This window comes from Panicum hallii, chromosome 1 (assembly GCF_002211085.1).
Source record: "Panicum hallii strain FIL2 chromosome 1, PHallii_v3.1, whole genome shotgun sequence".
Taxonomy (NCBI): domain Eukaryota; kingdom Viridiplantae; phylum Streptophyta; class Magnoliopsida; order Poales; family Poaceae; genus Panicum; species Panicum hallii.
In genome coordinates, this window is record NC_038042.1 from 10,276,830 (window position 1) to 10,347,574 (window position 70,745).

At 44.6% G+C, this 70,745-nt stretch overlaps 4 protein-coding genes across 13 annotated transcripts; 3 read left to right on the plus strand and 1 right to left on the minus strand.

Annotated features, from left to right (window-relative positions):
* The first annotated feature begins 19,204 nt into the window (after positions 1–19,204).
* Positions 19,205–20,843, plus strand: LOC112874374 (probable xyloglucan endotransglucosylase/hydrolase protein 12). The gene is made up of 4 exons (XM_025937665.1): positions 19,205–19,456; positions 19,637–19,737; positions 19,860–20,053; positions 20,221–20,843. Exons 1-4 carry the CDS (start codon positions 19,291–19,293, stop codon positions 20,630–20,632), a joined length of 873 nt encoding a protein of 290 aa, XP_025793450.1. The 5' UTR covers positions 19,205–19,290; the 3' UTR covers positions 20,633–20,843.
* Positions 20,844–27,668: 6,825 nt separating this feature from the next.
* Positions 27,669–39,803, plus strand: LOC112903249 (casein kinase 1-like protein 3). Of its 10 annotated transcripts, XM_025972544.1 has the most exons (21): positions 27,669–28,001; positions 28,091–28,131; positions 30,337–30,406; positions 30,496–30,644; positions 31,417–31,512; positions 31,591–31,661; positions 31,786–31,847; positions 32,034–32,097; positions 32,410–32,494; positions 32,581–32,707; positions 32,799–32,881; positions 33,075–33,129; positions 33,342–33,466; positions 34,248–34,455; positions 36,370–36,462; positions 37,124–37,243; positions 37,433–37,584; positions 37,698–37,781; positions 37,875–37,964; positions 38,367–38,490; positions 38,837–39,803. In XM_025972544.1, exons 1-14 carry the CDS (start codon positions 27,926–27,928, stop codon positions 34,401–34,403), a joined length of 1,260 nt encoding a protein of 419 aa, XP_025828329.1. In that variant the 5' UTR covers positions 27,669–27,925; the 3' UTR covers positions 34,404–34,455; positions 36,370–36,462; positions 37,124–37,243; positions 37,433–37,584; positions 37,698–37,781; positions 37,875–37,964; positions 38,367–38,490; positions 38,837–39,803. The 10 variants fall into 10 exon arrangements, with proteins under 10 accessions (XP_025828329.1, XP_025828322.1, XP_025828308.1 ...); XM_025972537.1 differs by having other exon boundaries at positions 37,698–37,964; positions 38,367–39,307; positions 39,402–39,803; XM_025972523.1 differs by having other exon boundaries at positions 37,698–37,964; positions 38,367–39,307; positions 39,407–39,803.
* A 647-nt stretch (positions 39,804–40,450) lies between these two features.
* LOC112903239 (probable lactoylglutathione lyase, chloroplastic) lies at positions 40,451–42,604 on the minus strand. Its single transcript, XM_025972475.1, has 9 exons — positions 42,426–42,604; positions 42,118–42,319; positions 41,884–42,008; positions 41,723–41,787; positions 41,406–41,618; positions 41,242–41,289; positions 41,043–41,150; positions 40,816–40,956; positions 40,451–40,729 (listed from the first exon to the last, which is right to left on the minus strand). The coding sequence occupies exons 1-9, from the start codon at positions 42,520–42,522 to the stop codon at positions 40,688–40,690; spliced, it is 1,041 nt and encodes a 346-aa protein (XP_025828260.1). The 5' UTR covers positions 42,523–42,604; the 3' UTR covers positions 40,451–40,687.
* Positions 42,605–65,365: 22,761 nt separating this feature from the next.
* Positions 65,366–69,300, plus strand: LOC112902672. Its single transcript, XM_025971840.1, has 3 exons — positions 65,366–65,662; positions 66,281–68,456; positions 68,553–69,300. Exons 1-3 carry the CDS (start codon positions 65,403–65,405, stop codon positions 68,997–68,999), a joined length of 2,883 nt encoding a protein of 960 aa, XP_025827625.1. The 5' UTR covers positions 65,366–65,402; the 3' UTR covers positions 69,000–69,300.
* The last annotated feature ends 1,445 nt before the right edge of the window (positions 69,301–70,745 follow it).

The window sequence follows — 70,745 nt, forward strand, 5'->3', positions numbered from 1 at the left end:
AGGACAACATCTTTTCTTCAACGAGCCCCTTAGAACACATTAAGGTGTAAACACCAACCTGCCTTACAGTAAGGAAAGATATGCATTCGAGATAAACCTTTGTTAAGGGTCTTTCCTCTTAGTCTGCCACTAGCTTGTCTCGCCATTCTAATTCACGGGATCTCCGATCACATAGAACAGGTTACCACTATGACAGACTTCAAATGGGTCTCAGGTCCATCTCGCTCAATGCACCATCTATCACATTACGTGACAATCCCTTAGTGAATTGATCTGCCAGATTTTTAGATGTGTGGACATAATCCAACGCTATCACTCCGGAGTTTCTCAATTTTCTGACAGACTTTAAACGCCTATTTATATGCCTTGTTGACTTCATGTTATCCTTTGAACTGTTCACCTTGACAATAACAGTCTGATTATCACGGTTCATGGAAATAGCCGGTACCGGTTTTTCAACCACCGGCAGATCCATAAGGAGTTCATGAAGCCACTCAGCCTCAACAGAAGCGGTATCTAGTGCTGTGAGTTCTGCTTCCATAGTTGACCTTGTTAGGATGGTCTGCTTGCAAGACTTCCAGGAAACAGCACCACCTCCAAGCGAGAACACATATCCTCTTGTGGCATATATCTCATCACCATCAGATATCCAGTTTGCATCACAATAACCTTCCAGTACCCTAGGATACCCGGTATAGTGAATGCCAAGACTCATTGTACCTTTTAGATAGCGCAAAACTCTCTCAAGAGCACGCCAATGTTCATCTCCCGGATTTGACACAAACCGGCTAAGTTTGCTCATAGCAAATGAGATGTCAGGTCTCGTAGCGCTAGCTAGATACATGAGCGATCCAATTATTTGGGAGTACCTCAACTGACCCCTCGCTATTCTCCGATTTTTCCTTAATAGCTTGCTGGAATCATAAGGCGTAGGAGCAGGTTCACAATCGCTAAACCCAAAGCGACTCAACACCTTTTCCACATAATGGGATTGCACAAGTGTAATCCCACCATTGCCTTCTCTCAAGAGCTTAATGTTAAGAATAACATCAGCTTCTCCCAAATCTTTCATCTCAAAATTACAGGACAAGAAGTCCTTCACATCTTTGATCACCTCAAGACTGGTACCAAAGATTAGAATGTCATCAACGTAAAGACACAAGATTACTCCCTCGCCCCCACCATACCGGTAATACACACATTTATCTGCTTCGTTCATAACAAAGCCAGCAGATGTCAAAGTCTTATCAAACTTTTCATGCCATTGCTTAGGCGCTTGTTTGAGGCCATATAGCGATTTCAATAACTTACACACCATGCCTTCTTGACCATTTGCTACAAAACCAGCTGGCTGCTCCATGTAGATTTCCTCATCTAACTCTCCATTTAGGAAAGCTGTCTTAACGTCCATTTGATGAACGAGAAGACCATTGGAAGCAGCCAAGGAAAGTAGCACTCGAATTGTAGTCAATCGAGCAACAGGTGAATAAGTATCAAAGAAATCTTCACCTTCCTTCTGTGAATAGCCTTTGACAACAAGCCTTGCCTTATACCTCTCAATAGTATCATCAGGCCTAAGCTTTTTCTTGAATACCCATTTACATCCAATGGGTTTACACCCATAAGGACGCTCAACGACCTCCCAAGTTCCATTAGACATAATTGAATCCATCTCACTTCTTACTGCTTCCTTCCAAAAATCAGCATCAGGAGAGGAATATGCCTCTTCAATGGTTCTTGGTGTGTCATCCACAAGGTACATAATATAGTCATCACCAAAAGACTTTGCAGTCCTTTGTCTCTTACTCTTTCGAGTTGCTATATTGTCATCCTCCTCAGTGTTTTGCACATGGGGTTCCTCAGTGTGTTCTATCAGAACAAAATTCTCATGGGGTATCGCAAATTCATCACTAGAAACGTCACGTGTAGTTTTCATAGGAAATTCATTCTCAAAGAACATAACATCTCTGGACTCCATAATTGTACCGACCACCATGTCAGGCACTCCAGAGTTTATAATTAAAAATCTATATCCAATGCTGTGGAAGGCATAACCTAGGAAAACACAATCAACAGTTTTTGGTCCTAGTTTGCGCTTCTTGTTGATTGGCACATTCACTTTAGCCAAACAACCCCAAGTGCGCAGGTAGGAGAGATTTAATTTCCTCTTTTCCCATTCCTCGAATGGTGTGATTTCCTTGTTCTTTGTGGGAACTTTATTCAGGACATGACCCGCAGTCAAGATCGCCTCACCCCACCATTCCTTAGATAGTCCCGAAGTCTCTAACATGGCGTTAACCAAGTCAGTTGGAGTACGGTTCTTTCTTTCGGCAACCCCATTGGATTCTGGTGAGTAAGGCGGTGTCCTCTCATGAATAATACCATATTCCGCACAAAAGTCATCGAAATCATTCGAAAAATATTCTCCACCGCGATCAGACCTTAACCGTTTAATTTTCCTCTCAAGTTGATTCTCTACCTCAGCTTTGTAGATCTTAAAATCATAAAAAGCTTCATCCTTTGATTTTAACAAGTACACATAACAAAATCTAGTAGAATCATCGATAAGAGTAAGAAAATATCGCTTGCCTCCTCTAGTCAAAATTCCGTTCATTTCGCATAAGTCAGAATGAATTAAATCTAGTGGTGCCAAGTTCCTCGCCTCCGCAGCCTTGTGAGGCTTGCGAGGTTGCTTAGCTTGCACGCACACGTGGCACCTAGATCCTTTGACTAAATTGAATTTCGGGATTAAGTTTAATTTTGCTAGCCGCATGAGACAACCAAAATTAACATGACAAAGCCATGAATGCCAAATATTTAACTCAATCGAAATAATATTATTCACGGTTTGATCACATTCATCATGCAAAGACAAGCGGAACAAACCTCCGCAATCATAACCTTTACCAACAAATGTCCCATACTTCGAAAGTACACACTTATTGGATTCAAACACAAGTCTATAGCCATCTCGACACAATTGAGATCCGCTAACTAGATTCTTTTTGATGGAGGGAACATGCTGCACATTCTTTAATAGCACCGTCTTTCCCGAAGTAAACTTCAGATTGACCGTACCAACACCAAGAACACGCGCATGTGATCCGTTTCCCATCAACAAGGCTCCAGTCCCACCGTCCTGATAAGAAGAAAATAAAGAGATATCAGCACACACATGAATATTAGCGCCCGTGTCCACCCACCACTCAGGTGAATGACAGACTGAAAGAACAATGGGCAAGAAATTACCATACCCTGATGTTCCCCCCTCAGTCTCGCTAATGACCATGTTTGCAGATTTCTTCTCTTGCTTGAATTTGCGGTCTGGGCATGCACTTGCCCAATGCTCATTGCTATTGCAAACAAAGCAACTTCCCTTTTTCTTCTTGAACGTGACTGTTTGCTTGGTTTTTGAGATGTTATCCTGTTTGTTCTCCTGCTTGTTCTTCTTTTTCTTGTTACGGGATGCATTGAAATTTTTCTTCTGCACCACATTGGCACTAGAAGACTCAACTCCCTTCTCACGGGTGTCTTTTTCTCTCGCCCTCTCTTCAACATCCAGAGAGCCAATAAGTTCAGCCATGCTAAACTCTTGTCTCTTGTGTTTCAGAGAGGTAGCAAAATCCCAACAAGAAGATGGCAACTTAGCGATAATACCGCCGGCCACGAACTTGTCGGGTAACACACAGGGAAATTGTTCGAGTTCCTTAACTAGTGCCTGTATCTCATGAGCCTGTTCGACCACAGGACGGTTATCAACCATCTTGTAGTCAAAAAACTGCTCCATGATATACAGCTCGCTACCAGCATCAGAAACACCAAATTTTGCATCAAGCGCATCCCATAACTCCTTAGCAGTAGTGCACATAATGTAAGAATCAACATATTTGTCAGCTAGAGCGCTAATCACGGCGCCTCGAAACAGGTTATCGGCCACCGCGAACGCTCTCTCTTCTTCAGGAGTGAACTGTTCGGGTTTCCCCTGTGCGGCGTGATAGCAGTTCATAGCTGTCAACCATAGTATCATCTTACTACGCCACCTCTTGTAGAACATCCCATCAAAAGGTTCATTTGGCTTCAACGCAGCAGCAAAACCACTAACAGAAAATTGCCTAAGATCAGGTTTTTGGATTGTTAGGAATTTAGGCACTTTACTGTTGATTTTAATCCAGAAATATTGGGCTAAATATGTGATGACAATGATTACCAATCCAGGCACATGTTTGTTGATGTCCACATTACAAATAAAAGTAGACAAAACCAGGATGAGAGTAAGAGTGTACCCAGCGGAGGAACCAATGCTCAAGGCACCGGCAGCTCCATTCACATTAGTCGACATAATGTGTTACTCGAAGTAGTCGATCGGGGCTCGATGCAGGTAGTCGCTGAATGCAGTGAAGATGAACGGACTCCTCCTCCACAGAAAGAAGAAGACGTAGTCATACGCAGCAATTCCAGGAAGAAGCGAGCAGTCGCGGTGGCGCTCCCCAAAAACCTGATCGCCCACTCACCCGGTAAGTGTCTCTGGCAGACGAGGGCTTCGGAGGCCAGCTCTCCCAACTCTCTATGCTCGCAGAAGGCTGGGACGGGGAAAGGTGGAAGGCTACACTCTTGAGAAGAAGAGGAGCACCCATGTTTTTAGTGCCAGAAGGAGGAAGTCCAGCGGTCAGGGAGAGGAAACGGTCAGCGCGGTTAAGGACGTGATTTAATATAGTAATTGCATGGTTAATGATGCGATCAATACAGTAACTGACGGGCCACTAAGCTCTCACGTTCAGGTTCAATGTATTTGACCAGCAAAACCTTGACAATTCTCGCCGCGCCACACCCGCGTCCGCGTCCGCGTCCGGCCCGTCCCGCGCCCGCGGCAGGTCCGGCCTCCATACGAGGAGGTCCGGCCTCCACACTGACAGGTCCGGTTCCGTGGACAAACAATATGGTACTAAATGTTTTAGTGTGCCATTGCATTAATTGTGGGCCTTTGCATTAACTCAAAGAACAGGAAATAAATTGGCCTTTTTTAAGCCCATTTATCCAGCACACTCAACCTTGTTTAATGCCAAGATGATCACAGGTATACTACCAGCTGAATGATATAAAAATGATCCCACATTCTATTTATTCAGCTCCACATTTTTTAGTGATTGTACCTTAGACATTAATAAGCCAGGCGTCGGTCAACGGCAAGCAAGTACACGACGCTGGAATTTAGAGAAATTGGCCTCATCACTACACCAAAACAGCTCAATTTCGTCAGCCAGATGTAATTTCATCGGCCAAAAACAAGCCGACGAAAATAACTCGCTTATTTCGTCGGCCAACACAAGCCGACGAAATTATAACTTGTTTTTGTCGGCCCAGCGCAGGCCGATGAAAAAGGGTTCATATTTTCGTCGGCTAGGCCCTGGCGATGAAACAAAGAGTACATTTTCGTCGCCCTACCCTAGGCCGACGAAAATAGAACTAATTTCGTCGGCCCTCTGGGCCGACGAAAATATAGGTACCCTAATAGCGCGATTTGGATGTCGTTCTAGGTCCGCACACACACTTCTCCGCCCCCCGCGCCCAAGCCCCCCGCCCCCCACCACCGCCGCCACCGCCCCCGCCGCGGCCCCGCCGTCACCGCCGCGGCCGCGGCCGCCGCCCCGCGCCCCTCTGCCCCGCGGGCCCCCGCGCGGCATTGCTCGCGGTCGCGCGCACATCTGCCCCACGGCCTTGCAGCCCTAAGCCGCACCGCCCTGAGATCCCACGCCGCGGCACCGCGGCCCGCGAACACCGCGTGGCCCGCCGCCACCCCGCGGGCCCCCGCGGCTGCCCCGAGGCCCGTCGCCGCCCCCGAGCGAGGTCCCACGCCGCGGCATCGTGGCCCACTGACGCCCCACGTGCCCCCACCACCGCCCCGAGGTCCCACGCCGCGGCCTCGAGGCCCGTCGCCGCCACGCGGGCCCCCACCGTCGCCCCCGAGGTCCCACGCCGCGGCATCGAGGCCCGCCACCGCCCTCGAGGCCCCACGCCGTGCCCCCGCGGCCCGCTCCTGCCCCGCAGGCCCTCGAGGCTCCACGCCGTGCCCCCGCGGCCCGCCACCGCCCCTGAAGCCCCACGCCGTGCACCCGCGGCCCGCTGCCGCCCCGCAGGCAACTGCCGCCGCCCCCGAGGCCCCACGCCGTGCCCCCGCGGCCCACCGCTGCCCACAGGTATACTTGCCCGTTCTCTTTCCTGCTAGTTTCGAACTGACTGAATAACTATTAAACTTAGTGATGCATTGTTGTCCATTACTCTAAGGCCAGAAACTGTATTACTCTTAAAATATTTATGTTACATTTTCTTGATAATTATTGTTTGCTTAGTATTGTTAATGAAGCAACATTTCTCACTTTCGTTATGAAGTAGCTAGTTTGAGAAAATGAGAGACGATCGAAGTTGGATGTATGATGGTTGGACAAGTAACGGAATGGCTACACGAGAGTGGATGGCTTCACTCCCTTTAACTCAAATGCTGCCCCCTACTCATGTTGGCCAGTGATAACAATTCCATACAATCTTCCACCATCATTATGCATGAAAGATGAGTATGTGTTCTTGACGCTCATTATACCTGGCCCTGACAATCCCGGTAAGCATTTGAACATGTTCATGCAACCATTGATTGATGAGCTGCATGACTTGTGGAATGGAGTTAGGACGTATGACAGCAGTCGGAAGGAATTCTTCAATATGCGAGTAGTATTTCTTTGGTCTATTCATGATTTTCCTGCATATGGAATGTTCTCGGGATGGAGCACGCACGGTCGTCTATGTTGTCCGATATGCATGGGTGATACAGATGATTTTCGTTTGAAATATGGTGGCAAATTCTGCTTTTTTGACTGTCACCGTCGGTTCTTGTCTCATGATCACCCGTTCAGGAGTCAACGAGATATCTTTCGCAAGGACATAATCGTTACTAAGGGTCCACCTAAGCATTTGACCGGTCAGGAGATGGTAGCAACCCATTGTCGGTTAATTGCCACAGATGATGGGTTTGAAGGGGTCAAAGAGGAGCATAATTGGACTTATATAGCTGCCATTTGGAGCCTTCCTTATGCTATTGCTCTGATCCTTCCACATAATTTAGATGTAATGCATCAAGAGTGCAATGTTGCAGAAAGCATAATTAGTATGGTTTTTGATTTGAAAGATAAGACTAAAGATAATTTCAAAGCTCGGCAAGACTTAGCTGAAATATGTGTTCAGCCAACCCTTAATCTGAGACCCAATCAAGCTGGCCATATGGGGGAGCCACGTGCTAAGTACTATCTTAAGCCTGCGGAGAGGAAAGAGGTTCTTTTGTGGCTGAAGAACCTTAAATTTCCTAATGGATATGCAGCTAATCTGAAACGGGCGGTGAACATTGTAACTGGAAAAATGAATGGTTTGAAGAGCCACGATTACCATATCATCATGGAAAGGTTGTTGCCTGTGATGTTGTGTGGGTACCTCCTTGAAGAAATTTGGATAATGTTGGCCGAGTTAAGTTTTTTCTACATGGTACCTCCTTGAAGAAATTTGGATAATGTTGGCCGAGTTAAGTTTTTTCTACAGGCAATTATGTGTAAAAGAAATTAACAAGAATACAATGAGAAAACCGAGTAAGGAAATATCTGTCTTAGTATGTAAGATGGAGAAGGTGTTCCCCCCGGGTTTTATGAATGTAATGCAACACTTGTTAGTGCATTTACCTTATGAAGCTGAGGTGGGTGGCCTCGTACAATACAGGTGGATGTACTTTGTTGAACGAGACTTAAAGAAGCTCAAAGCAACCATCAGAAATAAAATATGAGTGGAGGGATGCATTGCCGAGGCATTCTGTCTTAAGGAGATCTCACACTACACGAGCACATATTTTGCCGAAGAAAATAACATTAATGCTCATATACCGCGCTACCACACCGCGAATGAGACACCGACGAGCAATCTCAAGTTATTTCAGTGGACTGACAAGGCCGTCGGTGCTAGTTTGGTCTATGAAATGTGTATACAAGAATGGAATACTACATTGTTGTATATGTACACAAATATGGAGGAGATGGAAAAATATTCAGTGTAAGTACCATGATATACATCTCATATGTGAATCATGTTTAGCGATGTACTTGTGCTAAATAAAGAATATGTAGGTTGTTTGATCAAGAACAATGGAGATATGCACGACAACCAACTGCTAAACAGCTCGAAACCTTACAGCGTGAGGGTTTACATGGTGGTCCCGATTTTGTCACATGGTTTAGAAGACACGTAAGCATCCTTACTCTAACTACCTTATTTATATAACTCGTTATGAGTTAACAAAATTTTAAAACTTGTAGTGCATGAAGTATAGCAGTGTCCATGATGATCTAAGACAGCTTTCACATGGAAGCACAATTGCAAGGAGTTCTGGTTGTTATGACATAAACGGATTTCGGTTCCGTTCAACCAAGTTTGAAGCAAAAAATCCACATGCCGCCACAACAAATAGTGCAGTTGTGACCACCGCGAATGCCTCAGATGGTTCTATCACGGAGTATTTCGGTGTCATTCAGAATATGGTGGAGCTGAAGTTTGAAGGTTCAAAAGATTTAAGAGTTGTGTTATTTTATTGTGATTGGTTCAATAGTAAATTAGGTTCTGGGTAAAGCATAACAAAAAACTTGGTTTAGTGGAGGTGAACCACAAATTGCGACTTTCTGGTTACAATCTATTTGTCCTTGCACATCAAATTGAGATGGTCTATTATATGTCGTATCCATGCCGTTCGGAAAGTTTAGAACCATGGTGGATTGTTCAGAGAGTATGTCCTCCAGGTCGATTGCCTATTCCTGAAGATGAAGGTTACGATGAATGTGAGCTTGATCGTACTGTTCCTAAAGCATTTCACGAAGATTAGTTTAATGGACCCTTTGAAGGTGATATTGGGATGGCACTTGACAGATTACATGGTGACACCGGTGATGTAATAGTTTCTGAGGTCCGTAAGAAAAAATGGCCACGTTGTGCAAGTAAAGTAATGTTCACAACATATGAAACGCGGCATGGTACTACTCATGGTGACTCCGTAGCTGAAGAAGATGCCCTGAGGACTTTTAACATGTAATATGATGTAAAAACTAGTTTTTCTTAATAGTGTTTTATTTGCTAATTGTTGTTATGAAACTTGTTATCTTTTATTTACCATTGCTTTATATGATATTAACTAACCATATTTTATTTTTTTTCAGGATGAGGTCATTTGTGCACTCTCTGAATAGGAAGGGAAAGAAGGATGTATCCTCATCTTCAAGGAGTCAGGCAAAGAAGAATGATGGCTCCGCATCTTCGGATAGGCCTTCTCTCTTTAGAGGCAGCAGTTCTCACCTAAGCCGAAGAAGTGCACTTCAGCGATGTCTAGACGAGGCTGTGCAAGTAAGTCATATGTAGTTTGCATGTGTAATTTAATTTTTTTAATAACAATAAATATATACTTGTCTTTGAACAGCAAGAAGAGGAAGGTAGGGGTGCGGATGAGAAAGAATATGTCACGAATGTGGATGGCGATGGAGATGGAGGTAGTGGAGAGGGAGATGGGTGCGAGGACAGAGAAGAGTGCGAGGATAGAGATGGAGATGCAGAGGAGGAAGAGGAGGATGAAGAGGAGGATACTGCTGCACAATCTGTGTTCAGGTACTTATGATCATTTCATGAAAAATTTTATATGAGCTAGCTAACTAATACAATACATTTAGATTTAGAGGCAACAATGTGATGACTCCTGCAGCAACCAATCCGGTAAATCGTCGACAGATTAGGCCACATGTGGATTGGTAAGTAATATATTTTATTGTTGTGATTGTTTTATTTAATATATTATATAGTTCGAGTAAGAAATATGATGGATATCATAATCTAATTGCAGGCAGTGCAACGACATTTGTTGGGAGGGAAGAAATAGGTTAAGACCTGTGAATGCAATATTGGGAACACTTTGTCGGTTTCACTATCCAGGAATGGTCACAATTGGAGGTGTGCTTCAGCCTGCATTGAAGTGGGAGCACTATAAGCTGCAATCGGATGATCAGGGCGTCACGACTGCAGCGAGAGTTTGGAATGAGTTCTGGGTAATTTTCTATCATAACTTGTCTAACTTGTATAACTACTATCTATTTGATTCATTTATAAGTTTTCTAACAAATTTATTTTCCTTTTTAGGAGAGGTATCGTTTGCCAGAGGGGGAGGAGCAGTACCTACAAGATAGGGCTCATTCTGTGTTCGACAAGGCAGCGACGAAGGTGGTCAGGGACATGATGTCCAATGCTCGTATACAGTGTGTTTGTTTATACTATAAGAAAATAAAGCTGCAAGACATGAACAAGAAACTGGGTGCTTCTGAGATATATCTCCGAGAGGATGAGTACCTTCAAATTGATATTAGCGGTTTGCCTTAGTTGAGAAAGTGTTCGGATGCTTGGCGAGCACTTTGTGCTTATTGGGCTTCACCTAGCTTTGTGGAAAAATCCAGGATGAAGAGAGCTAATCGTCAAGCAGGACCACAGGTTACACAAAGATATGGGGCTGATAGATACCTTCGTTTGGCTCGTCGAATGGTAGGTGTTTATTATTTCAATTTGATTATTATGTACTTATTTGCAATATTACAATTTCTTCTTTGATAGGAGGCACAAAGTGGGGTGGCCCCAAGCTATATTGAGACATACATTCGAGGTCACCACGACGCAGATCCTACACAGCCAGAGTCGTTTTGCAGTGAGAATGCCACACAGACTCTGGTTAGTAAAATAATTTGATTTCAATTAAGCGATGATTCAAATATAATCTTATTATTGGTTGCCTGAATGGTAGGCGAGATATGGTGATGAAATGGTGGCACATCATGGGCAGGAGTATGATTGGAGGAGGAGTGATGTGGATGTCGGTGCCTTATACTCAAGCGGAGGAGGGAAGAAACATGGCAGGTTCAGCATGTTGAATAGCGTTATTGATACAAGTGGTGCTTTGAGTGAGGCAAGGTGTTCTCGGTCCACTTAGAATTCTCGGGGCTACCAACGGGAAAGTGAAAGGGAAAGTCGACTGCAGGAGGAGATAAGGCAGCATAGAGAGGCGATGCAGAGGCAAGAGGAGTGGGCAAGGCAACAACACGAGTAAATACAAGGTTTTTTCGCTCAGCAACGATAGATTCAGGTACTATGCAAGTTTGATATTTTTTCAAGTCCTTGTGCACTTTTCATTGCTATAAGATACTTAATCTACTGTCGGTTTTTAGGAAATGCTAGCGGCAACCCTTGGCTCACAATTTAATTTGCCACCTCTTCCTTTGCCTCCTCCTCCACCGCCGACTTTTGTACCATATGTGCGTCTACCATCTCCACAAGTGGTAATTATATCGTATAACTAGCAATGCTCAAATTTTCTTATATATACATACTAAATAGATTTAACTTTTTTTATAATCAGGGTTCGACGAGTACTCATCGTCGAGGAGTTTCTGCCAGCCCGTCCACGCCACCGTCGACAGCGTGTAACATTTCTGGAGGTGACTGCGGCAGCGGACATAATATTACCCCTCTTTGATTTGTGTTTTCGTGTTTCGTTGACATATATATATATATGTCATTTAGACTATGGATTTCATGATTGTACTTATTGGATATATTTGATGATTGTGTGATGATGTATTTCATAATTCTGCTTATGGATATGTTAAGTAATTGCTTATGGATGATTGCGTTTCATAACTGCTATTATATGCAGCTGTTTTTTTAGCAGGATCCCAGTATTTTCGTCGCCCAGGTGGCCGACGAAAATACTGGACACACGGAGCCGACGAAAATACGACAATGATTTTCGTCGGCCAAGCTAGCCGACGAAAATACTTGACGTATTTTTGTCGGCCATCAAAGCCGACGAAAATATTTCCATTGTTTTCGTCGGCCACGTAGGCCGATGAAAATGTGAACATATTTTCGTCGCCGTGTTGGCTGACGAAAATAGCGTTATTTTCATCGGCAACCGACGAAAAAGCGTCTATTTTCGTCTATTTTATTCCGTCGGCCTAATTTCGTCGGCCGACCGACGAAAATAGCTATTTTCGACGGCTTTAGGCCTATTTTTGTCCGTTTCTGGCCGACAAAATTACGCTATTTTTCTGTAGTGGATCCAGTTGGGACACGGCAACACCGTGCCTGCAGTTCTAGTACTCTACTAAAATGAACCCGCTTCAAAACTCTACTAAAATCAACAAGTTGCTTTGACAAGTAGGGATATCCAAAAAGTGTTTCAGTTCTTCTGGAAGACTTTAGCTATGAGAAAATCAATTAGCACATCTAAAACTATGCTAAAATCAATAGGTTGCTTTGAAAAGAACAGGGATATCAAAAAAATGCTTCAGTTCTTTTGGAAGACTTTAGCAACCAGAAAATCAGCATGACTATGAGAATAGAAGGAAATCAATGCATTGGCACACAGAATTTAAATTCTTGTTTTAATTTACTCTATAAGAACATCTTCATTCTTCAGCTATATATACAGTGCCATAGATACATCCATTTTCTTCCAATCAAAAGCAATTCAACAGCTGATAGTTTCATAGATACCCACAGCAGAACACAAAAGCAAAGAGAAATGGCATACATACCAAAGGCTACCATCTTATTCTTCATGGTCGCTCTTACCTGCAGTGAACACATAGGTAATACCTACTCATCTGTTCAGAATTGTATGACCTTATAGAATTCAAGTGGTCAATCTTCATTTTTGACTGTTTTACTATGTCTAAGTGTACGGTTCATATGAAAGTAATTTATTAGATCAGGTATACACTGAAAATATAATTGATGTTAGTTCTATACTCTTTACTAGCATATTACTACAACAAAACTGATAGTGACATTTGCTTATTAGAATTGTGCATTGCATAGTCGAAGTGCTGCATATTCTTCGACGAAGACAAAGAAAAAGAGTAAAATTGAATGCGATGAAAATTCCTCCCATCATATGTGCATACTGTGCAGGTAATGCCAAGGGAAGTTGTCAGCTGTCAGACATCCACATCTCGCAGGTGGTGACAGGGAAGGTAGTAGAGGGGCAGCCGCAGTTCCAAGTGACTATCGGCAACCAGTGCTCATGCCCACAGGCTGAGGTCATGGTGAGCTGCTTTGGTCTGCCTAGCATTGGGACTGTGGACAAGACAAAGATCCACGTAGTGGACAGTGAGCTATGCGGTGTTGCCTACGGCGGACCAATCGCCAAAGGATCGCCTATGATCTTCACCTATGCCAAGATGACCCCGCAGGACTTCCCCGTCATCAGCGCCAAGCCCCTGTGAAAACCGCCCAATTTAATATCATTTTAAGCGAAACCGTCGGTCGTTATCGTGAAGATGAGAGCTAACACGCACTCGCACCAATGGCGCGTTACGGGTTAACCCACATCTAAACTACTTAGGACCAACTTGACCTTTCGCCGAAAATAACATTAAATCCGGTAGTCCCGGCATGTGCTCCAACATATGCCCAAGATCATGCATATGCACATACCGTCACAAGCTCTTACATCACCAATGATCCATAAAGAGCAAATTTTAATACAAGTTAAGCAACTAACCATTACAACATTAATTTAAGAAAAGGTTCCGAATCTGAAAATTAAGGTTCAAATAAAGGATACAAGCCTTGGGCTCACAACAACATAAAAGAGATAAAAACCATAGAGTCTAGTGTTTATCATGATATCCCAAGAACGACACGCAGCGGAAAATATAACGATAGATAATACTAATGGCGTCTTGCTCAAGGACACCATTGACCATATTGGCCTATTCCTCGCCCGCGCCGGGTTCGGCGGGGTAGAAATGGCCAAACACCACTTCCGGCTCACCTGCAACTTAGTATAATAAAGCAACATGAGTACAAAGGTACTCAGCAAGACTTACGCGAATAAATAGATCAAGGAAAATGCATATGAAGGCTCACAAAAAGGCTTTAGGGTTAAGTAATTTAAATAAGCATGAGCTCCCTAATTCCACCATCTAGCCCCCTAGCATTTTAATTAACTTGCCCAACCCACCTCAAGTTTTTAGTTAATTAGATAACTCCAATTCTAAGCATCAACAAGAGGTAACGTGCAACCAACCACTCGACCAACACTTCTACGAAGATTTCGTAGGATAAAGAGCTTACTCATAACCGAGAGCGCGGCAATTCGAATTAATTCAATAACCTTGCAAGGGTGTACAACTTTACCCACACGACACAAGGACCATGCGACTCGCCCAACCGATCACGTTGGGTGAGGGGGTACTCGCATCAACCATTCCCGACAAGTTGTAACCGTTGAACATCACAACTAACTTGCGCGGAGAGTTACCTAGGTCCACCGGGGACACCCCTAAGCCTCTCTACAAAGCCCCACGGCCACGCATCTAGGACCGTGCATCAACGATTAGAACTAGAGGGTATTCGGTTTATCCACCCCATGAATGGATATGTGGTAGTACGATAAGTGCTCAATTTCCAAGGTCATCCACGGACGGTCCTTAATCGGTTCAAGCGGACTAAACCTCCGAGACTCCTTTCTCTAGGCCCTACCTTCCGCTCAAACCTCAAAACCACACTTCCAACTAGACCGATCCAAACCAACGATCCGACACCGGACAACATGTTTAAGATAACAAAGTGGGTGAAACAAGTGATCCTATTCCAATTTTCCCTACGAGATATCTACCAACTCTAGGCACGACTAAGCATTTAGTTAAATGAGTTGCAAGTGGCTACGTGTGCCAAGGGCATGGATATACAAATCAAGAGAGGACATTGCATGAAAATAGGACCAACTATGCAATAGATAAATATTTAACATAAGCATAGATACCCCAAGTGAAATAACTAAATTTAAGCAAGTTAAATAGGTCAAGGAATCATGCTTAGCTGCTTGCCTTGGTTCTCTTCTTGCTCAACAACACACTCGGCTCCCGGCTCGGTCTCAACGAACTCGGTGGGCTCAACGGGTACGTCCTCCGGCGTCTCGGTCACTAGAATACATGAATGAGATGTGTGCATTAGGATGATGCTAATGATATGAAAAGAGATGGCATGATATGGAATGGAAATGAAGTAACACTCAACACAAGGAGGCACGCAAGCAACGTACATGAAGCTCGATCAATCAATTAAATCCTAGGCCCGAAGGCGAACTTGCTCATGCAACAAAATAGCAAGAATAAAACATGATTTAACTTCTGCACCCAGGGGATCTCAAAATAAACTCATGAGAGTTGAGTTTGCATCAAAAACATATTTGTGGAATTACTTATGATATTTATAAATTTCAGCCGCTAAACTCAAGTTAAATCTTAAAAGCCATGAAAAACATTTTCAAAAATCCGAATAAAATTACCAGGGGTACAAGACATGATAACAAAGATAACAGAAGTGGCTTTATCATTTTATCAATTTTCTATCAAAAGTTATTCATTTTACAAGCTTGCAGGCAGCAAAACCAAAAACGCATTAGAAACCTATCAAACAGTACAGGAACAAATACATAAGCTGGACCATGAGATAGAGCATTTCACTAGGAACACAAAAGTATTTAGCTTGACATTTTTAGGGCACCACAAAATAAGATTAGCAATTAACTTTGTTTAGCAAGAAAAAACTATAACTCAAGGTACAGGGTTCTAACATGCATAACATTAATTTATCTAAGTAGATCTATTACAAAGGATTCAAACAAAACAAATTTCATAATTTTTGGAGATCTACAACATTTCCTATGCATTTTACAAGATCACACATGAAATGATAATGCAAAACGGCGGCAGGCGCTAAATCCACCCGGGCCGGCACCCAACAGGCGCCGACAGGTGGGCCCGGGGAGGGAACGGGGCCGAGTCAAGGCCAGTCACGGCCTTGACCCACCGCGGACGCGTCCAGGGCGTGCCGTGGCGCGGCCCGCACGCGAACTCGCGTGCGCGCGACGTCGCGGCGGCCAGCACGGGGCCGCGGCCCATGGGCGCGAACGCGCAAAGGCGGAGCGCGCGTGGGCAGCGCAGCGCGGAGGGGGCGCTCACCCGCAGCGCGGACGAGCGAGGCGGGGCGGTGGGGAACAGGACGGCGGAGAGCGGCGGCGGCGGATGGGGGCGCGCGTCGGGGAGCGGCGGCGGTGAAGGAAAGGGGCGATTGAGGGCCGGGGTCGAGTGAGTAGGTGGAGGGGAAGCTTCGCGCACGGGGAATCAGGCGGAGGTGGAGCACGGCGGGGGATTGCGGCGGCGGGTAGCTCGGAGAGGAGGAAGCGGAAGAGGCGAAGGCGTGCGGGGTTAGGGTTGGAGGGGAGAAGGGGAACGGCGCGATTTGAAGAGGGGAGGGGAAGAGAAAGCGGCGAGCGCAGGAGACGAGGAGGCGGCGGCCACGCTGGACGGGCCAGCGGCCGCCAGCGTGCCCCGCCGCGCAGGCGCCCAACGGGCGGGCGCGGAGGGCCGGGGGACGCGGAGGGAGGCGCTGACACGCGGGCCCGGGCGCACGGAGGAGAGAGGGAGGAGGCAGACAGGTGGGACCGGGAGAAGGGAAAAAAGAAGAAAGGCAACGGTTCAACTTACAAAATCAAAAACATGCATTTCCCGAGCTCCAAAAATCACCAAAGTTTTACTGAAGCAAGATCATGCTACCAAGAACATAACGCAACAACAAACACTCAAAAAGACGTCGAAAATTGCCACAATAAATCATATAAAACTGCAGTTTTCAAACTTTCCAAGAATTGTATGGCTCGGCGGAGACACCCAAAAATTGAGGAAAAATATTCAAAACTCATCATTTGAAATCTAGTATTTAAATAAAATATTTGGGGGCACAGCCACATGGAAATTTTTAAACTTCCTTCACAAGCTACACTCAACAATAACAAGAAAATGGATGCTCATGGTGTAATTAAGTGCATATGATGCTCCTTGATGCTTGGATGATGCTCACGATGGTGTTGTAAATTTTTAACCATGTGGTTTAATTTGTGGGTCGTGACAGCCCCGGTGCTGATGCGGTTATAGAGTTGCAGAAGACTTTGGATCTAACTAGAATCCTGAATAATTCACCTTGTATGAATGGTTTAAGTCCTAGGATATTACTTGTTTTTGTCTTTTCATGTGACTTGAACATGAGTTTAAGGTAAGAAATAACATTTCTTTGAGTTGTGTTCATATTAGTTTTCTACCGAACCTTTTCTTGAAAACATTATTCATGCATTCACTCCTTTTGAGATGTGATCATATTAGTTGTAAAAGAGTCGCAGAAAGACAGCAGGCGACTGCAACTCATATAGGTTGTTCAGACACAAGTCTCCTCAAGTTCATAAGTTTTCAACCATTCGTACCACTTCTTATTGAAGTATGCCACACACACCTTTCATCAACACGCGTTTGTTAAATTCAACAAGAAACTTAGGATGGACCTTAATCACTTGACCAGGATGTTTCCCAGCATTTTGGAAAATGTGCCACAAACAAAGACTATGCCACAATCGATCAAGTATATATGTGGTTTTATTGAACTAATAAAAACTTGGTGTGTTTGACGGACATGAGTTTTTCTTTCTTTTTTTCTAAGTGAGGCTTTACCCCATTTCCATTTGCAAAGAACGGAAATACCAGATATTTTCGATACAACCCGTTATTAGGGCTTAGACAGAGAAAGAGAGAAAAGGATTTCTTATCATTTTCTTGTCAAAACATTTCTTATTTCACTCTTCATCAGCACTTTCATCTTGATCATCGGATGGAGCAGGCAGTCGAGGTACAGACACCGTTCTCCCTTGCTGCGCCAGGAGCCCAGGACCCTATGGGCGCAAGATAGAAGAACCTTCACACCATCAATCAACTTCTGCTGAATCTCCGAGCTATATAAACCTGCCCAATAAGTCATCAAAGCACAAGCATGAATTAGAATTTCAGCTGGATTTCTTATCATTTTCTTGTCAAAACATTCCTTATTTTTGCATTTCCATATAGACCAACAGATTGCGGCAAAACCAAAGGTGAGTTTTTTCTTTCTTGAAATGAATGGCAAGAGCTTTGCGTAATTACGGATGTTCAGAAGAGAGACTGAGATTACAAATGGAAGCATCAGAGTGATAAAGACAAGTGCTACTTAATGACATTACATCATGCTCTTCTTACTCTCCTTGAAAATCTTTAGTTGCTTTGTGGGATATCCATACTCCACTAAAGAGCCAACCTGAATGACAACAATTCCATCAAACTCTGTTCGTCTACTTTGAATGGTTTATGGTCTATCCGCATTTTCTTTAAGGAATGCTCTAGTCGCTTCTCTAATTGCTTATTTTCAATTCGTTCATGGCCATCCCTTCAGCCGGCCGCACTACCCCTGCCCCTGCCCCTGCCCCTGAATTTCGATCAATTTTCTTCACCGCAGGCAGGTTGGTTTTCTTTCATGCTGGAATGGTGGAGTTGCAATTGGTCCTTACGATTCTTGCTAGTAGCCGCTACCCGGGTATGTGGGAGGTCTTCGCTAAAATCAGGCACAAAGTGAACATTCAAAGAGATTAGACACTTGAATTATGAGCTTAAACTTGCTTGTTAACCCCTCCTATCTAACGATGCTCGACCGACAATTTTACAAGTCAACATGCGGCCCACGACACGGACACATCTGCAGCAAGTCCTCGCGTCCCAGAGTTGGAATAATATTGGCAGGAGATTTATATGTCTCAGTTGAACCAGCCAAGAATATAATCTGAACGGGGCATGTTTGACCGGCCAGATAATAAAATAGTCATCCCCGACACCTGTTCGCGTACATGGAGAAGGTGCCAATTGGTTCAGATCGGACGCTTCGTCCCTCCCGGGTCGTTCTGAATCATTTCGACTTGTTAATTCGCGAGCACTGCTAGTACGGACCTCTCTCTTCCTTGACAGCTACACGGTATGCAACGTTGTGCCAAGCACTAACCTTGTCAGAAACCATAGACAGCTGCCGAGCTCCGTGTTTCAGACCAACCTGGATCACATCACAAGCTGGCAGCACTACGTGCAACCTTCAGACGATAACAAACATTAATTCCCTATCAACCTGACATGCCTGCCAAAAACTCTGTTGACTAGAAACCATCAGGACGTATACGTGTTTATCAGTATATAAGCAGGTGTGTGCCTCTGCGTTTCTAACCAAGCCTAGACGCACACACGATCGAGCCATTCAGCAGTTTGAGGACATTTCCAACAAATAGAGGTGTGCACGCTTGCATTTTTGTCTTTCGACACGAAGAAGATGGGGAGCTCCAGGGCTCTCCTCCTGGTCGCGGTCGCCGCGGCGGTGGCTGGCCTCGCCGCGGCCAACTTCCGGGACGACTGCGACATCCCCTGGGAGCCCCAGAACGCCAGGTTCACTGGCGACGGCAACGGCCTCTCCATGTCGCTGGTCAGCAACTACTCAGGTACGGTGCTGACTCCGATAATCCCTTAGGCCTTAGCTAGGTTCTTGATTTTAATTACCTCCCATCTTAGTTAAGTTTTAGCATCTGATCTCAGTAGTCTTGATCGGTGCGATGAAAAATAATGTTTCATATGATGATGATCGTGCGATGATTCTTATGCTACGGCCGGCCGGCCTGCAGGCTGCATGCTCCGGACAAAGAAGCAGTTCATCTACGGGACCGTGTCAACCCTCATCCAGCTCGTCCCTGGCGACTCGGCCGGCACTGTCACCACATACTACGTACGTACGCTGCTCTAATAACTTCCCGTCTGCCTCTGCCTTCTGCCTGTTTTAATTATCTCCTGTCAACATCCTGATCCTGATACACCCGTCATATGATCTGCATTCCGACGATCCCTCAGGCATCCTCCGTCGGCGAGAACCACGATGAGATCGACTTCGAGTTCCTGGGCAACGAGACCGGGCAGCCCTACACCTTCCACACCAACATCTACGCCGACGGCGTTGGCAACAAGGAGATGCAGTTCAAGCCCTGGTTCGACCCCACCACCGGCTACCACAACTACACCATCTCATGGAGCCCTTGCATGATCGTGTAAGCAACATCATCATCAAACCGGCCACTACTCCTCCAGCCAGGCTATCTCCCTGCTTCCCACGAACAAACTCAAGCACAACCTAGCTAGCTAAGCTAGACAGCTTACGTCGATCAGAGACCGATCGATCCATTATATTGATATCGATCGACGACGATGTTCGCAGGTGGTACGTCGACAGCGTCCCCATCCGGGTGTTCCGCAACTACCAGAGCCGCGGCGTGGCGTTCCCGACGAGCCGGCCGATGTTCGCCTACTCCAGCATCTGGGCGGCCGAGGACTGGGCCACGCAGGGCGGCCGCGTCAAGACCGACTGGTCCAAGGCGCCCTTCGTCGCCAACTACGACAACATCCACCTCGACATCTGCGAGTGCGGCGCCGGCGGGTACGGCGGAGCCTGCGCCACCAGCTGCCCGGCGGCGGCCGCGCAGTACAACGGAGCGTGCCATCTGAGCCCCGCGGAGCTGGGGCAGATGCAGTGGGTGCAGGGTAACTACAGGATCTACGACTACTGCGTCGACTACAAGCGCTGGATCAACGGCCAGAAGCCGGTCGAATGCGACCTGGAACAGTACTGATGAGACCAGCTCGTCATGGGCATCACACATATGCACACACGTCGTCTACGGTTGTGACACGAGGAACGGTCACCAAAAAATGACTTAATTTGATTATTCTTTTTTTGTTCACCTCTGTCTGTATAATTTTTCTTTTCCAAAAAACATATGTATACTTGTTATATTGGCATGCTCCGTCAAATATATGAATTATTGGTATTTGATTTCTTCTTATGACCCATTCATTCTCATTCCCTCCTTGGGCCTTCTAAACCCCAACTTGGTACCCGAGATGGAGCTCCCAGAAGTGACACAGGTTGGCTAAATAGTAAAGACACAAGGAGGTTAATGAAAACGACAAGGTGGGATCTTCGGGACGCGGTTCGGGAGCTAGCTCAATGGGGGCGATAGGATCTCGACCTAGCAGCGGCGAGCAAGCGGGATCCTAGCTCAGCACTTATTGTTTTAAAGAAGATTTTTTAGAAAGAGAGAAGTATTTTTTGAAAAGAAAATGTGTTATCAGCAAAATTTTTCTGAAAGTATATTTTCTTAAAACATAATAAGTTTCTCAAACTTGACATAATGGATGAATGATCATTTTGGACCACATGCTTTTTCTAGAAAAAGGCTGCCAGGAAGGGGGCTATTTCACTACGCTCATGCCCTTATGTATGGACACAACATAGTTTAGCTTTATAGGATAAATTACCTTAAGTCCCAATATTACTAAAATTCACTTAAAATTTCAGAGTAATATACTACAACAAAAGTGACCACATGGGTTAATGACCAACGACCTTTGACACAGACAGTAAGTTAATACTTGTCTTATTGATTTTGCCCTTTTTTGTAGAAGTGTCATGGGAAGCTTGTCCTTGCTTTCTTTGCCTTTCTTTCATTCTCCTCTAGTGGCAGTTTGTTGGACTTGAAGAGGAACACAAATGTACTACATAGTTAGTGAATCGTGATGAAGAAGGATCACATGACTAGTCAGTTGCGATCCAAGCAGCATATAATTAAGATTGTTAATTAAATCAACACACAACATATGTACTATAAAGAGATATAAGGATTTCATAGAGTTATTGCTACTGATTAGCAACTTATGAGCCATAGGAACTGTGACACTCAGGTAATTAAGTATTGTCACACCCTAGATTTTAGTGTGATGTTATGTGCAAAATGTGGTAAAAGTGTGTTTAAAAATTTAAGTGCTAAGGGAAAAGGGTAGTTTATATAATTATATTTTAATTAAGGTCCTTTTGTGCTAAATGGGTGAACATGGAGGGTAGAATTCAAATGTATGAGGGTTATTTTGCAAAAATCAAAAACTTGTGTTTAAATCGCAAAAGTAGGTTAAACTACCCTTTGGATTAAATGTGGTGTAATTTTAAAATAGGATTTATGCAAAGTTTAGAAATCTTGTTAATTTTCAAAGTAGTTGCAAATCCTTAGCTCTTCTGTGGATGAACCTTAAATCAAAGTTGTACATTTTGAAAAACTATACACTTTTGCTTTTGCGCCCATCTCCATCTGAGCACTGGTTTAAAAGTTGTTGATGCTTTACTGTAGGGTCCCTGGCTTTTCTGCTTTTTGCACCTAAGTCCTCCATCGTCTTCCTCGAGTCCCTGAGCTCCTCTGTTCCTCTGCCGCGCGCGTGACCGCCGCCGCTGGCCGCTCCCCCCCCCCCCCCCCCCGAGCACCTGCAGCTCTGCACCACCCTGATCCTGTTCCACACGTCACCCTATCCCTCCTCCCACCGCCACGCCGCCTCCGCTGTCCTCCCCTCGCCGTTCCACGTCGGGCAGTCGATCCCGAGCGGCTGCCATGCCACCCCGTCGAGCACGCCGGCGCCGCCCGCCGATCTGTGCCTGGCCGCTCGACTGCTCTCCCTCCCCTTCACTTCCACCGAGTCTTACGTCCCTATAAAGCCGAACCGAGTTCCTCCTTTCTGCTGTTCCCCCTTTCTTCTTTCCCCGCGACCACCAACACCGAGCCGCCGCCACACTTTCCTCGCGCGGAATTCGCCGTGACTCCTTCACCCCGTCCAAATCCCCTCGGCCTACCGCTTCCCCACCTCCTCCACTAGCCCCCCGACCTGATCCGGTCCAACCCCCGACCCTCCTTAGCCGGAATCGCCCCCACCCCGAGCCGCCTCTCACCGGAGCCGCCCGAGCTCGACCTCACCGTCGACAGCTCCTTCTGTTTGACCTCCAGCCCATCCAGGTACTCAGATCGTCTCCCCGCAGCTCACCGGTGCTCGTGCGCGCCGTACTTGCTCGTGTTCACCGGCCCTTCGCCGGGAACACCGGTGACCCGACACGGCCGCCACCCCTCCTCGTCGCCGGCCGTGTTCACCGCCGCCCGTCAAGCACATCCTTCCCCAAACTGTCCCCTGGGTCTCGTAGGTCATGCCAAGCCGGCCCCTCCCCGCCGGCGACCTCGCCGCCGGTGGGAACATGCCGGAGCCGACCGGCCGGCCGCTGTCGAGGCCGGGCAGGGGTATATCTGTGAGAAGAAAACTTATTCCAAGGACCCAAAAGCAAAATACCGAGGACCCCCCCATGTGTTTTGTTATTTCATGTGATTGATGTTGCTGTCTTGTAAAATTCATAGAAAACTGTAGAAAAATCCAAAAATTGCAAAACTAATTTTATTGGAAACTAGATTTCAAACCCTACAACTTTTATTAATGAAGTTTAGTTTGAAACTAAATATTTTTGAATCTATTTTAAATTTAAGGTTAAAAGGTATTTTGTACATAACTTCTACATATTAGTTTTGTTTCTTATGATTTTTGGTATGTAACTTCTATAGGCCATGTGTTAGCTTGTGTAAAAGTTTCAAACTTAGCACTATTTTTTAGTTTAAATTCTTTTGAATTTTGGTAATTCAAATTTGAGATGATTTGAAATTAACTAAGCATGTTCCTTAGGCTTAACTAGTTAGATCTCTTTTTGTCATAATCTAATGTGTTGATAATTAGTCTATGATTAAATTTTCGAGACTTTATAATTCTATTTACCTCAATTTTGAATTTAAACTTAAAATTTGAATTCTAAATTCAAATGTTCTAGTTCCTGTTTTCAATAAATCCAATACTATAATCATGACTTAAATATGAATGATAAATCAAGACTAAATCCCCTTTGTTTCATGAATTCATGTGTGTTGACTTTTTGGATTGCAACTTTGTTGTGACATAAGATCTTAAACTCAAACATCATCTCACTTAAATTATTGCATATCATGTAGAATCAACGACGCTCGACAACGGAGACTACGAGCTGGTCTTGGGATAAGACCAAGGGTTTTCTGAAGACCCGATAAACGTCACCGAGGATCTAATTGAAGCACCGAACCAAAGTTCGGAAGTCTCTGACACTCCTGCCCCCAACCCCACTCAAGAAGGCAAGCCCCGATGCATATCCTAATATTTCAATTTATTACAATTTCATTATTACATTATATATCTTGCATTACGTTTAGGAGTTGAAATGAAACCCTAGTTGCATAAGATCTTAGGAATCCAATGTATTGTATCCGAGTTCTTATCGCATAGACGCTCGGCTAAATAGAGCCGGTAAAAGTCGAGTGATTTCCTGTCACTCGCGCGATATAGGAGTTGCTTATTTACAATTCTGCAATCACTATAAGGATGATGGACAGGGTCATGTTCTGTATCATGACCTGAAGGTTTACTCTGTCTGTTTTGTTAAAAGTGCTGTATCATGACCTGAAGGTTTACTCTGTCTGTTTTGTTAAAAGTTGTTAAGGTCGCAGTGTGTGGTAGTGGTGGCTAAGCGTTTGAAAGTACTAGCCACATGCCGCGAAATATGGTAAAGCGGTAAGCCTAGTACCTGAATGGCCCGGCAAATGGACATGTCTCCACCACTCGACTTTTATTTTATGTTTACACGCACCGACGTGTGGGAGTGCGTTTTGCAAGGCAGACAGGAGTACGATCATGTAGTCGCGCTATAGACGTACGTCCTGCACAATTGGTGTGCGTACAGTCCTGCAGTCGCTTGTGGTGGCCCTGATCCATAACCCGGAATATGAGGGAAACGGTTGCTTCGGAACGATCTTTGGATGTTCCAAGCGTGTGAGTTAGGTTTACCCTTGCAAGGTTGAAACTCGGTTCAGAATCGTCCGTCTCTCGCGGAAATTGAGACTGCTTATTCCTTCTGCCACATAGAGTAAGAAGTGTTACTAATGATGGAACAATCTTGATGGATGATAATCTCTACCTTGCTTGCTTAGTGTAGGTGCTAATCTAGAATGGATAATCAACTAGAATATGAAAGCTAAAATTTGAAAATAGATCATACTCTTTGTTGCTTTTCAGCTGAAAATAAACCTAGAACCTTTACAATGCCTTCATGAGTCTAGCTACGGGCTAAAGTATACCCGAATCCGGGTAAGTCTTGCTGAGTAATAGAATACTCAGCCTTACTAGTATCTGTTTTAGGTATAACCTTCGAGATTCCCACGGACAACCCTGCATGGCCAACGCCTGTTCCTTTTGGCTGGTCCGTGGGGTGGGATCCGTCCCCGGCTGGCAGTGACCCTCCTGAGTGACACCAGGCCTTGGGCTGAGCATGGTGTCAACTTTCGCGACGTGTGTACTCGCGTGTTCTTTTCCTTCCGCTGTGAGCTTGGACAAGCTGTTCGACTTGTCAGTTTTAACACTGTTTGTATAAGTTTTATTTTAGGTTGGACCAGGTTTGTAATAATACTTGTATATCTGTAAATTAAGATAATGAGCTGTATTGTGATTGTAAACTCACCTTCGTGTGAGGTAAACCTGCTTCGATTCTGTTGAACCGTGGTTGTATCGGGCGGAGACCCGACAGACCAATGGGTTGTTCCGTTTGAAGTGCGTTGAGTTGTTACCGGCTGTATAGCGATGACTAGTGTACTTGAACCGGAATAGCTCAGGCGGTTCTGCCACAGGAACAATCCATGTCAATGTTAAGATATTTGCATATGAAAGTTAATAAAACTCGTCCAGCTAGGTGTCGTTCCTTCATGTATGCCTTGTTAGCCCAATACCTTCCATTAACTATGGATTGATTGTCCCTACCTAAAAGAAAGTACATCACGAACCCCTACAAAGGAAAGTATTGGTCTGGTTGACCCAACTATAAAAGGTTAATTGAAGGCTCAACCGAGAGAACAGATCAAGGAAGCAAAAGCTCATACGATCGAGTGATAATGGAAGGAACGAGAACGAAAGTAAGAGTATTGGATCAGCTAAAGATAAGATAGGACATGAAAAGGATATGAAAAAGGGGTCAAGACAAAGATTGCCATGGTAGGTTCCCACGATTGCTAATAAGAATAAGGATGCCCTTATAATTTCTCGAGCATCAGTGCTACTACTTCACTAACAATTATTTGCAATTTCACACAGATTCGTGACTAAGAGTAGAGGATTCACAACCTTTGCAACCTTAGATATGAAAGTTTGTTAATTTTAGCACTTGACTATCCTAACTACCTAAATACTAAAGCGAATGAAACTACCATGAGCCCTTATATGATCCTACAATTGTATATTGTTTGACCGTGATGGCTATAGCTGCTGCAGCCAACCAACTCACTAACCAACAGAAAGATAGATGAGAGCTGTTTCCAAGCAGAAAAGGAGGCTGCCTTATAGATTGTGACACTGTCCGGCTACAGCCGCAGCTCATCAAAAGCTAAAGTGAGCAGGCTCGATAAGTGTTTTTGTTTACAGAAAAAATAAATCTCATATAGCACGTAGTAGTTGGAGAAGATATTTTGTACTTACAAGAAAGGTATAGACCAATAAATACAAACTATGCCATTGAGGCATAGAAAGATCTTTACACTATTTTGTTCTAAACTTATTTGGAAAACGTAAATTATTTGAAAAACACAATGCCAAGTTCCTAAGAATGAATTAACCTTATGGCAACAAACAAGGTATAAAAAGCCAATGTAACGGTAAATAAATAATTATTTATTTTATATATATTTAGCAAATCATCAGGCATACTTTCAACTTATCTCAAAATAGCAAAATACTAGGGATGTCCCTTATTCTACATGGAAGAGAAGAAATGAGCACTCATATGGTAAAAAGTGAATCAACCTTAGTATCTTGTTGCCGTGTAATTGCTGTGTAATTGAATGCATGTATATCATGTGAATGCATGTATATCACGTTGCGGGCTGAATCTATTAAATCAAATAGTATATCCAGACTATGATATATAATGTCTAACCATGGACTAGCCCTAGATCATATAACATTCTATCTTTTGGACAACATAGGATAGTGAAGCTCTACATTGGTAAAAGAAGAACACCCATTTAAAGCTGAGCAAGCTATTTTGAAAACCATCTGCATTATCTACCAGCATTTCCTTATAGAAGCGTCCATTTTTATCAAATAGGTTTGAGTGATCACTCTAAGAAGACATCTCAGAGAAGACATTGAATGTATGAACTTTGGAGAACCTTGTGAACAATTTTTGAAGCCAAGTAAGCTATGGCAAAAAATTATAATAATTGTCCCTACAGAATTACCTTTTGGGTTGCTGGTCTTTTGTTTCAAAAGGTGTAGATGCTGAGCAAGTGAGCATATGCGAACCGCAAATGACCTCTAAACTTAGCACAATCCTTTAAAATGATGAGAGCTATATTAATAATCATCGGCATTATCCGTTGTTATACTTGTGGGCCACAGGGGTGGAACTGCATGCAGCCACCGGGGTCGCCCGACCCCAATAAAATTTACCAAAGTCAATAAAAGATATTATTTAGTACTGTTCATCCATGTGGCCGATTCCAACGTTTAATACATCCGACCCCGGTGACTTTCTCGTCTGGCTTCGCCCTTGGTGGGCATCATGCTTTTCCATACGCTGCTATGGGCGTACATGAGCGGAAGAAGATCCCTCCGATTTAATTCAAACCGGTCCTTTTAGCCAACAAGTATATGAAAAAAAATCATATGCTAACTCCCACCGGTCATTTTAAGGTAAGTACTAAGCTACTATGCGCCAACTCCCGCTGATGTCAGCCTTTCTTTCCGGGACGGCAAACTGCGGTCGGGGGCCGTGACCCAGAGGACTGGGGAAGACCTGCTGGCTGGCTGCTGCAAATCTAATCCATTCCGACCTTCTAGAAGCTTCATCCAGCCCGCTGCTTTGGCTCCCCTCTCTTCCTTCCCCATTTCGCCGCAGCAGTCCAAACCCTAGTTTATTCCCCGCTCCCCTTCCTTCCACCCGCCGACGCGGCTTCGAGACAGGGTGAGCTGGGAGAGAGGACTAGAAGGAGGGTATGGATCGGATCGTCGGCAGCAAGTACAAGCTCGGACGCAAGATCGGGAGCGGCTCCTTCGGCGAGATCTACTTAGGTTCGGTCCCGATCCCTTTCCCCCTGTTGTTCGCTTCGCTTGGTATTCTGGATCTGAGGATTTTATGCTGTGCTGTTCGTTTTCTCCAGCGACGCACGTCGACACCTACGAGATCGTCGCCGTCAAAATCGTGAGCACCTCCTCCTCAGTCCTCCCCTGCTTTCCTTCGATTTTGTTGGGATTCATCTAGGATTTAGCAGCCTCCGGTGCCACCGATTGCGGGGTGCGGTAGGTTCTGTGGTGGAGCTTGATAATTCTGCAATGCGGATTTGATATTTAAGCACCCCACAGCTATTTGTTCTGTAGGTTTGCTTGCAGCTTGTTGTGCATGCTTGCGGAGTGTGACTTTTAGAAGTTTTGAGTTGATTTGCTGTTAGAGATTGGAAGTATTAGAACTGGGCAGCACGCGTGTGTGATGTTGTCCGCTGGTATTGTGGAACTGTGAATTTGAAGAAGCTAAGTAGCACTAGGTTGCATGTCGAATCCTCTGCGATCATGGGGTGGATATGTCCTATCTAAAACGATCAGTGTTTTGGAGGTGCGTCTTGCTTCAGTGCTTTGTATCGGATATTCTGGTTTCAAATTTTTCAACGGCTATTGTGGTCTCAAAATTTTTTCCCACCACCACAGTTCTACTTTTCTGTTACCTTAGGCTCATAGATGGGAACAATTCATGGTAAAAGATTCTGTATTTTGATGTTATGAATCTCTCTTTTTTTCTGGCTCTATCCAGTCTCTCTTATGCTAGTTCATTCAATGGATTATTACTGTACGCTATGCTCAGTGCCTTGCATTTAGCGTGGCGTTGTTAAACAGGAAAGTAATATGTTGCATGGAGTAGCTATCATTAATAAGAACTGGAATGTTTAACTTTTTAAGTGGACAGTCTTTTACATTTATATGCTAGGGAACAACTGTAGACGTTGATAGTACTAGACTAGTCGCCAAACATTCCATTATTGGTGTGCTATCTTGTGAGCTAAGGATAAGCTTGGCAGAACCATCAGCCGCGTGTCTATCTAGTCTGGGAAATTTACTCCCAAATATATCAATGGTGCAGTTTTATGTATCCTTGATCTCTTTATTTTTAAGTATTTTGCAATTTTTCTTGTACAGTTGTCGTGAGGTTTGCTGTAATACGTTACAGGTTTATTTCTCTTCTAGAAGTTATGGGGGCTTTGTTAAGTTGGTGCTCCATGACATAAACATTTTCTTACTGTTTTGGGATTGTGCATGCTATTCATTCATCTCTCTGTACCTGCACTGCTATGTATTTATTCTTTGTCTCTGCACAACATTCTATTTTGCAGTAGTAGTACCTAGGAATTTAAGTTAACTTCATTTGAATTAAATGGATGGGTTTATGGTGCTCCAGCCAGGTATAGAACCAACTGTTTGCCAGTACACAAGAGTCTAGGTGGCTGGGGTTGCAAAATGATTCGATTCTATCACATAGATCATACAAGAGAGCAACGCGAGTTGAGCCACTACTCTACTCTACACCAATTCCCTTTTTCCTTTTCCTGATATTTTCATGCCATAATACCTACTGCATGTCTACAACTCCAAATTGTCTGCTGCACCACTTCCAGACTCTCCTTCCTTTTGTGCCTCACTGTCTCATGGCGACTTCTACTTCTGCTGCTATGGCTTATCCTCAAGTAGTCAAGTTGTGAAGAGTAGTACCAGTTGTGGCTACGTGACTAGTGGCAGCATCTGATCTGCAGAAAGATCCAGCTGTTGACCGCTTATGGCAGAGAACTTAACGGGGACCATTAGTGGTGCTACTGTCGACCTTATTCTCTCTTTTTGTTCTCAGATCCATTGATGTGAAGGCCCCTTCTCATCTGTCTCCAACTGCCATGACATTTAGTTGGTGACTAGGTCATGCTGCAATTGTGTATAAGATTCTTGTTATGTGCTAGCTACGTATCTTGTCCAAGCAATTTCCATTTCATTTTGGCCTGATTTGGGCAAGAAGGGTTTTGCCATAGTCCCCCCATCCAAAATTAAGCTATCTAACTTGGTGCACGTATAACAGGGATGATGTTAAGTTTTTCAGGGAGAATCAGTCCTGTTAACTGCACGTGACTATATTCATCTCTCACTAATAAGCAATGAATAGAAGAATTAGTTGTCAACAGTTTCCTCAGAAAATAAAATGGATCTGAAACCATCTCTTGAAAATGACATCTATTATGACTGGGTAATTAGTTATTATTTAGTGAAGTTACAGTGGAAGGAGTTTGTTACTCAAAATATATTAATCTATGTTGTAAATATGTGTTTGTCTTGTTTCTTTGGGAATTTATGTTGCATTTATTGTTATATACAGGAAAGCAGCAAAACCAATCATCCGCAGTTGCTATATGAGGCCAAACTGTACAATGCTCTTCAGGGAGGGAGTATGTGTTTGAGCTACAAACAGATTTAACTTTACTGATTGTTATACCACTATATGTGTTGTAACTGTTGCTATTTTGACTCCATGTAGCTGGTATTGCAAACATCAAATGGTGTGGCATTGATGGTGATGAAAATATTCTTGTCATCGATTTGCTTGGGCCAAGCCTTGAAGATCTTTTTGTTTATTGTGGCCGGAGGTTCTCACTGAAGACAGTCTTGATGCTAGCAGATCAGATGGTAATAATACTTATTTTTATTTGCCAATGGTGATGAAGTTGTGAAAGACGCAAACCACTTAATTTTATATCCTGGGGGAGGTGCTATATTTCACGGTGCTCTGCCACAGTTATCATATCTCAGAGTGTAGGGGTAGAAGATTTCATGGCACCAAGTTTTCAATTTGCAAATTCATTTCATGCCATTAAATAAATTAATACATGCTTTTAAAATTAATGTTAGATAAGTTTCTCCCACAAAAGAAATTGTTGATGAAGTGTGCACTTACGTTGAGCAGTTGATGCAAAAGACCTCAACAACCATAAATAAGTGCTGTGGGGGAGGGACTATTTCACATTTTGCTATTGACACCATCACAGCATGTGGTTAACTGTAACAGCAAACATGCTTGTCCGTGATTCTTTTGCTCCATATGGTCCACACTCACACAGCATCCTAAATTTGCTATTCTTGCTTATGCCACTGCAACTTGTGTGTGATGCACTGGCGCCTCAATTGCCTTCATGTATGTGCCACTAGGCAGTGGCATACACTCAAACTCAAGTGGCTTACATACAAATAGCGGCCAGTGGCATGCATAAATTCAAGTGGCTTACACACAAATAGCTTGTTTGGGATGGCACTCGAGCAAAACTGTGAAATTAGTTGGCATACACTTAACTGTTTGTCCTTGTGCGTTCTGTTCCTTAGTTTAACCTTAATATCATGTCCTTGTATACTCATGTTGTAGTTGGTTGGTTAGAGCTGATTTTTTTTTCATTTACTACGGCAGATAACAAGAATAGAATTTATGCATTCTAAAGGCTATCTGCACAGAGACATCAAGCCTGATAACTTCCTCATGGGTCTTGGTCGAAAAGCTAATCAGGTTTGTACTCTGTTTGCTAGTGACACTTACATTGCAACATGAATGTTTATCGTGATTATATTGTGGCCAAACTTTCAGGTTTATGTCATTGACTTTGGGCTCGCCAAGAGATATCGTGACTCAACCACCAACCGCCATATACCTTATAGGTGCGCCAATAATTGTGAATCACACATTTCTCCCTGAACTATCATTTTTTTTGTTTCTTTGTTTTTACGCTTTTCAGAATTGTGGTAGTACATGTTTATCTTATATGCTTGCTTGTTTTTGCAGAGAAAATAAAAACTTGACAGGAACAGCTCGCTACGCTAGTCGCAACACTCATCTTGGGATTGGTGAGTAATACGGTCAGTCTATTTGGTACTTATCTCTTGTTGTGGTCTTGAATGGTTGTATTTTGCACATGTATATTATAACACTATAATTGCACCAGTAAGTTTCATAGATTACTTAATATAATTATGGGCATTTTTTATCAGAGTTTTCCTTTGGCATCATTATCACTTACTTTTTGTTGCCAGAGCAAAGCCGTAGAGATGATTTGGAATCCATTGGATATGTTCTTCTGTATTTCCTCAGGGGAAGGTATGGTTTCTGTTAATGATCCGCCTACAGTGTATTTATCTTACCATTATCTCAGAATAATGCTGCATGTGTGGTGGTCATTACTTAAAACCATGTCTTTCTGCAACTCGTTGGACATAAAGTAATCATCCTTTGGAGATTATTTATACTGTTATAGCCAAAATAAGTCGTACAGTTGACTTACATCAATCTGTTCATCTGAAAACCACTGGTCAATATGCCAATTATTGTTGATCTTGATTTTGATGTATCCTCGTGCTTGTGTATGAAACATTAATGGATTTGGTGTAACTAACTATATGCTGTGTTCAGCCTTCCTTGGCAGGGCTTGAAAGCAGCCACGAAGAAACAGAAGTATGACAAAATAAGTGAGAAGAAGCTTTCGACTCCTATTGAGGTTGCTTGAGTAACATGTTTTACATTTATGAATGTTTACTCCTTTGATTGGAAGAGTACTCATGAGCGTTTATTATTTAATGACAGGCTTTATGTAAATCCCATCCTGCGGAGTTCTCTTCCTATTTCCACTATTGCCATTCTCTGACATTTGATCAGCGGCCGGATTATAGTTTCTTGAGACGGCTCTTTCGAGATTTGTTTGACCGTGAAGGTATAACATTTGAAATTCTAGTGTGTAAACTCCCATCACGTCTTTTATAATAAATAGCTTGATAACTTGTTTATTATCTTGCCTTCTCCAGGTTATCAGTTCGATTATGTCTACGACTGGACTTTGTTAAAGTGTAAGCAATCCCAGAAGGCTAAGGCTCAACAAGGATGCTCAGTGAGTACTGCTTGAGTTAACATTTCTTAGTCAATTTTATTTGCAATATGCTGGAGGTTTTCAGAAAGTAATCAGTAATACTTTTTAATATGACTTGATGCAACCAATGAATGAATGCATTTTTTCCCAATGCTATATTTGTGATGAAGTATGTTTTAACACCTTTCCTGATTTTTCTCGCACCAAATGGCAGCAAGATGCGGGTGTAAGCAGCCGTCCAGTTACAACGAATGTGGACAAGCACAAAGGTAGCAGATCGCATAAATTATTTTCCATTTAGTATCAAAATAGTATGCTTTTTTATTCATTTCCTTTCTTTACTGGATTTAAATCGTTTATTGTGTAATTCTTCTATTTTGTGTTGTTGGAGATTTGTCATGATAATATACACTTTGCTGTAACTTCTATAGTACGGCATTTTACAGTTACATTGCATTTTTATAACATAGACCTTTTTCAGTTAATGTTGTACGCCCGGTTGAAGCCTCAGGTCTGGTTGAAGCAGAGCAACGCCCGGCAATCAGAATGCAACTGAAGCCCAGTGCTGAAAATAGCCGTTCAAATAATCTGCATCATGATAAATTGGTAAGCCAAGTTTATTTAACGAGTGTTGGATATAACTTGATGTACTTAGTCATGTTTGTATGCATGGGACTATGCACACATCAAGTGTAGGAGTTTAAAAGTGTTGCATGATGAGCATGTGTAGTGCACGCTGGAATGCAGAGTTGCTCAGGAAGCGATCTAAAGCGCAGATAAGTCGTTATTGTGTGCCATGAGTTTAGCTGTAGTGGATAAAAGGTCAGTTGGTGGGCATTAGGGTTGGTTATAACATCTGCATGTGCATGGTGCACATGTTAGTGATGTTAGTTGTGAGTGTGTTTACTGCATGCATATGGTAGTTGAGTAATGAGTTTGCCACCTGATTTTGTCTGTGGGTATTGAGAATGGAGAAGGCAAAGAGAAAAATGTAGCTTGCTGTGTAAATGCATATGTGATTGTGTGCTTCCTCTTACCATATTTGAGAGAGAACAATACTGGAAGGGCTTTTCAAGTGTGAATCTCCATGAGGTGTGTGCATGAGGCACTTTTGAGAGAGGGCAGCAGATTTGAGTGGTTCAACTATAAAAATGTAGTGCCCACCTATCTGCTTGTTGATGATGCTGAACTTTCTTATTATTGATGATGCTGAACTTTCTTAAGTTTTAGCATATGTTTGGCTTTCCGCTTATACATATTTTCCGTACTGTTTTAATTTAAGAATCATTCTGGTTTTCTTCACAGCTATTTACGATTTATTACCTGTAAGACCTAAAAGTATATTTTACATATCTTTTGGTAATAATGTCCCTATTTTCCATTGCAGAGAGTGACTGCTAGTCCTGATAATGCATTAATGCAATCCACATCACTTGGCCGTGTTGATGCTCCTAGGAACACTGCGGCTGTCTCAAAAACACATGGGTCCTTCGATCCACACACTCGTGGAAGCTACAGTCCAGGGCCCTCTAACCGCATTTAACCTTGGGATCATTTAGTTCCTAAATGCATGGTGGACATTCAGTAAACTGTTGGTGAGATTACCTTCGATGCTACTATGTCCTTGCATCTTCAGGGTATTTGTTGACAGTTGTATTGGTGTTTTCCCCGCTTACATGCGGCAAATTTGGTTTTCCAGCTGAATACTCTCCCCATATAGTGGGTTAAGAACATAAGGTATTAAGGTTGCATCCTTGTAGTTTGTTGATGCTTGCAAGCTAGGTTATAATGATTATTACAATGCTTTGTGGTGCGCTGAACAAGTATCAAGGATATCAAATAAAAATATGTTCCAAAACAAACCCTGTGATTGAGCTAGGCCAACAGATCAAATCCTACAATCCAAAATCAATTGAAAAGTGAACTGCAAAGCATATTGAATAAAAATAAGTAAGTTAAGATGCCGAATATTCCAAATATAATTAAAAATTAAGAGTTGACACAAAAATAAATTGGCATGTTTAAAGAATCGTTTTTAAGACACAAAAATGCACATAAGAGTATCACTAGTCTGTTGGTTATTGCCCAATCAGGCTAATTGGTGAGCATGTACTTAGTATAGCTATAACAGCTGGTTATAGCCCATGTTTTATCATGGTAAGCATGGTTGCCATTAAACAATCACCTATTTGGATCTGCTATAATGCTGAACAGGTGATAATGGAGAGTATTCACCATATTTTGTCGAATTTTCCTTTTTTGTCTAAAGATGACACCACTAAATTTCTCTTGAGAAGGGAAACAAAGAGGTCGTAACAGGCTGTTTTTCTTTTGTGAACATATCTACTTCCTAGCTGTCAAAGTTCATATAATCTTAACTTGCCTAAAACCAAGCTTCTAATATGTTTTGATGTGCTGGAACGATATGATCTGATATCAGTTGTTTTGAATGTTGCCCAAACACATTGATTTAGCATTCAATATCAAAATATCTAATATTTGAGAATTAAGCGCAATTCCTAAACCGAAATTGGTTGCTTGACCAGACTTGGCCTCCATTTGTTACTTCCCAAATTTTGTTACATTCCTTTTTTATTGCTACCCAATTTCATTTGCTTGCCAAAACTTGAATAATTACTGATTATGTTACATTAAGATTGCATAGCAAAACTTTGCTAGCATTAGACAACCTTCTTTTGTTGAACTGCTATGTTGTGGAGCAGTTTGTACGTTCAAAATATTTCCTGTTAAAATTAGGAGGTTTCCTATTAGCAAAGAAAAGCCTTGTTATGCCTAATATGTATATATGAATATCTTCTGGAAGGCCAGCTCACCCTGAGAAATTTGCAAGTTCTTAACAGCGCATAAAATTGTTGACCCTAGCTGTTCTACACTTTACATAGAAGCGTCCATGTCTAGCTTATGTGTAATTAATCACAGTAATGACTAAAACATTTAGGGAAAAATTTGATATTGGAAGATACCCTTTTGGGGAGTAAGATGATGTTTGGCTAGAAGCGCATCATATAGTTTAACATAATTTTGTAGCTTAGCTTTAGCCTATACTTGTTTTCTTACACAAAATTGGTACAATTCCATTTTTTCTTTTGAGTCAAGAATTAGCCATACTTGTTTTCTTACACAAAATTGGTACAATTCGATTTTTGCTTTTAAGTCAAGTTCATTTTCTTGCTAAATCTTGGCTAATCTTTGAAGACTATTCCTGACCTCACCCTTCCAATTCTTGCCAAATGTTTCACATTACAAGAATTGGGCTGTAACCAGTTATTGCTGATAGTATGACGCTGAGGTTTTAAAATGGTTAATACTTGGCTAGTGTTAAACATCAACTTATTTTGAACTGCTATTTTCATGGAACCTGATTTAGGATGACAATGAACTTGAGGAGAAATGTTAAGAGAAATTGCACCATTTGTTTTGTAATTTTGGTAGCCATGGACTAAAAACTATATAATCCCTGATTTTGTAATTCCACTTCTTTTTGGCAGACTTTAAGAGATGATTTTGTTCACCAACCAGACAGCCAATATTTTCCTGGGACTTTATTGGCATGGTAACAACTTGGTCCGCAATGAGCTGGGGTAAGGATAAAATTAATTGCTAGAAACACGAGAGGAATGTAGTTTGTGACAGTCTAACATTTGAGTATGATGGCCTAGAACACAAAAGGAACAGTTTATGACAGTTGGACCTTTTTATTTTTGTTTTTCTCTGATAAATTTTATTTGAGAACTGCTACATTGTCAGTTTCCTACTTTCAAACTGTCTATAACCTTGTTCTTGGCTCGGACCCTTTTTTTGTAAGTTTTGTTTGAGAACTGCTATGACTATTTTCCTGTCTCAAAACTGTTTTTTTTCCTGTGCTTGACGAACCATGCGTTAGTATGATTATGCTGCTTCCGCCGTTCAAAATTATAATAAGGTGTATATTTTAAAGATTTTGTTCATAAACATAAAGGCTCTTTCCACTTTCCCATGCAAAAATGTGTGTTGGTTCCTATATCCCTTAAAAAATTACATTCCTTTTACTTTGCGTTTTTTTTATGCATGCATTTAAGATATGCTCAGGGATAATAACTATTGGTAATCTAGTCATTTCTTTGCCTCCAATGCTTTCTTGGTCTAAGTGTAAGATGGAAATAGGCTTTGTAATTTTGGATGTCTTAACTTATGTTCGTTTGCTATTAGGGCCACTCATATTAATTCTGAATTTCTTAATGACCTGTATATCTGCTATTGTAGGCTGCCTGATGTGGTTTTCGGAAGAATCCTGGTCGAAGTTAAATGCTTTTATTCCTGATGCATGAAGCCATTGCTGAAAATAGCTGTCGGTTTTTTATGGGGACGTCTGTATTGCTTGAGGTGATTACTACCAACCAGAAATATTGGTTGGTGCTGATTATGAATTCAGCATCAGTTGTTCTGGTCTATTATTATTCTTTTCCATCTGTGGATAATATGGAAGGTTCTTAGGGACCTCAGCAATCTATTTTGTATTTTATACAATTGGATACATTGTAACTCCTCATCTGTCTGGGCTCGTTGATTCAGGGTCCTTTCCAAATATAATAATGATGCATGTATTCCATGCTTAAAGAAAACTTGGGAATTTCACCAGGATAGCTTTCATTTTAATTAGGGGCCAGCAGCAGGGAACAGTGTGTGTGCTTTACCCGGTTTGCGACGTGCAACTTGTTTAACTTGTAAGACAATTTGGTATTGCTATTTGTCACACTTTGTTACAATTAACTGAATTTGTCATACCGTAATATTTTTCTGACCATATTTCACTTTGGTGCTGTCAATTTACTTGCAGAAAGTGACATGATATTTGACTTGGATTGGCTGCAGCTTCCAGCGTGTTTGGCACCAAATGGCACCATGCAAATATTCCGAAGAGGTATCTAGGAAGTTTATGATTTGGTTTGCATGCATGAACAGCTGACTGTTTTGGCTGCTTCACCAGTTTGCCTATCTGCCAACAAATGCTTAGGCACGTGAAAATTGGTCAAGCCTGTTCACCCCTGATACTATATTCAGCTTTCAAGAGCTACGCACTGCAGCTCAAGGGCTCAGAATAAAGGTTATTGCAACTCAATCTGCATGATTGCATGTTTATACTGTTAAATAATTTCGATATTCATCCTCCCATCTAGTGTTTAAAATATCGTTTTTCAATTTGATTCCATGCTGGTTCGCTTGTCTCTAAGTGTAGAAGTGCTGTTACATTCTTAAATTTTAAGAGAGTGGAGGCATCTCTGTTAGTTTCTCAAGGCTACAAAACAAGTCTGCTCTATTCTAAATTCAGGACTTACCAATTTACTCAAAACTTTAAAACTTGTCTAAGAATTGCACAGCAGCAGATCATATTAATAGTTCTGGTGCATCATCAGTCTAAGCTTTGCATTCTTTGGTACTTTCACAACTGGAGCTGGCTAAGTCTCTATATACTCTTATTCTTATTGTTGATACAATCTTTTTGCAGGGTTTCACGCAGAGGGATGTCACAAGCCAATGAACCAAAGTGAACAGAAACAATTCCACTGACAAGGCTACCCCAGTTCTTTGGCAAGTCGATGTTGTCAAATGCATACCGAGAGATGAATGGTGTAAGTTTGAACTGCCTGTACGTTTCAACAAAAACATTCTTTGTAGACCAGCTTGAAGCAGAGGAACATGAGGTGATACTGGTTCTCCTGGTAATAGCCCTGGCTCATGCACCACCTGCCCTCCAATCACAATCAGCTTCACCACCTTGGTGGTCTTGTAGATGTTTTTGGTACCATTGGTGATCAGCTTTAACTCAGCATGTATCTCAGAGTGAAGCCGCACAACTGCTGCTTGCCGGATGGCAGTGTGGAGGGATCAACATTGTATACCAGAGCACATGTGTTTCCTCTTTCGTACTCAAGTGACACTTGTAGGCTAATTCCAGCACTTCATTCCCTTCTTCAGGGCGTACCCCAACTTTGCCGGTGGACTGCAGAACTTCACATATGAACATACATGCTGTTGACACGGAGTGGTTGTTGAAGTAGATTGTATCACCTTGTATTCCTGGTGTCTTCTGAGGCCATTGTCTTCACTGCCGTGGTGCTGGTGTGCCAGCCTCAATGGCCTGGTCTAGCCAATGGTGTGGTGGTTTTGCATAAGTGGAGCTGCAGAACTGTAGCAGGGACTGGGTAAGTGAGTGCACGACAACTTGTGGTGGCTGTGTAGAGCAGCAATGACCTTTGGAGGATGGATCCTTAATTCTTTGTGGCACTGCTGAAGCCTTATGTTTGACGCTTAGGGCAGAGTCGGCTCTGCTACTCGGCTTCCCACTACCAACCTGTGGACCTGTTAGTGGCAGAATTGTGCACAGGATTGCAGTGGGACCTGTGGATTTTGTTACCTACGTCGTGTTTGTGCATGCTACAGACGCGGGTATGAAATTCCTTCTTGGGTCTTGCAGGTCAATTAGACAAGTACCAGAAACGGGTGGTTGGAGATGAGCTCCTGACTTCACCTGTGGATGTAGTGCAGGTTGGTGCTCGTATACAAGTAATGCGTCGATCCACCTATCCCCATTCACTGTGACCACGTATGTACATTGGCAACTGTTTCATGGTCGTTGGATCTCGGCAAACCTATACAATGGTACAGCACGGTTGCTCACATTTTTTACTAGATTCTTTCTAGTGCAGCTCTTCTATCCATCCATATTTGACTATAAACTTTAATGTCGCTTAAATATGCATCCTCAATCTTCAATACTATTCAATTTTGATCCCTGTGCTACTCGAGTGGCGTGGCAACAATTTTTTGTTTCTGAGTTGGTGTGTTTTAGCACCTACTCCGTTCCAAAAAAATTAGTTGTTCTAGGAATTATATGACAGAGTAACATGGGAAAATAATATTGCTGGCCCTTATTTATTAGCAATATTTAATCCGTTCCAAATTACAATTCATTTGTTGCTTTTCTAGATATATATATATTTTATAATTTATCTAGATGTACATTATGTCTAGATACGTGGCAAAATATATGTAAAAATTGTAAATTTGGATGGAGGAAGTATGCATATACTAAATGGGGTATAATGATTTATTTTTTGGATAAATTTTAAATCCTAAAATAATTTATTTTTTTTGGATGAAGGGAGTAGGCTATAACATGACCGGTAGCAAAATAAAAACAAACATAAAAAGGAAAAGAACGTTGCCATGTCACCGAAAACCACGAAACAAGGGCCCAAGGGGCCATGGGTCAAAATCAAACGATAGTGATATACAGGTGCTTGATTTAGATGGTATTAGATTAGATTTGGGTGTCAAAATTAGCCAAACATAAGAGTTTATGTGCCAAAAATGGACTTGTTCCTTACTGTATGGTAGCCAATCTCAAGATGCCAGCCCAATATCTCGAGACGCGTGCATGAGCGTGGCGGCGTAGCTAAATTGGTGGTGGCTAACTGTTCATCAGTGATCGCAAACTTTAACCAACCAATGCGTGTCGCTAATCTGGTGTTATTGTGTAGCATACTTTCGTAAGCGTCTACATTCGAAATGTGTTTCTCAATTAGAGAAGATCAAATCTGCCCCCAATTTAATTATTCATGCTTTGAACTATTCGCCACATATCTCACAGCAAATTAGAGCGTGACCTGTTGGAACTAATTGTCAGCTTTGTATTCTTTGCTATCTTTGGAACAGCTCTGTCTCAGTCCCAGCATCCTCTGTTTCTTATTGTTCACAAAGGATCATTTTGCTCATGAGCCGATGAACAAAGAGGTACAAAAACATTTCGCTCTCCATGGCTACATGCTACTCCAGCTCCTTGGCGAAGTCAATGTTATCGACAAACACCTGCACAATGGGAAGATGAAATAGCTTTAGCTCGATCTGAGTGGCAGATTATTTCAGACGACACATCAGAACAAGAAGCCTGATACCGATTTCCAGCCATCAGGATCCAGGATGGACGTGATCTTGGTGCTGATCCCCGGCAATGGCCCCGGCTCCCTCACCACCTGCCCCCCGAACAGCTTCACCACCTCGGCCGTCTTGTAGACGTCGTCGGTGCCAATGGCGATCTGTGTGTGCAGTGTGTTGAATGTTGATGCCCAGAATGCAGCTTCAGGGTTGTTGAACTGGGATGCAGGCAATCCACATCACGTACCTGCGCATACGCGTTCCCCTTGGCGTACTCGGTGACGCCGTAGTTGTAGGTCAGCTCCAGCACGGCATTCTTCTCTTCGGGGCCGTACCCCATCATGGCCAGCGTATACTGCAACACAAGCGCTTCTCGAATGAACATACATGTGATGGCACGCACAATGAGTTGATGAGTGGCCAATGCAGCTAGACTAGCTAGTCACCTTGTATTCAGGATTATCTATCTTCCGAAGCAGCTCCATGCCACAAGCCTGAGATTATGGTCAATGCAAGCAGGAGGGCAGCATCAGTTAGTAATCGATCGATCAGACAGTATGTTATACTGCTACTGGTCGATGGATTGTCGTGATCGTTGCAATGCCCTTACCTTCTCGTAGAAGCTTATGGCGCGGTCGAGATCGCCGACGCGGAGCATGACCTGGCACAGGGGCTCCGGCGTGCCCGGCCTCTCAAGGATCTCAAACTTGTAGCCGTCAGGGTCCTCGACGAAGGCGATCACGGTCCTGCCGCCCTTGACGGGCCCGGGCTCCCTGGTCACCTTGCCTCCCTTCGCTCTCACCAGCTCGACTGTCTTGGCCACCTGTTTCATTCAGCCATCAAGGTTCTAATTTCCAAGCACGGTTCTAGTTGATTGAGCATCTTAATTTGAGCGATTGATGGCAAGGTCCAGATCTGGAGCCTTACATCGTCGACTCCGACACCGAAGTGGCCGAAACCTGCGCCGATGTCGTACTTGTCGACCCCGTAGTCTGCAAAGGGAGATTGTGGATCCACCGTCAGCATCCTCGATCAAACTTGCACATCGTGTGTGTCCTTGGAAATGTCTAGGGAGCAGAGGCACTAGCTGTAGGTGAGCTCGACGACGAAGTGCGAGTCCTCGGGCCCGTAGCCGAGGAACGCGTTTGTGTACTTCTCCTCGGGGATGTCCCTCTTCCTTAGCAGCTTCATCCCCAGGCACTCGGTGTAGAACCTGCATTGCATTGCCCCGGAGCATGGCCGGCCGGCCGGGAGAACATCAGACAGAGCTAGCGAGATGTCTTGCGGTAGAGAGATAGCAAGCACATTGATCACATGCTTACTTGATTGTCTTGTCGAGGTCGCCGACGCGGTAGACGACGTGGAGGAGGCGCCGGCTGTCCTTCTTGGCCCACGTCTGGGCGTCGTCCGTGCTGGTGAAGGTGGCTGCCTGCGCCGCGTCCATCGAGGCCCGGATCTTCGCCGCCGCGCCGGTCGCGCCCCTGGTCAGCCGCAGTGGCAGCTGCTCCGCGTTCAGCGCCGCTCCTGCTTACCAAAGAAACAGCCACACACACCCGAGGTCAGGCGACACGAGATAGCTGCTGCTGCAGTGGTGCGTGGTACAGTCTGAGCGAGTGGTAAATTAAACCACCTGCGGCGGCGGTGGAGAGGAGCAGGGACCTCCGGGGGACGGGCGCGGCGGCGCAGGCCACCGCCCCGCGGCCGGCCGTCGCCGGGAGAGCCCTCATTACTGCGGTGTGCGTGGTTGTGCCACGCGCGTACGTGTTTGTGTTGTGTGGCCGGGCTGCTGTGCCGGCCTTTTTTGGTTGGCGCCCCTTTCTCGTGCTATCCTTCAACTCCTGGCCGCTTGCCGCTGCAGCCAGATATTTTGGCGCGGACGGCAGACGGCTGGCGGTAGGCCGGAGTGGACTGGTACGGAAAACCGGTTGAACTGAATGTGGGTGAAGACACGTGTCAACCTGGAACCGCAGGCTCATATATATGAGCACATTGTGTTGCATTGGGACAATCTCGAGACTAATAATAAACCTGAGGTTAAGAAATCCATTATTTAGACTCAGATCGCGTTTTGATTGGGGGCTCCAAAATCAACCCTAGATTCTGGTCCCTGTCAACCCGTGCTGGCCGCTAACAGTACCAAAATTTATGTAAAGCTATAATTTTTTTAAGAGTAAAATGCACCCTAATCCCTAAACTTGTCCCGAGATGTCGATCAAGCTCCCAAACTCCGAAACTGCAGCTGCAGATCGTCATCCCCAAACTTTCTAATTGTTTAAAGTGAGATTCAAATCAACATTACTTGCGTTAAACCACTTGCGTAGCTACTGACTATGTGTGACGTGGACATAATGTGTGGATACCATTCTATTTCCTTCACTCCCTCCCTCCCTCTTTGTTGGATGAATTGGGCCAAGAACCTATTAAGTCAATTAATCATATAATTGTCCATAAAAAATGGTGATAGTTACACTAGTGGTCAAACCACCTTGGAAGTTAAAAGGGTCCCTAACCAATTTATAAGGTGGAGTCTATTCACACAAGGTAAGAAGGACAAGAATGGAAAGCAGGGTGCCACATGCGCGCGCTCGCTCGCCGAGCCGTGGCGTGCCGAACCGAGCCAAGCGTGACGGGATGTTTGGGCTTGGCTTCGGCGTGTTTTGCAGTTTTCAATGTCTGTTGATGAGTAGTAACTGACACTGGTTGAATGGCGACAACTGACTAGTAAATGATGGTTGATGGCTGGCTACAAATGACCTGTAACTGATGGCTATCATGGCTAGGGTTACTGGTAACTGATGGTTTGATGGCTGATGGTTTGATGGCTGCAATGAACCTGGACACCCAAAGGTCTCCCAGTGGCTACGTATATGGTCTTCCTCTTCTCTTTCACGCGAACGAACCAACGCACATACTCCACTGCTGTTGCTACTTCTCCGCGTCTCCGTTCCAAAAGCTTTGGGCGCATAGGCTAGCTGGAAGAGAAGGCATCCAAAACTTCATCCTCTTCGAGACTCTGCACCGAGTGGAGGGCGATCAAGTTTTTTGGGAGCGCATCATGCGACTGCTCGCTGCTGTGAACTGTGACATCCAGGTAATAAGATTCGTAAATACTAAACCTTGGGTGAGATAGACATGGTTATTAAGGGTTGTAATAAGGGCTAGGGGTGTATCTGTAAATATTCATGCAATATAGGTCTTTAAGTACAAGGTGTGTGTTTTGGAAGGTAGCTTTAAAATCTAGAGGAAAAATGAGCCCTTAAGTTAGGGTAAGGGCCTATGTGTAAATACATATAAGTTATAGGGTCTTTTGTGCAAATAGTTGAGGAATAAAAGTAACTTTCATGCTTACCTGAGGGTTTATTTGTAAAATTACTTGTCATCATGATATTTCATGAATATTTGCAAACATATCAAAATTTTGGTTAAAATCTCATTTGGTAAGGACAAGGGTGATTTAAATTTTACCTTGCTTAAAATTCAATTTATAAGGTTGCAAACTTTGAGTTTTTGAATTTGAGCCTTAAAGCAAATATGTAGATCTTGAAAAACTCTACAACTTTCATATTGGGCTTTTTCACAGAAAACCCCTAGATCAGTGGGCAAAATTAGATTACCGCAGGGTCCCTGTAATTTTTAAGTTTTGCAAACGGGTCCCTGGATCCTCTTCCCTCCCTTCTTCTTCCTGTGCACCCCCTCTGCTCCCTCTGCTTCTGCTCTGTCGCCGGCGCAGGCCATCTCCCCTGGCCTCTGCTCTGCCCTCGACGCCGGTCATCCCTGGCCTACCCTATCCCCCACGCGTCACCCTACTTCTGGCCGCCGCCGTAGCTCCTCCCCGCTGTCCCCTTCTGTGCGCGCCACGGTTGCCCGAGCGCCCGTCGGCCGCCACCGCATCGCCGCCGTGGAGAGCCCCCGGGCAAGCCCCGAAGCTCTTATCCTTCATGCACTTTAGCTCCGCCAGCATCCCTACATTCCTTTTCCCCGTTTTCCCTGGCATCTCCTGAGCTCTCGACCCACTCCCCACTGCCGCCGTCGTTCCCTACTCCGGCAACACACGGCCTCACCGTGGGTAGCCGTTTCTGGCCCCCAATTGCCTCTACAGACCATCCAAATCGCTTCTCCAGTTTCCACCCGTGCTCCCCAGCCACTGGCCATCCTCCAATTCCCACCGAAACACCCTCACCGGCGATCACCACCCGCCGCCGCCTACTGCTCACCATTGGCAGCTTGCCTCAGGCTTTCCCACGCCACCACAGCACCCTAGCCAGCACTACATCACCGCTACGAAGCTCTCCGACCCATCAATTTGATCCCTAAAGCGTTACATCAGCTCCCCGACGAGCTCTCCGAGTTTTCCATCGCCGCCGTGTTCTGTCCACCGTGGAGCACCTGCTTCCAGCCACCCCCGACCTTAATTGGTTGCACTCCGAGCTTCCTCGACTCGCCCTGAAGCTCCTGGACTCCTCCCTTGCCCCTTCTGACCACCGGAGTACCCTTCCCGCCGTTCTTCCCCGTCGCCGACCGCACGGTCTCCGTCGAGCCATCGCCACAGCTTGCCCCGAGCCGATTCCAGTTGCCCACAGGTGTGCTCTGACGTGGTCGTGTCTCCCCACCTCTCCACCCTCGCCGCCGGCAATCGCCGACGACGAATCACGCCGGTCAATTCTTCTGTCCCCTCTCTGACCGGGCTTGAGGACCTCGGGTTAGAAGATACAAACTTCCAGGGGGGTTTTTGCAAGGCCTGTGACTCAATGAAATAGTATCCCAGGGGGACCTCTGTGTAAACCTTTCTTTTATTACATGTATTTGATGCTGCTGGCTTGTGGAATTCATAACAAATTGTGGAAAATTCCAAAAATTATCAAATCAATTTTGCTGGAAACTAGATTTTAAGTCCTACAACTTTGGTTAATAAAGTTTGGTGTGAAACTAAATATTTTTGGATCTAGTTTAAATTCAAAGTAAAATGATAAATGGTGCATAACTCTCACATGATTGTTTTGTTGCTTGTAATTTTTGGTATGCAACTTCCATAGGTTATGTGTGAGCTTAGGTAAAAATTTCAAACCCAGCAATATTTTGTAGTCTAAGTTCTTTTAAACTTGGGCATTTCAAATTTGAAATGTTATGAATTTAATTAAGTGTATTTCTTAGGTTTATTTTAACTAGATCTTTTTACCATGATTTGATATGTTAATAACCAGTGTATAATTAAATTTTCAAGACTTTATATTTCTTTTTGTCAAAAACTTAAACTTAATTTTGAAATTGGTATTCAAATTCAAATGTTTTAGTTCCTATTTCAATAAATTTGATACTGTAATCATGACTTAAATATGAGTGTTAGCCCAAAATTAAACCCCCTTCTGTATCATAAGTTCATGATATTTATATATGTTAGCTGTTTAGGTTGCAACCTCATTATGAAATAAAATAAAAAGAATATGCATTTCTTAACCTTATATTGTTGCATATCATGTAGAACCGTTTACTCTCGCCGATGGTGATTACGAGCTAATCGCGGACCAAGCCGAGGAGACTCCTGCAGATCCCGGAGACATCGTCGAGAATCTAACTGAAGCTCCGAACCAAGGTTCGGAAAACCTTGATCCTACTGCCCCAAACCCTACACAAGAAGGCAAGCCCCGGACATAACCTATTATTTTATTACACTGCAATCTATAACTATTTACGTATTCTATGCATTAAGTTCTTAGGAATTATTTGAAACCCTAGATGCATGAATCCTAGGAACCAATGTATTGCACCTGAGGTCATATCGAGTAGATGCTCTGCTAATAGAACCGATAGAAGTCGGGTGATTTCCTGTCACTCGCGCGATATAGGAGTTGTAATGTTTACATTCCTGTTATCACTATAAGGATGACGGACGGAAGTTTTCATGAGGTATCATGATTGAGATGATACCCGTCTGTGTTGTTGAACTTGATAAGGTCGCAGCGTGTGGTAGTGCGGGTTAAGCTTCGAGATGAAAGATATAAAAGAGGCTGATGTGATTTTAAACATTAAGCTACTCAAAGAAGCCAATGGTAGGATTACACTTGTGCAGTCCCACTATGTGGAAGCTAAATTGAGTCGATTTAGATATAGTGACTGCAAATACGCTCCTACGAGTTGTACGCATCATGCATGGGAATACTTCCGTCCTTGATGTTAACGCTCTCAGCCTTATGATCCTAGTGCGACGTTGCAAAATAATAGAAGAATCACAAGAGATCAATTGAGATATTCTCAAATTATTAGCTCGCTAATGTATTTAGCTAGCACCATGAGACCTGACATTTCATTTGCCGTGAGCAAACCCAGCAGGTTTTTCTCAAATCCTAGAGATGAACATTGGAAGGCTCTCGAGAGAGTGATGCGTTATCTAAAGGGCACTACGAGCTATGAAATTCACTATGCTGGGTACCCTAAGGTACTTGAGGGCTACAGTGATTCAAACTAGATATTAGATGTAGATGAGATAAAAGCCACAAGTGGATATGTGTTCACACTTGGAGGTGGCGTTGTTTTCTGGAAGTTTTGCAAGAAGACCATCTTAACGAGGTCAACAATGAAAGTGGAACTCACAGCATTGGATACCACCACATTGAGGCGGAGTGGCTTCGTGAGCTGTTGATGGATTTGCCGATGGTTGAGAAACCATTACCGTCTATCCTAACGAACTGTGATAATCAAACTATGTCAAGGTGAGCAATTCAAAAGACAAAATGAAGTCACCATAGCATGTGAAAAGGCGATTAAAGTCTGTGAGAAAATGAGAAACTCTTGTCAGGGAAAAATGAGAAACTCCTGTCAGGGATAGATCCCCTAGGTACCGTAAGGAAGCTACCCATGAGGAAAAAGAACTCTGATTCCGACTAGAATTCCACTGTAATCCTATTAGGACTCATACCTTGTAATCCTACTAGGAACCCCGTCCCCTGGGATATATAAAGGAGGGCAGGGATACCTAGGTAGCCAGAGAGAGAGAACTAACAGAGAGCAGCCAAAAGGCAACTCAACTCCCAAGCGCAGGGCCCAATATACAACATCTCAAAACAGGACGTAGGGTATTATACTATTCTAGCGGCCCAAACCTGTCTAAATTTGTGTCTTGTGTCCTTGCGTTCACCTTCAAGTTCCAGATCCGGCAATCCCTCACCAAATAATCACCTACCTTAGGGCATCCCTAGGTAGGCTGACGGTAAAAATACCGACAGCTGGCGCCCACCGTGGGGCAGATCGTCGCGATCATTGGGCGAATTTGAAGGACCTCTTCATCAACATCAATCCACTCAAGGTGGCGGATTGCTACTTCGTACATATGCATCGGCGGTTCGATTCATCGAGTTCGAGATCGAATCCTTCAGCGAATGGCTACATCGACCTCGACTACTCGACTCGACTTCACCTCGCGCTGCAACGTCGATGCACCGCGGCTGCCGACCTCGATGACCCGGTTCAACTTTGGCTTGTGCCGCATTGTCCGTGCGCAGCAGCGACGGGTTCGACTACTTCGACTTCGCGAGGATGATCGGCGGCCCGCCGACGACTACATCAACTACTCGTCTCAACTTGAAAACTAGTCGGAATTGACTCCGACTAGTCGAGCTTCATCAACAAACCATCGCAGCTCCATCAACAAGCTCTACGGCTTCGTTGACATTCGCCCACAAATCAAGCTAAGTGACTTATACCTTCTATACCTTTTCCGACTTGTTCTTCACAATATCGGCTACCTTTTTGGGTACGCCTCTCAACGGGCGTGAAACCCTCGGGGGCTACTCCATGATCGACTACCTATCTGTGTACGTCTCTCGACGGGCATTGAAACCCTCCAGAGCTACACTTCGCCGACTACTTATCCATGTACGTCTCTCGACGGGCATTTAAACCCTCCAGAGCTACACTTCGCCGACTACTTATCCATGTACATCTCTCGATGGGCATGAAACCCTCTAGAGCTACACTTCGCCGACTACTTATCCGTGTACGACTCTCGATGGGCATCGAAACCCTCCAGAGCTACACTTCGTCGACTACTTTTGCGCAGTGCACATCCTCTTTGTCACATGACGACTACTTTCTGCTCGTTGTCTCCTCTTAACGGTCGCTAATCTACTTGAGTAGCAAATGCCTTAATCCGTGAAACCTCGAGTCTCCAGTCATGACCTAAGCGACCCGTCCTGTATGAGCGAAGGCAAGAGACCTAAGTGACTCGTACATGCTATGGGCGAAGGCTAAACTGGGACCGGGTGAACGTAAAGGGTGGACTACTCGGGAGATTTAAATGGCCGAAAAAAGAGCTCGACACAACAATTTTTACACCGAATAAATTTTAGTGTCTTCACATTATTACTAAGTACTTCTTGGTATCTTCGCATTATGCTACATAATGTATGCATTTTCTTTTTTCAGATCAAGCTTCGGCAACAACCCTCCAGGCAGCACGGCATGCCATCATAGTTCCGCTAGTTCCCAGGTTCGGGGGCTGGGCGATGCACACTACTTGACATGGCTCCTTCGGCTCTCCTGGCTCGTAAGCTCGGGGGCTGGACACCGCAAAACTACTCGAAGACGACTCATATGAAGGCTGAGAGTGCAAAAGAAACCCTAAGTCACCGCGAGTTAAATAAACCAGTGGAAGGCTCAATTTCACTGTGCAGAAGGCAAAGAGTTTTTCTCGGGATTTCAGAGTAACACCAATGCCACAATTCTTGGATCCTTTTTCCGAACCTAAGGGTTTTGGATTCAAGGCTCGGGGGCTACAGGATACGTGTCATCGACTACTTATTTTTTGAATGTACTCGAAGGATAAGAAAAGAAAATTCAAGACTAATTTAACCCTCAGCCTAATTTGTTCGATTCAACCTAAGGCTCGGGGGCTACTCCATATGGAGTGCAATTTTCCATCACACCCCATACAAAAAAAGACTTGAAGCTATTCGGGACTGTTATCGCCATAATTTGACTGGGCCAGAGGATGGGCCGAGAGCAACGTGGGTTGAAGGAGATCATCGTGGCGGTTTGCGAATCGGCTTCTGTATGAACGTATTAAGGGCCGGGATGGCCGTGTATCTAGTAAGGATAGTTTAAATATAGTAAGTTAGAGATTGTATCGTAATCAATCAGGGTTAGTTAAAAAGATCAAGTCTCCGGACTATAAATATGTATCATGAGATTCAATAATCAAGAATCCAACATTCACAACAAACTCTCGAGCAACGCCACCCAGAATTGTACCAAGACAAGTTCAAACGTCAAGTAGTAATGGTTGACGCTGAAGACTCTAAAGATTCTGAGGATGACCAAGAGATAGCAGTTGTAGAGTGGGCACGGGGGGCAAAACCCGTGTCCTACAAGTGGGTGAAGCAACAGGGACCTTCGAAAGGATTTGATTTTGACGTGAGCAAGGTCGAACAAATATTTGACTTACTCTTGAAGGAGAAGCAGTTGAAGTTCCCTGAAGGTTGCAAGATCCCAACAGCTCAGGAGCTCCAGGGGAGATCATACTGCAAGTGGCATAACTCTTTCACTCACGGTACCGATGACTGCAAGGAACTCCGGCGACAGATACAATCGGCTATTGAGCAAGGCCGATTAATCTTGGGGCAGTACGCCATGAAGGTTGATACTCAACCATTCCTGAATGTAAACATGGTGGAAGGATACGACCGATCAACACATCGTCAGCTGGATTTTACGCTCGGTATCAACATGGCGGGATATGCATCACGTCAGTATGCAAGGAAGCAGGAGGCCGATTCCCGCGATCGGCCCCAAAAAGAGGAAATGGACTATATCACCGAAGAGCAAGTGAGGCACGACAGGAATCAACGACAGGTTTCCTTTCATCTTCTGAGAAAATACCAGTATCAGTATCAACAGCGTCTCGAACGCGAGACTGAAGAAGAAGAATAGGAGCGGCGCACTGGGAAACGCCTCAGGAGGCGAGAGGATACGCGAGATCATTGGCATTGCCCGTTCTTCAAGTACTGTTGGGATTCTAGTATGAAAGGACTACCCACTCTTGAGGATTGCCCAGAGTGCAAGTCTCAGAAGCAAGATGCAAGAAGTGCCTCAGTTTTTCAGCGTTTAGGACCAGTGCAGCCCCGCCATGAACAAGCCGAGTCATCACGCACAGGGGGGAATTCAGAAGGTGAGGAAGACAAATGTCACCGACCACGCCTGTGCCCTGATGGGCTTAACCGGTCCCAGAAGCGGAGGGTGCAGCGGTTGCGCAGCCTGGAAGAAGTCGAGGCCAAATATTTGGAAACACTGAGGAAGGCGCAACCAGATTTGGCGGAGAAAGTTCACCGCCCTCGAAAAGCAGAGACGAGTTCTTCTAAGAAAGTGTGGCGCCCTAAGAAGTCGAAAGCCGATGTAAAGACATCGGCTGATGCACACATGGTGTTTATTCTTCCTGCAGAGTTTCATGCACCAGGCCATGAGGAGGTGCCAGTGGCTCAGCTTGACTTGGGGCCACGACCAGTCATTTTTGAGAAGCCCCGAGGGAGGAATTACAGGCACCTGAAGGCTTTATACCTCAAGGGTTACATAAACGGCCAGCCCGTCAGCAGGATGCTAGTCAACACAGGAGCGACAGTTAACATAATGCCGTACTCAGTGCTGCGCCGGTTGGGGCATTCTGTTGGGGATCTGATTAAAACCAACATCACGTTAAGTGACTTCAACGGACAAACTTTGGAGGCGCAAGGAGTCCTCAGCGTGGATTTGACGGTAGGAGGAAAGACCGTCCCTACTTCGTTCTTTGTTGTCAACAATAAGGGCTCGTACACCGTCCTGCTTGGGAGAGATTGGATCCATGCCAATTGCTGTATCCCTTCTACAATGCACTAGTGTTTGATTCAATGGGATGGAGATGAAGTAGAAGTGGTCCATGCGGACGATTCTGTTGAAATTTCACATGCTGCCATGAGTGTCTGGGACGCGGAAGACTAGGAGCCGATCTCAGGGATTAGCTTGGAAGGTTGCGACCGCGTGGAAGCTACAAAAAATGGGGTGAGGCTGGTCTTATCCACTGGCCTTACGGAGTAGATGGGGTGCCAAAGTTAGTTTGTACCAAGGTAACAGGAGAGGCCGATCCTTGCGATCGGCCCCAAAAAATAAGAAGTGAGTTGTTTTTGTCAACCAGGTTACATCATTATAATGATCACAAAGAGGCCCGCTCGAGCAGCCGGCCATATGTTGATTGTAAAGTGGCACAAATTAATGAAAAGAACAAGTCGGCCGGTCCCTGCGATCGACCGAATCCTTTTACATCGTATTCATCGTTTATTTGCGGTGTCGACTTAATGGATGAAGGGAAACTAGGATACGGGTTCACATCTGCTGACGAGCTGGAAGAAATCGACATTGGTCCTGGGGATAAGCCACGGCCAACATTTATTAGCAAGAAGTTGAATCCAGAGTTGCGAGAGCCGATGATAGTGCTGCTGAAAGAATATGCGGACTTTTTTGCCTGGGATTACACAGAGATGCCCAGGTTGAATAGAAGTATTGTTGAGCATCGGCTCCCTCTTAAGCTAGGATTTCGGCCGTTCTAGCAATGAGCACGGCAAATGAAGGCCGAAGTCCTGGAAGAAGTCAAGAAAGAAGTCGAAAAGATGTTAGCAGCAGGCTTCATCAGGCCATGCAGGTATGCTGAATGGATTTCCAGTGTTGTGCCTGTACAGAAGAAGGATGGCCGGTGGTGGGTCTGCGTGGATTTCAGAGATCTCAATAGAGCTACACAAAAGGATGAGTACCCGATGCCAGTTTCGGAGACGTTGATTAATGCAGCTGCTGGTCATAAGATGTTGAGTTTCATGGATGGCAACGCTGGTTATAACCAAAATTTTATGGCTCCAAAGGATATCCATAAGACCGCATTCAGAGTACCAGGCGCAGTGGGATTATTCGAGTATGTGGTCATAACTTTTGGGCTGAAAAATGCAGGTGCTACATACCAACGGGCCATGAATTATATGTTTCATGACTTGATCAGTAAGCTGGTGGAAATTTACATTGATGACGTGGTGGTGAAATCTGCATTGGTTGAGAGGCATTTAGGAGATCTACGGCGAGTTTTGAAACGAACCAGGAAGTTCGGGCTAAGAATGAATCCAAAGAAGTGCGCCTTTGGTGTATCGGCCAGTCAGTTCCTGGGTTTTCTAGTTCATGAACGAGGAATTAAGATCGGCCTAAAAAGTCAAGAAGCTGTAAGAACAATGGTGCCACCTACTATAAAGAAGGAACTCCAACAACTCATTGGCAAGATCAATTTTGTCAGGAGATTTATTTCTAATCTGTCAGGAAGAATCGAGCCATTCATGGAGTTGGTAAAAATTAAAGCCAATAATGAGTTCTGTTGGGGGGCAGAGCAACAGCAGGTGTTTGAAGATATCAAAGAATATTTATCCAAACCGCTTGTATTAGTCTCACCCCAGCAGGGTAAGCCATTCCATGTTTATCTGTCAGTAGGTGACACTTCCATTGCTTCGGTCATCGTACAAGTGCATGATGGCAAGGAGCGAGTTGTTTTTTACCTCAGCAGAAGGATGTTAGATGCAGAGACCAGGTACCCCAAAATTGAGAAATTATGCCTTTGTCTATTCTTTACCTGTACGAAACTCCGCCACATCCTGCTTTCCGCCGAGACGATTGTCATCTGCAAATCAGATGTTATCAAGCATATGTTCTCGGCCCCGGTGTTGAAAGGCCGACTTGGTAAGTGGATGTTTGCTTTGTCAGAGTTTGATATCCGGTACCAGCCTGCGAAGGCAGTCAAAGGGCAGGCACTGGCCGACCTCGTTGCAGAAAGGACCAGCTCAGACATAGCAGCGCTTTCCATCCGTGCATGGGCAATGTATTTTGATGGATCGGTCTGTGGAGATGGTTCTGGCATAGGTATCCTACTCGTTTTGCCTCGGGGGGCAACATTTTCCTTTTCAATCAGATTGCCAACACCTTGTACCAATAATCTAGCCAAGTATGAAGCGGTGCACAAAGGTATGGAATTACATCTTGAGGCCGGAGTAGAAGCAGTAGAAGTTTTTGGGGATTCAAAACTGATCATCTCTCAGCTCACGAAAACGTACCAATATGAGAGTGAGTTGTTGTTTCCCTTGTGGAGATGATGCCGGGAGCTAATGGCCCAGTTTAGATATATAAATTTCTATTGGATACCAAGAGTACAAAATTCGGAGGCTAATGATCTTGCCTAGATGGCCTCAGGTTACAAGGATACGGCGGATAGAGCTGATTTCCCAATAAACCTGCTGGATCAGGGGGATTGGAGAGCTGATATCTTCAATTACTTGAAGGATCCGGCTCGAGGGGCACCTAAGAAGACACGTTACAGAGCCATGAAGTACATCTTGATAGGGGACGACTTGTTTTACAGGACTCTGGAAGGGCTACTGCTTAAGTGCTTGGGGCCGATTGAATCCAATCGGCTCTTACATGAAGTCCATGAAGGTACGTGTGGTACTCATCAATCAGGCCACAAGATGAAGTGGTTGATTAGACGCTCGGGATATTATTGGCCTGATATGCTGGAAGATTGCTTCAAGTATTATAAAGGATGCCAGGCCTATCAAAGATTTGGGAAAATACAAATAGTACCAGCATCAGCAATGAATCCTATCATCAAACCTTGGCCGTTCAGAGGCTGGGGCATGGACATGATAGGTAAGATTAATCCTCCATCGAGTAAAGGCCATCAGTTTATTTTGGCCATCATAGATTATTTCACCAAGTGGGTAGAGGCTATTCCTATGAAGTCAGTAACTTCGAGGGACGTCATCAATTTTGTCAAAGAACACGTTATTCATAGGTTTGGGATTCCTCAGACCATTACAACAGATGGAGGGTCGGTGTTTATATCTGATGAATTCAAAAAGTTCGCTGCCGACATGGGGATTAAATTGATCAGGTTATCTCCGTACTACGCTCAAGCAAACGAACAAGCCGAAGCATCCAATCAGAGCTTGATCAAGCTGATCAAAAGGAAGATTGATGAATACCCACAGTGTTGGCATGAAGTATTATCAGAAGCGTTATGGGCTTATCGTGTTTCATGCCAGGGGGCAGCAAGAACTTCACCATATCATTTGGTGTATGGACAGGAGGCCGTATTACCATGGGAAATCACGGCCGGTTCGAGACGGATAGAGTTTCAGAATGATTTGATAGCTGAAGAATATGCCACTCTGATGAGCGACAATGTGGAAGACATTATGGAACTTAGGCTTTGGTCGCTGGAAAAGATCAAGGAAAATAAGGCCAAGGTAGCCCGCGTGTACAATAAGAAGGTTAAACCGAAGGAATTTCAGGTTGGAGATTTAGTATGGGAAGCGGTGCTACCATTGGGGACTAAGGATGCGACATATGGTAAATGATCTCCAAATTGGCATGGGCCTTATAGAGTTGATCAAGTTCTACCAGGGAATGCATACATGCTTGAAGAATTGGATGGAGTTAAATTTCTGGTAGCCATCAATGGCCAACACCTCAAGAAATATTTCCCGAGCATGTGGGAAGACGAGTGATGAAGCTGATGTAATGCGTCAGGCTATGAACCAATACAATCAGGGTATCTGTGAAGAAAGCCGATGTGATACATCGGGCTGCAAGCCGACATGATCGGGTACTTTATGATACATCGGGCTGCAAGTCGATATGATCGGTACTTTGTGATACATCAGGCTGCAGGTCGCCATCCATCGGGTACTTTAAAAGCCGGTGCAGTGCATCAGGCTGTAAGGTAGAATGAGATGAACAAGTCAGATTTGTATAAAAAAAAGTGCAGGTCCGCACCCGGAGCTAAAGATTGAATAGCCGATATTAAGCCATCGATTTTAGAAGCAATAATCAGAACCTGCAAGTCCCGGGCTTCGATAACAAGCAAAGAAGTCGATTGCAGGTATCTTATCAAGGTCGGCAGAATGGATTCTGCAGCATGACTCAAATCAGGCAAACTACAAGGGTCTCTTGATCTGGAAAGAAAAGGTTTGACTTCTTTACGGGTTTTCTTGGTAATCATATTTTTTGACTTGATTTAGGCTCGGGGGGAAGCAGTAACAACAGGAGCACATCTGAAAGCCGGTTTCAAGGAAGAGTCAGATAAGTTGCCTTGGCATACGGCTAGATGGCGAAAGAAAAGTAGGGGTGGATCTTGACAGAGTACTCTTGTTATTGGCAAAATCATTTGAAGCGTACTCGAGTTCTCGAAGATCTCTGAGATATCTGATCCGGAAAAAAGAAAAAGTTTGGGATTGGTTCGGACAATTCAAGGAGAAAGGCCGATGCGATGCCATCGGACTTTAGAAGATTGGATTTTCAGACATTGGATTACTGAAATGAAAGGGTTCATCTACGAGAAATTATTACAAAAGAAGCCAATATACCGGCTCTGTGCATAATGGCGGAAGACCCTATGAACTACCACCAGTGAGTCCCTAAGGACTTGTGGCGCTTGTATGGGGGAGACGCGCTGGTGTCATCATCGCTGCTGCCATCACCGCCACCACCGTTGCTGCTGCTGTTGCCGCCATCATCGCTGCTATGACCGGCGTTGTCACTGGCGTCCCCATCGTCTTCTGAAGTCGACGATCCGCCGCGCAGGAACCCTCCTGCTGCCGAGTCGTCATCGGTTGAAGTGTCCTTGGTATCTTATTTTGAGGAAAAGAAGAAGTCGTCATCCCAGGAATATTCGTCACCTTCATCCAGATCCCCATGAAGGAGAATCTGGAGGTCCTCATCGTCGGTCAGGGACTCATCATCCTCTGACCAAATGCTGAAGTCCCACTCCTCTGCGTCCCAAAGCAGAGGAGCGAGAGCCTCGTATGAAGCTACTAAATCAAACTCTAGCGTCGCCTCCCTGGAGGTTTCAGAGTCAGAAGAGGTGATGGAGATTATGGAAGAAGAGGAAGAGGAATTGGAGGAGGCAGAGGAAAAGGAAGCCATCGCCGGAGGATGCAGAATATGTTGGTGCGGTTAATGCACGGAGGAAGGAGATGAATAGAAGTAGATCCACCGATGCCAGTTTATAAGGGCAAAGATGGAAGGCGAAGCGGCGCTATGACGAGTTCCGAGGGAGAAGTTGAAGGGTCGCGTCCGATGGCATTGGGAGGCAGAGCGCGTGTACAGGCCCTGGAAGCCGAGGGATCACGTCCGATGGTATTGGGAGCGGCATGTGCGTGTACAAGTCTTAGAAGTCGAAGAGGCGATGGTTTTGGAATTATCATTGCCAAAACTAGGGGGGCATGTGTTATCACCATAATTTGACTGGGCCAGAGGACGGGCCGAGAGCAACGTGGGTTGAAGGAGATCATCGTGGCGCTTTGCGAATCGGCTTCTGTATGAACGTATTAAGGGCCGGGATGACCGTGTATCTAGTAAGCATAGTTTAAATATAGTAAGTTAGAGATTGTATCATAATTAGCTAGGGTTAGTTAAAAAGATCAAGTTTCCGGACTATAAATATGTATCATGAGATTCAATAACCAAGAATCCAACATTTACAACAAACTCTCGGTGCATCGCCACCCCTTTCCACAGAGTTTCTCCAGGTAATCGGCATGCTGCTCCGATCATGCTCCGCATGGTCGGAGCAGCATCGTATTTATCTGCTTATCTTTGTGTTTCTCGTGCTGAAGCGTTGTTGATAGCGAGTGACACTAGTTATCTTAAGCGATTATGATACTGCATTAGTTCTGAATAGTATATCTATGCTCTGCTTGCTGTTCGTAATCGTTTAGCTGCCCTTGTACGTGATCCCAGGTGCGAGGGCAGCACCTTGATCTGTTCTTGCTTAGTAGATCTAATCTGTTATGGTAGTTCTTTGTACTACAAGGATTTGGTATAATATCCGTATGATTAGGCCCTTCAAACGGGTTGAATGTTCCGGGTGCGTGTCTGGTGCTTTATGGTAATCTAAGAAGGGATTGTTCCGGGAATCAGCTTGTTAGTTGGTTTTTAGGCCTCCTTTTGGGTTAGCGTCTTGTTATCTTTCATGTTCGTTAGGCTTAACCACGCGTAGGATGTTCCGGTCATACGGTGAAGACTTTCACTATCGTAGATTGGATTAGCTTGGTGATTACAGAGCATGCTTTCATCTTTTCTATCAGATCTACTAATATTCAAATATCTTGTACGAATCCGATAGAAAAGATGAAAGCATGCTCTGTAATCACCAAGCTAATCCAATCTATGATAGTGAAAGTCTTCACCGTATGACCGGAACATCCTACGCGTGGTTAAGCCTAACGAACATGAAAGATAACAAGACGCTAACCCAAAAGGAGGCCTAAAAACCAACTAACAAGCTGATTCCCGGAACAATCCCTCCTTAGATTACCATAAAGCACCAGACATGCAGCCAGAACATTCAACCCGTTTGAAGGGCCTAATCATACGGATATTAAACCAAATCCTTGTAGTACAAAGAACTAACATAACAGATTAGATCTACTAAGCAAGAACAGAGCAAGGTGCTGCCCTCGTACCTGGGATCACGTACAAGTGCAGCTAAACGATTACGAACAGCAAGCAGAGCATAGATATACTATTCAGAACTAATGCAGTATCATAATCGCTTAAGATAACTAGTGTCACTCGCCATCAACAACGCTTCAGCACGAGAAACACAAAGATAAGCAGATAAATACGATGCTGCTCCGACCATGCGGAGCATGATCGGAGCAGCATGCTGATTACCTGGAGAAACCCTGTGGAAAGGGGTGGCGATGCGCCGAGAGTTTGTTGTGAATGTTGGATTCTTGATTATTGAATCTCATGATACATATTTATAGTCCGAAGACTTGATCTTTTTAACTAACCCTAGCTGATTATGATACAATATCTAACTTACTATATTTAAACTATCCTTACTAGATACACGGCCATCCCGGCCCTTAAATACGTTTATACAGAAGCCGATTCGCAAACCACCAAGATGATCTCCTTCAAACCACGTTGCTCTCAGCCCATCCTCTGGCCCAGTCAAATTATAGCGATAACAGGGGCATGAGCACCTCATAGCCTCGATGCAGCCAAGGAAGTACTCGAAGAAGACCTTCAAGACGGAGTTTCAGAAGAAACCGAAGACTACTTCAGAAGTACTCGAAATGCATGCAGTACTAGGCTATGAAGAGCTCGGGGGCTTGTCAGGGATAGATCCCCTGGGTACTGCAAGGAAGCTACCCGTGAGGAAAAAGAAGTCTGATTCCTACTAGAATTCCACTGTAATCCTATTAGGACTCATACTTTGTAATCCTACTACAACTCCTACCTTGTAATCCTACTAGGAACCTCGTCCCCTGGGATATATAAAGGAGGGCAGGGATACCTAGGTAGGAAGAGAGAGAGAACCAATAGAGAGCAGCCAAAAGACAACTCAACTCCCAAGCGCAGGGCGCAATACACAACATCCCAAAATAGGACGTAGGGTATTACGCTACTCTAGCGGCCCGAACCTGTCTAAATTTGTATCTTGTGTCCTTGTGTTCACCTTCAAATTCCAGATCCAGCGATCTCTTACCAAATAATCACCTACCCTAGGGTATCCCTAGGTAGGCTGACGGTAAAAACACCGACAACTCCGGAGTAATAGGTTTGGGCTACGTTCAGATGGCTAAAAATCTGGCAGATCCTTTACTAAAGATTTTTCACAGAATGTGATTAACGAGGCGTCAAGGGGATGGGATTGAGACCCACATGAGTCCTATTCTATTTGATTGGAGATTCCGTGAAGTAGGATGACGAAACAAGCTATTGATTAACTCATAAGGAGAGTACTTTTGTACAAACTCACTCTGTTGAAGATGCACTCTCTCCTTTCTGCATAGCAGGTTGGTTAATACTTTAATGTGATCCAAGTGGCTTATTTTAAGCAAAGATGTTGTTCTGCAGAGACATCTTCTGAGGAATACACCTATACGAGTTCGACTGCTAGTCAGAGTGTATGAGATCGAGTAATCTCTGGAGACTCAAGAAAGGTATAGGAGTACGACTTATATGCTCCAAACAAAGGGGATGAACTTTGCAACCTGGTATCGGTTAAGAGCTTCAGTGAAATATGTTCGCATAAAACTGTCAATTCAAGGCATAGTCCATTGTTCAGTTATGGACAAGCGTAACCTATGTCCTAGGTGGATATTCAACCTTAGTCAGGTCTCTATCAAAGCACTAGTAAATCAAAATAGCAATGGAAATGAGAATTTCAAATCTATGCCATGGAATTTGGTGGGGACTGTTGGATTAATTGGGCCAAGTGCCTATTAAGTCAATTGTAACACCCTAATTTTCAAATTAGGAGTCTAAATAAATTGTGCTAGATTTTTGTAGCATCCTTAAGTTTTTATTCAATTTCTTTTGATTTTAGAACATTTACCATGAATTACCAATAATTTATTTAGCCACAAAAAGAGATATAAGAAAATACAAGTCCTGTGCATTTCATGCTGCAGTGCATTGTTTTAGTGCTTGTCTTCCATTTGAATTTAAAATTCAAATTCAAATTCAAATGCATTTGAATGCATTTCTCTCTCTCTCTCTCTCTCTCTCTCTCTCTCTCTCTCTCTCTCTCTCTGCCCAGCCCATTTCCCTCTCTTCCTCCCTTCTTTTTTTTCCAGCCGGCCCAACGCCCCCTCTTCCTTTCGCCTCCCCCCCGGCCCAGTCGGCCGTTTTCCTTCCCGGCCTAGCAGCCCAACCCGCTCCCTCTCTCCTCTCCCCTCTCTCCCTCACTGCAAGCGGGCCCTGCGTGTCGGGTTCATCCCCGACCTCGCGCCAGGCTCAGGCTCGAGCCCGAGTCTGGCCGCGGCACTACTCCCCCACGCTGACCTAGGCCCGCACGTCGAGCCCCCCCCCCCCCCCACAGCCTCATAAATAGGCGCCGCCCCCCGATCTTGACCCCTCGTCAAGCCGCAGCTGCCGCCCCTTGCCTCGCAACCCTAGCCCGCGCTGCCGCCTTCACTGCCAAGCTCGAGGACGCTGCTGTCTTGCCGCTGCACCACCGCTCCATCACCCCCACCCGCTGCCGAAGCTCCGCGTGGAGGTGAGCATTGCAGCGGGCCCTTTTTCCCTCTTTTCCCCTCCTTCTCGCGCACGCGATGCCTCGCCAGAGCTCCGCGACCGTGCACCGCCGCCATGCGCCCCTCTCCAGGCCTTGGCTCGCCAACCCGAGCCCCTAGCCGCATTCCCCTCCTCGCTCTCTTTCTCCCAAGCCAAACCCGAGCCGAAATTGTGGCTGGAATTGCGTTTACTCTGGCAGTCCCGCCGCCGTGCGCAGCCACCAGCGCCGCGCCGTGCCGCCCCGATCGACCCGAGCCATCGGATCATGATCGGACAAGTTAGATCTAATCTAAACTGAGTCAACAGAACCCATATCGGTCAAACCCTAGGCCTTTTTGCAAAAGAAACCCTCGGTTTTATTAGAATCAATTCACGATCCACGACAGTTCAAAAGTATTCACAAACAGATTCTTTTTCTTCTATTTTAGCCCCTATCTTTTTCGAAAATAGAACCTACCATCCCTAGCCCCTCTGTTTTTCAATCTAAATCTTTTTAGCCCTCGGTTTATTTTTTAGAGCCCTTCTAGTTTCAAATCTTTTGCAAATAAGCCCCTGGAATTATGTTTTAGCCATAACTTATCCGTTTTAACTCTGTTTTCATCGATTCTCATGCTCACGCGACCCTTATGATGTGTACAATAGCTTTATAATGTTGTTTTGCTCTATTTATATTGTTTGGTATACTTTTTCTTATTTATTGTATTTGCTCATTTGTACGTACTTGTGTGTTGCGATAGACGGTGCGCATTCGAGGGTCTGCAGGAGCAAGGCTTTGAAGACGCCCTGAGCAGCAGCCATACTTTGAAGAAGGCAAGTGGTCATTGATCATATTTTGGTCCTAATAACTTTCTAAATACATACTTTTATTTTATATGGACGCATGTGCCTATAATATGATGGATCCCAAACTAAGAATATGCCTAGTTTCTTTTGAAATTCCTCGATTAAACCTGGGTTGTTTACTTTATGTTGTAGCTATGCTAATTGCTTTTATCTAGAATTTGGTTGGATAACTTGGAAACTACGCTACGCTTATTTTACTTCATGTTCTGGAATGCCTTTATGGTGATAACTTTAAGATTATTGCATTAATTGGAACATGGAGAACCACCCAGGAAAATAGTGCAACCATAATACTACATGGCTCTGGTCTTGACTAATTAATTACAAACTTTATCTTGTAATGGTATTAATGAAAGGGCAAGAGGGGAGTGCGTCGATGGTGTATAGCCCGGTCCTCTTGGAGGCTTTGTTTATGGTCCTTGGCTAAGTTACCGCCTCATTAGGGAGGGTTATGACCAATGCGGCCTGAAACCTTAGCGGATCGTTGCAAGTTAGGGAATCTTTGTAAAGGTCTCGTAGTGAATTCCTGCCACTCAGCTTGGAAGTGTTTAAGGGCCTTGTAAACCCGGGCATCAAGGGAAATACGAGTTGTGGGTAAAGTGTACAATCTCTGCAGAGTGAAAACTGATATATCAGCCGTGTTCACGGTTAAGAGCAGCTTGGACCCTCACATGATAATTGAACTTGAAGATGATCAAAATTGATGTTCTTTATTTATGTTGTTGTTACTTATCTCTTTTATTTATTTGAGGGTTGGTATATACTTACAGTTAGTCAATGCTTGCTAAATAAAATTTGGTCAACTAAAAATGCTTATTGCGGTCAAACCATGTGAGCTTTTCATTGATTTTGGCCTTGCATGTCATATAATTTACTCCACTTGCTGAGTACCAACCATAAGTATATTCACGCTTGCTTTATTAAAACCAATGCGGCTTAGAACAAGATAATTGTCCGGAGTTCCCTGAAGATTTTGAGGAGTTCTAGGCGTATGTCTCCCAGTCATCTGCCTATGAAGTTGAAGTTCTGTTGCTAGTTATAAACATTTATTTATGTACTTAAGATTAAGACTTTCGGTCATGTAATAAAGTATCTTAATACTCTCTTTCATTATGATATTATTTCGGATATATATTTGTATCGTCTATCATATGTGTGTGAACTTGATCCTAGCGCACATATGAGATACATTCAGTTGCTTTCCAAAATTGGGTGTGACATCAATTAATCATATAATTCCAAGGCTGATAGAAAATGATGGTTGTTACACTAGTGGTCAAACCACCTTGGAAGTTGAGATGGTCCCTAACCAACTTATAAGGTGGAGTCTATTCACACCTGGTAGAAGGACAAGAAGGGATACCAGGGTGCCACATGCGCGCGCACTCCCTCGCTGAGTCGTGGTGTGGTGTGCCGAGCCAAGCCGAGCCGAACATGGTGTGATGTCTGGGCTTGCCTTGGGCGTTTTTTGCAGTTTTCAATCTGTATTGATGGCTAGTAACCGACGCTAATTGAATGGCGATAAGTGACTAGTAAATGATGGTTGATGGCTGACCACAAATGACTAGTAACTGATGGCTATCATGGCTGGAGTTACTGGTAACCGATGGTTTGATGGCTGTAATGAACCTGGACACCCAGAGATCTCCTAGTGGTTACCTGAATGTGATGCGAATAAGCTAACGCACATACTCCACTGCTGTTGCTACTTCTCCGCATCTTCGTTCCAGAAGCCTAGGTGCACAGGCTTGCCGGAAGAGCAGGCCTCCGAAACTCCATCCTCTTCGAAACTCTGCACCGAGTGAAGGGCGATCAAGTTTTTGGGGAGCACATCGGGCGACTGCTAGCTGTGTGAACGACTCCTTCCCAGTGACACATCTGCATTGCGAACATCTGCACAGCATCTACTTTTGATTGGCTACATTGAACAGGCCCATTCAGAATGTCAACTGATGAGGGTAATGGTGCATCCGGTGCCTTCGGCACTGGCCCCGCCTCTAGGTACTTACTAAACTTTCTGTTAAGTTTGTTGTCTTCATTTGAAGCATAATATACCATGCTTCTGTTTATGCTATCACAACTGTCATGATTTATTTGATATTTTGAATTAAAATAAACCGTAATTTGGCTCTAATTCCAACACTCTTCCCTCTCTCTCACCTACTTTCTATCTCCCTGTGCCATAGCCATCTGGACCCAGCAGACCCCATCGGTCTTTGCTACCATTACCCGCATCGTGGCTCTCTACCTCCACCGGTCTCGCCTCATCGACTCCCTCTGCCTCCGCTCCTCTTCCCCTTCCTCCCATCCACACTCACTTGCCTCCTTCCCACTTCCTGTACTACCACTCGCCATCATCGTCTCCTCGCCATAGCAGGGGACCACACCATCTCATGAGCGCATGGAAGAGGTCCTCCAGGATGGCGTCATCGAGGTGGTTCATGGCGAAATTGATGCTCATAGGGTGGCGGGGAAGGAGCCGGCGAGGTTGAGGCTCGGGAGGGAGATGGTGGTAATGGCGTCGTTGTCGTAGGCGATGTTGGTCCAGCTACACGGCATTAGCATTGTGCAGGTTCCAGTTGGTGAGCGCGCCCGCAAGAACGGTGAGCATGCGCTTGGCGTCAAGCAAGTGGGCGCCGCCCCGCTCCCCAAGCTACATCACTGCCTCCGCAACTAGAGGCGGCGGATCGGTGAGGTGTTGATTATCATGGGAGGTGGCGCCATGGCCTGTCCCCGGCGAGATCCGCACCACTCGCGCGGCTGCACCGCTCCCGCTGCGCTGCACACGTCAGCTCCCACGTTGCCATGCTACTCCGACCATCTACCGTAGGGGTTCCACGCCCCTATCCCGCTACCCAAGCTACGACGTCACCTCCACAACTAGAGGAGGTAGATCTTGCGGTGGTGCTCGGCATGGGTGGTGGCGAGGCCGTACGAGAATGCGGTGGAGAACTCAGAGGCGGTAAGTAGATACCGGAGGTCGGCAAGAGGAGGAAGCGAGGAGTGGTGGGGAGCTGTGTGGCCATGGTGCCGACGGCAGCGCGCGGGTCATAGAGAGGGGGGAGAGGTGAGGAAGAAAGAGAACGCACAAAGAAGAGGTGACATGTTAGGTTCATGTCAATGTACAGTCAGCAGCCATGCGTGCATGTGGCCTAACGGAAATAACGGTGATTTGGACCTTACGTAAAACGATTAGCAAGTTTGGGGATGGAAAGTCTGCAGTTTAGGAGTTTGAAGATTTAATTGACACCTCGTGACAAGTTTAGAAATTGGAGTACATTTTACTCTTTTCTTAATCCAATCTGAAGGTGCATTGAGCCGACGGGAAGGCCGCCGTCAGGCGTCACTGTCACCACGACGTACTCAAGCTCAAACAACTACGTTCCCGATATTACATTTATTTCACGTCCTTAGATCTACATGTTCTATGTGCAGATCTAATGTTAATTCATGTTCTTTATCATGAAAATCTTACAGAGTGTTCTCTTTTTAGCTAACAACTATACTTGCAAACTACTGAATTTGTGGCACTAGCTCTTCAATCGGGCCACTTTCCGACGAAAGACTTGACCGACTGCAAAGTCAACGGCGCCTGCGTGTGGTGGTGCCGCGCCGTTCTGTTTATCACAGATTCACAGCGCCTCACCTGGACGCTCTCCCTCTGAGCTTGACGGTGTTGCAAGCAGCCATGGCGCAGAGGTCTGGCGGAGAGCACCGCTGCGTCGAAGCTCCGGCTCGCCGCAGCGGCGGCAAGGCTGCAGCCTCGCCGGAGAAGGCGCTCAACTGCTGCGTGCGCTCCGTCGCGTTGGTCGAGAGGGCGGGCAACGCGCTCGGCACACTGGCGTTCACGTGGGCCACCGTCGTCCTGCTCGGCGGCTACCCCACAGTGCTCCGCCCAACCGACGACTTTTGGTTCGCGACGACCATTGTCTTCCTCGAAGCGGCAAGGTACGCACACGTCCTTAAAGTCCAAATCAGTGTTGTTCTAAAACCAACGTCACTCCCAGTAGAAATCGATATCATTATTAGTTGGTTGAGGAACCGGTTTACATTAGCTCTGCACTCAAAACGACAGTATAGATATATATACGAACATCTGTACAGTCGCTTTGCATTTGAAACTAAGGGTATTGCATTACCCAAGAAGCATTAAAATTTGAATTTTGCTTTCACCGACACAAATAATTTATCATAGGCAAATATATACGACGCATACACATTCATGACAAGGAGTTCATCATAATCAACACACTGGTCACAAAATTTACCAAGTCTTTTGTTATCCAAGTTTAGCCTAGTTAAATTTATGATCAACACAACATCTTAAGATGATGACGACACTGCCCAACAATTAACCCCATTCAAACAAAAACATAACGAGATATAGATTGAACAATACCTCTCTCTGCATCCAACAATTAATGCGTCTTATACCACAAAACTACTAGGGTGATACTGTGGAACCATTCCTATGAACTTTTGTGATTTAGATACATGTATGCCTTTCTCATATTCCATTTTGCAGATTGCTAATTGCTGCCTTTTGTTTGATTACACTTACTTCAGGATGTTCAGCCGTAACAATAGACTAGATTACCAAGTATTCTTCCATACTAGAGGTGCTGCTAGATCTCTTGGCTGGAAGGGGCTGGTCATCATCGTAAGCCTTTCCAATGTTCTGAATTACCTGTTCTTGGTCTCGACGAAACATCTGAATGCTTCTCCAGAGTTTAGAAATCCAAGTGATGTGGATTTGAAACGACTGAATAATCTTAATATTGGCATGCTAATACTAACCGCCGCACTTGGGCGGCTTCTGTCCCCAGGAGCTCTGAAGTTACTAGGGAACACACGGCTACGCCGTTCCATGTCGCTGTGTAGCCCCTTAGTTGCAATCCTATTGTTAGCTCCCTCTATACAGTCAAGTGCTGAGGGCACTTTCAGAAGCACAATGGCCAAGTGGACAGTGTTCATCGTATTATTTTTAGCAGTGCTTCTCCTTACAATCAGCCGCCTACGTTTCCGAAGAATCACTCAGCTCGTTGATCGTGCTCTAGGAAGAAAACAAGTGTTTTGGCGCCGACTGATTATGAACTTGTGCATGCTTATTGCCCTAGCGATGGTGGTGTTCATGCATGATGATCCAATATATTCAGCTTTCCTCCTGGTATATGCGCTATATGCTGTACTTGCTGTGTCATTTGGCAACTTGCAGATTCCGGCTGCAGCCTTACGTGTTGTGCTCGCACTAGTGCGTCTCATACCACACAACTACTATGGTGACGGTGATGACACCATCGGGGACAAGACAAACCTCGCGCCATCTCTGAATATCTTCTATGGGATGGTCCTCGGCCAAGGAATACTTTACCTTGTGGCCTGCACGCTCGACATCTTCACATTCATCCCCCGGAGATCTATCGCCCGTCATGGTGGATTCGAAGGTCAGCTGGGAATGGAATCTATCAATCTGTACCACGGGTATGTTCTGGAGAAATGCATGGAAAGGGATGCGCTTGCTCCAAAGAAGATCAGCCTCAGCAGCTTTGCCATGGATTCCCTGAACTCAGACTCACCCAGGATGCAGCTCCATGGGATCAGGTTAATGCACAACCTTCTGCAGACAGAGCCTGCTAAGACACAGCTCCTCGCAAAGCTCACCACCTCTGCGAACACATCAGCTAGATTAATCAACATGCTGGACTGGACGCATCCAAGGAACACTACTATCAGATTGTTCGCCGCCAAGGTGACCGCAGAGCTTGCAAAGGGCCTCCGAGTGGTCACTACCCCTGGGTTAATTCAGAGTGTATCTGCACTTCTTGATTGCGGTAACAAAGTGAGAGGACGAGGAAACCCACTTATGGACACAGATGATGAACAAGAGGCAATGCATGATCCAGTTCTGAATGTCTCTGACAACCACGAGGAAAGGTGTATTGCAGTTCCAGACAGTGGTAACCTATTGGAAACACAAGATCGCTCAACCCAGCAAGTTGGCACCACCGAACAGAGCTCTGAGGAGGAGCCTCTAGCAGAGACCGACCAGGATCTGCTCCCTGCTCTGGCAATGTCAATTCTATACAATCTGGCTGGTTGTGATCAGAGCAACTGTGAGGAGATAATCCGATCAACCGGACTCATTCCAAAGATCATAAGATTCACAGCCTACCGTAGAAGCGACGCGAACTATACTGACTCTCAAGGGAAGGTCCTTGTGACTTCATCACTACAGTTGTTGCACAGGCTCACAAGCATCAATGGAGAAATCGGCATTATGCTGCGGCACAAGGTATCGAAGCATGCCTTCCTCCTAAGAAACCTAACAAAGATCCTCAAGGACTGCACGAGCAGCCAAGAATCGAGGAAATTGGTGGCAGGAATCCTCAGAAACCTTGCTGTCGACGGGAACACAAGGCAAGAGATTGGGTGCATCCAAGTGGTCATTACGAGGCTGATGCAGGAATTTCTCAGCCTAGGCCGACCCTTGGCTACACATGCTGATCACGTGCTGCAAAAGGTCGCCGGGCAAGCGCTGGCCATGCTAGCAATGGAGAGTGTGCATAACTCCTCGGTCATATTAAACGAAACAGGGCATGTGTTCGTCAAGGAACTCACTACTATGATCCATGATGATAGGTATAGATGTGTTGCTGCTAGTCTGTTGCGGAGTATGTGCTTACACGCTCGGCCCGAGCTTGACGAGTCGGATCTACAGGCAATATCTTACTCTGTTCGAGAGGTGAGCTACCGATCCAAGCTATCAGTTCAGTGTCATAAGGTGATCATGTATAGCGATTAATCATGACTTACTAATAAAATGCCATACTGATTGCAGGTGCTGGAAAGAATAATGAATGCAGAGGGGGCAGAACTAGAGATCCTTATCGGCCTTAGTTCAGAGATATGCAAAGTCATTCCTGAAGACTTTGCCCGAGAACTGGAGCATGGCTATATCAAGGATAGATTCGTCAAGAGGCTCGTCGACGTGCTGAATGCAAACATGGAACCCAGTGCTCACTACCCGGGGATCAGGAGGGTGATCATCCAGCAAGCCATAAACATGATGGAACACGACCCCTGTTATGCGAGCTGTTTCGGCAATTGTCGCATGGTGGAAGCGGTGTCCATGGTGGAAGAGACGGCCTCAAAGGCTGAGAACTACTCCATCTTCCTGGGAGATGTTGGGCTCATGGAGCACAGGGAACCTCTCACGTCTCTCGTTGTGAGGGTTAAGCAGTTGCTCGCCGTCCGTCCGATTCAGCAGCCATCAATAAGTACATAGTTATGGTGAGAGCAGCATGAAGGTAGAGTGATTATATGGAGCCATATCAAACCTCCATTTCTGTTCATATGAAGCGTCTCCGTGACATTATTAAGTACACTCTAGGGATGGCCAAGCCGGGGCACACTATAGCGCCGTGCGCTCTGATGGTGCTCCAAATGCTTTTCGTCTTACGGATCGTGCTTGTTGTTCAGTACACAAGTGCATGTCCAGTGTAAGACATTTTCATGTCCATATTTCCTAGAAGAACAAGTTGTTGTGTTCCCTTTGTATGATGCATCATATCAAATCTTCCTCCCAAGCTGCCTGTGCCAGCATATCAATAGTGAATGTGTTGACTATTGGCCAGCCAACGGTGAACTCTGCCTTACCAAGTGGGCACCGGCTAGACTCGGTGCACCAATGGTGGAAAAATTTGCCCAGAACAACCGTGTGCAAGCAGCTGCGTGTTGCCGTCCATCATCATCTTAGTCTGTTGCAAAATGGAATAAGATCTGGACAGTTTCAGAGCCCATGCAACAGTTAGAGCCCACTGACTAAAAACTTTCAGAGCCCATGCAACAGTTAGGCCACTGACTAAAAACTTTCAGAAACACTTGTTGCGTAGCATGTAGGACATCTTCAGCCCTCCCAGGCTGCCAGCCCGATCTGGACTCTGATGGATGCGCCGCCAATCATATGTTCACAGTGACGTCCGAACTGAGCCCCATCTCCTTCCAGCTGTTTCGGATGAAACATGTACCTGGGTCCTTATTTAGCACCAGAATTGCTGGCTGATGCATGCATGCATGCTCTCCGATCTGATCAGCAGATCGTGGGCCAATCATGCATGACAGCATGAGTGATCACAGTAGTACACTAAGCTGTTTGTCTCCTGCAAACAATGGCGGATCCAGCGTGATCCGTGAGTTAGAGGAGAGAGCCGGAGAGAAAAAGAAAGATGGAAAAAGTCGGAGATGAACCTTCAAAATGAAGATGAGCACCACCAGTCAAACACCGATCTTTCATCTACGTCCGCACATTGTAAAATAATGGTCTGGTCCGTCGATTCAACCGGAAAAATTGTGAACCAGTGACCTTACCGGTTTTCAAATAAAAAGACAGAAAAGAAAAGAACAGCAGCTTGGATCATTCAACCAGTTTTGTGTCAAACAAGGCAGTGTTCGTTCCATGGAGTAAAATACACCGTCGGATCTTAAACTTGGCTTGGGGTATCATTCAGATCCCTAAACTTTCAAAATGTGTCGTATCACGTGAAGTTCAAATCACAGTTGTTTAAGCTAAATAGCTGGTTATATAATTTGTTCAGATACAAAATATATACAAAGCATATACACACGCAAAAAAAATCATAACATATTTACTTGTACAAATATGTTTTGAAACAATATTTTGGATGAAATATTGAGACATAAAGTTTTGAAACAAAATTTTGGAGAAAATTTCAAAAATGAGAGTTGAGCCGAAAAATTCAAAAATACTTCTGCTTTATAACTTAAAAATAGTAATTTGAACTTAATGTGAAACAATTAGTAAGTTTGTGGATCTGACCGTGTATTTGAAATTTAGGGATCTAGATGACACTACGAGACAAGTTCGAAGACCGGCCATTTTACTCTGGTTCCATATCTAGATGTCCTAGAACTTGGTGCCATTTTCCTTTCAATTTTTTTCCTTTAAAAAAGAACGTGGTGCCATGCTAGGGACAGTATTCTTTCGCTCCCTTTTATTTTCCACGTTATCGGA

Bases quoted from the DNA above. Each gene is read 5' to 3' on its own strand.
- LOC112903249 (XM_025972487.1), top strand. From the start codon at position 27,926: ATGGATCGGATCGTCGGCAGCAAGTACAAGCTCGGACGCAAGATCGGG. The intron at 30,407-30,495 runs GTATGTGTTTGA...GACTCCATGTAG, and splicing joins CAATGCTCTTCAGGGAGGGA to CTGGTATTGCAAACATCAAA. The intron at 33,130-33,341 runs GTAGCAGATCGC...GACCTTTTTCAG, and splicing joins GAATGTGGACAAGCACAAAG to TTAATGTTGTACGCCCGGTT.
- LOC112903239 (XM_025972475.1), bottom strand. From the start codon at position 42,522: ATGAGGGCTCTCCCGGCGACGGCCGGCCGCGGGGCGGTGGCCTGCGCC. The intron at 40,957-41,042 runs GTACGTGATGTG...CTGCACACACAG, and splicing joins AGGGGAACGCGTATGCGCAG to ATCGCCATTGGCACCGACGA. The intron at 40,730-40,815 runs GTATCAGGCTTC...CCCATTGTGCAG, and splicing joins ATCCTGATGGCTGGAAATCG to GTGTTTGTCGATAACATTGA.
- LOC112902672 (XM_025971840.1), top strand. From the start codon at position 65,403: ATGGCGCAGAGGTCTGGCGGAGAGCACCGCTGCGTCGAAGCTCCGGCT. The intron at 65,663-66,280 runs GTACGCACACGT...CACTTACTTCAG, and splicing joins GTCTTCCTCGAAGCGGCAAG to GATGTTCAGCCGTAACAATA. The intron at 68,457-68,552 runs GTGAGCTACCGA...TACTGATTGCAG, and splicing joins TATCTTACTCTGTTCGAGAG to GTGCTGGAAAGAATAATGAA.
- LOC112874374 (XM_025937665.1), top strand. From the start codon at position 19,291: ATGGGGAGCTCCAGGGCTCTCCTCCTGGTCGCGGTCGCCGCGGCGGTG. The intron at 19,457-19,636 runs GTACGGTGCTGA...GCCGGCCTGCAG, and splicing joins GCTGGTCAGCAACTACTCAG to GCTGCATGCTCCGGACAAAG. The intron at 20,054-20,220 runs GTAAGCAACATC...CGATGTTCGCAG, and splicing joins TGGAGCCCTTGCATGATCGT to GTGGTACGTCGACAGCGTCC.